The 72,089-nt window shown below is 37.7% G+C and overlaps 2 long non-coding RNA genes across 2 annotated transcripts; one reads left to right on the top strand and one right to left on the bottom strand.

Moving 5' to 3' along the window:
- Positions 1 to 24,029: 24,029 nt before the first annotated feature.
- LOC122788898 lies at positions 24,030 to 65,682 on the bottom strand. Its single transcript, XR_006362753.1, has 2 exons — positions 65,404 to 65,682; positions 24,030 to 24,399 (listed from the first exon to the last, which is right to left on the bottom strand). It is a non-coding gene; the product is annotated as an uncharacterized LOC122788898 (long non-coding RNA).
- On the top strand, positions 56,525 to 65,410 carry LOC122788895. The gene is made up of 3 exons (XR_006362752.1): positions 56,525 to 56,860; positions 57,005 to 57,071; positions 63,818 to 65,410. It is a non-coding gene; the product is annotated as an uncharacterized LOC122788895 (long non-coding RNA).
- Positions 65,683 to 72,089: the final 6,407 nt, after the last annotated feature.

Raw genomic sequence — 72,089 nt, 5'->3', positions numbered from 1 at the left:
GGCTATACCACAGCACATAGTCTGTGAAAAAGACTATTTGTCTCAGAGTGAGCTGTCCACTGTTCTAGTTCCAGAGAAAGTGTCAGAGAATATTCATATTCCTGTGATGAATCCCAAAGTTCCTGATACAAGTTGTTCACCAAAGACGGTTTCTGTTGCTAAACCCAATCCAGATTGTTATGTTACCAGATTGGCTCACATCTCCAGACCATGTCGACACACAGCAACTTGGAAATGAACATTGTGCTTGTTTCTCATGTTTATAGTAATGCATGTCTAACGCAAATGTTATTTTTAATTAAGGGCAATCTTTTTTAAGAGGGATGATGTAGATCATAGTGTATGTATGTATATTTAAGAAGCTATCTGAGGGCTTGCACAAGTGTATAAATACTGAGCATGTGCAAGCCTATTTGTAGTAAGCTGTTGATATGTAATTACGTATGTCTGTAAGGTCTGTCTGTTAATCAGTTTGTTTATATTTAATGATGCTGCTATCCATCCTGATGTGTTTCTATGTAATAAAGCATCTAAACAAACTACCCCACCTGTTCCTCATCTATATTAGAGGGGGATGAGCGACACTCCTCATATTTCAAAACGTTCACTACATTTGGGTCTTGTGAGGTCAGCAGATATGTATGCAGTCCCATGATTGTAAATCGACTCATGTTATCAATTTCAAGGAGGCCCATACTTCCTTCAGAATGGGGAATATATAATATTGGTATGCAGTGATTTTTTTAAATCATTTCATGAGCATGAAGCATCCTTCTTGTTTTCCTGTCCAACTGATCCAACACCTTTTCGGGCCAGTCAGTCACTCCAAAACTGTAAGTTAGGACAGGAAGAGTCAATTGGTTTATAGATTGTACTTTGTTCCTATATGTCAGCACTGTTTTCAGTATTAACTTTAGTCTTCTAAAATATTCCTTACTAAGTTTTATTCACATTTGTTCATGTTTTATTGTTGATCCTTCATTAGTTCCAAAATATTTATACACTCCCTCTTGTTCAAGTTCTTTTATATCACATTCCTGTCCCAAACTGATGTTTTCTTAGTACTGCAACTTTCCTGATTTAAAGGTTGTGTTAACATTTATCAAGACCAAATGGCATTCTTATATCATCTGAAAAACTTTTGACCACTTGCAGTTGTGCTTTCAGTTCCTCATCTGATGCACTATACTGTTTTAAATCATATACAAACAGAAGTTGAGAAGTCTTTACACTTTGTTGTTTTCTGGGATCCATATTGTAACCATGACCTAATCTGTTAAGTAGACAGTTTAATGGGTTAATGGCAAGACAAAAGAGCAACTGTGACAGAGAGGCACCCTGGAATATTCCCCTTTGAATTTTTATCCCTGGAATAATAATTTGCCCTTCATTATGACTTAACTGCAAAGTGGTTTGCCATTGTTTCTTGGTCGCTGTAATGGAATCGATCAATGTAGGATGTATCTTATATATTTTTAAGCACTCCTTTATTCATGAATGTAGGATACTGTCAAATGCTTTTTTGCAGTCTGTGGCATCTCTCCTCTGGGCCAGTAATCAAGGAGCCTCAAGTCCTCATCACTGACACTGGTGGGGAACATTCACTTAGAACAAAAATAGATATACACAGTAATTTCAGATGCAGATCTCTGCACCAAACACAATTTCCCTTCAGAGCACACAGGGAGTACACCCAGTCTTAGGACTGGACTTCCTCCTCCAGGCCCCAAATAAGACTTCACCTTTCTGTCTGCAGAAACCAGTATTCTGCATCCCTGTTCCAAGTAGCTGACACACACACACACTCTGTAAAATTTGATTTTCACACACACACACACACACACACACACACACACACACACACACACACACACACACACACACACACACACACAAACATTTGGGAAAAGCTGGCACATATTTACCAGCTATGCCCTTCCTGCCCAGACTACAAGGTAGATTTGCTGCTACCAGCCAGCTACTTTAAGGCTTTTATCAGGGTATCCATTTACTCTTATTAAAATTAATACTGTACAAATGGTAGCATTTCCAAGCAGCAAGACTTTCAGGAGCATGAAGCCTACAGCTCCACCAAATAAATGCAATTTTCTCAAAGATTAAACTATTTTCTAAAAGACCAGCCACAATGAAAGGTATAGATATATTTAATAATAAATAATAAAATAGAAAACATGGAAATGCTGAATATCTATTTAAAATAAACACCAGAGTTTCAATTCACAGGAAATATAAAAATAACAAAGTTGGAAAACCTCAGACAGATACAGAAAAAAATACTTTTAGCTAATCGCACTATTTTCTTAACTTACTGAAGAATTACAATTCCATGGTTACTTACTAAAGCAAGGCAAGATGAAGTAGAAGAGTATCTTTGTTGTCAAGTTCCCAAAAAAGTGCTGAAGGTCACTATATCATCTCTCACTAATATCTAAAATAATTTCAGTGCTGGCTATAAAATGACATCACATCTGGTCATCTGATCCTGTAGTTCAAACATTACCCCCCAACTAGAAGCTGAAGAAGAATCTTGCAGAGATGTGTCACAATACACACCTAGAGCTCTGCTAAGGCATCTGGAGACTGTAAAACAATTCCAATACTTTCATTCTTCTTGTAGAGATTAACCAGCCATTTTCTGGTACCTCAGGGTAGCAATTAGTTCACCACTAAGGACAATAAGAGCAGGATCCCAGACCAGACGGGGAATCTCTGGCTGCATTCAGGCCTGTGAGATATAATCTTTATGACCTAAACCAGGCAACCCAAGCCAAGCTACTAGGTGTAATGATTGACCAAAACCTAAAATCAGGCAAACATATAGCATTAACAATTGTCAAAGTTCATAAAAATCTAGGTTCACTTTACTGCTGCAAGATCTTCCTCACACAGGAATCCCAAATCACTATCTCTTCTACCCATCTACTCTCCAGCTTACTATATTATTCCCCAGTTCTAACTACCCTAAACAAATCTGATATTCTGAAACTATCTGCTACAATAAAATCCCAAAATTTGTAACCAATGCTAAGTTTCGTTCTCAATAACTGCCTCTCTCTAATACAACTAGGATGGTTAGAACTCCCTAACCTACTAAAATACAATCAACTTCTCCTGACCCATCAACTGCTATACCAACCAAAATAAAATACCTGCCATTTCTGGTCTGCTCACCTTCCATAATACTGAGCGTCAACTAAGATCTGCCATAACTGCCCCTACTGACTGTTACCAATTGATTATATAGCAAAGGCCAATCTCTTTATTCCTATACAGTTGCTAAGGCCTGGAATTCTCTACCCCCTGATATTAGATGTCTAAATAGTAAACATACTTTCAAATCCCTACTAAAAGATCTCCTATTCAAAACTTGGATATGTTCCTGTACAGAACCAGACTAATTTCACCTGTTCCTGACTTTCAACATCCCTAGATCACAGGTGTACTGTGTAGTTTCACTTAGTGCATTGTACTGTGAACCAGGTATTTAGGTAAACTTCATAGTTATGATTTCTAGTTTATGACCCTATTTGTGTATGGAAACTTCTTTTTGAATTTATCTTCAAGCAATTCTATATTTGTTGTATAATATCTTGTTTGTTTCTCAATATTCTAACCACTGTATGCTGCATCAATTGTAAAACTTTGATATTTACTCCTTTTATATGTTCTATGCTCTTTGTACAAAATAGCTATGTTTATATGATTTTTTTATTATTTTTTATAATTTTTTACTATATATTTGGTGCTTTTCTCCCCGGGCCTCCACTGAAAAAAATCACCTTGTGTCTACTCAGACTAACCTGGAAAACAAATGGAAAATTAAAAAAATAAATAAATAAATTCCTGACTATTTTTCTTAAAGTAACCTTACCACTTCCCTTCCTGCAGCCTCTGTTAACATATATATATTTCCTCAGTTATAACACTACAGTCTGATATAAATGTATAATTCTTTTCTGTCCAGCAGGACCCACTGTTGATACATTTTTAACACAAGCAGCTTTACAAATACATTTTTAACATAAACATCTGTACAAATTAGTTTCACATACAAATGACATAAAATTATTTACAAAATGTCAGCTAGCTATGCTACACATGCACTGCCCTACTCCATCTGGCATAGCTGGCACTACCTCACATCGTCACATACTCTATACATGTCATACTTAGATTGTTCCCCTTTTACAGTTCTCCATTATGGCTTTATTTAACAACAAATGATCCTCGCTCCATATGACTTTCTTTTATTACCCTTTTTCTCTATTGCCGTAATGGAGTTTTCATCTAAATTACTATAAACTCTGTCAGTATCAATTCCAGTGTATAGTTTATATGTCATCGGATGGCAAGTTATTGGTCTATAGATTTTAGGATAGTTTACATGTTCACCCTTAAGTAGGAGTATTGTTTTCCTGTTGTTAACCAGGCTGGTGTCTGTTTAGGGTGCACATATAAATAGTTATTACTCATGGCTAAATCTTCATTTAACAATGTTAATACTTTTAGCCAGAAGTTAGGTACTACATCTGGGCCTGGGGTTTTCCAATTGGAACTTTTATTAACTTTGTTTCAATCGCTCTGGGTGTTACAGCATCTCATCTCATATCTTATATATTTGAACTTCTTATGCTTTCTTTTACTTCTTCTATCCATTTAGCATCTATGTAATGTTCCACAGAATCTTCATAACTAATTCCTCAAAATGTATTTATTTCTACTTTTTTTTTTTTTTTTTTGTGGTGTTTCAATTCCTTTTGCCTTTTTTCCCAATTCTCTATAAAACTTTATTGGGTCATTAATAAATTGCTTATTTTGTACTTTTCCTTTATATTTATCCATATATCTTCTAAGTTTTTCTGCCTGTGCTGATGTTTTTAGTTTATTATTTATGATAGTGATCTTGAAGCAGTAGCATTGTCACCTCACAGCAAGAGGTTCTCCCATTCCATTCTCGGCTGGAGCACCTTCTGTGTGGAGTATGCATGCCCTCCCCATGGTCGACTGGCATTTGAAAGACATGCGTGAATGGGCATGCCTTCGTTGAAAGTTGAGCATCAGGATGGCACCTCGGCACCATAAAAATTGACTGCCAATCATTAGCGGACCGGAGTTCCGCTATGGCGACCCCTAACCGGGAAAAGCCGAAAGAAAAACAACATTTGTGATAGTGATCTGTGACGATACTGTGCATTACTTTTATCATGTCTATTTGTCTGAGTATTTTTATTGATCTGTTCTCTCTTCTATACTCTTTTAACAGTGACACTTCTTGTCTTAATTTGCTTTTTAGCTTTCTCTGTTCAATACATCCAAGATGGCATTCAATTTCCCCCTTCCTTTCCCTTACTACCCTGTCTCTTTGTGATAAGACTTTGTCTGCTATTAATTTAGCTGCACAGTAATATATCCTATTTACTTCTGTTATATTGCATGAATCTCTATGAACAGTCTTAATTACTGTATTCATTTGTTTTATCAAACGTCCCACTCTTTGGGATTTATTGACTTTCAGTAGTCTATTTCTTTCATTGATCTTAATATATCTGCCCATCTCTATTAAATCATGCAACTTTTCTCCTAGATCATTTTCTCCAAACTGAGGGCACATTCTCTCTTCTCCATTTCCTGCAGGCATTCTGTAGGATGTTCCATAGCATCTTCCTGTGCCACATTCTTTTTAGTTTCATCCTGTGTCACCCATTTCTCTTTCATATGGGTACTCACTGGCCTATCACTCGACAACGTTGAATGCATCAGAGTTGCCACAGTTTCCTGTTCCTTCCCTTGCTATGAAACTCCAATTGAACATTTTTACTGGTATCCTATGGAAGGCTCCAAAGTATCTTCATATGGCAACAGATCAGATGTGTCCCAATCCACTGCTTTCTCCTTAATTTAGGGATCTGCTGCTCTAATCTGCTGTGATGTTATAGGAGTTAGATTTTCTATACTAACCCCTTCACTTTGCAGCCAGTCCATAACCTCAGTCTCTGTTTCTTTAACGTTTCCATTACTAATCCTCTTTTCCTCTTTGTTTTCTTGTTTTTTGTATTGTAAAATTTTCCATGTCTGGATGCATTCGCCTGCATTTCTCCTCAAATATCTTTGGTGCTGCTCTTTTTATATTGATTAGTTTTCTTTTCTCCCTTGCATAAATACTGCACCATATTAAGTTTCTTTTTCTTTCCCATGACCATATTTTTCCTTCAGATGTCTCCTGTTTCTCCTTACTTTGGGGACTCATTGTTCCATCATGCTGTGATATAATCTGTGTTAGACTTTCAACACTAAATCCCTCACTTTGCAGATATTCTATAACTTCTATTTTTTTTTACTTCTGCTTTACTAATCTTCTGTTCTACACTTCTTCTTTGTGATTATATATTTTTATTGAGAAATTTTCCATATCTGGATGCCTTTGCCTGCATTTCTCTTCTTATATCTTTCGGGCTGCCTTTTTTGTGTTGATTAATTTGGCTTTCTTCTTTGCATAAATATTGCACCATTTCAGATCTCTCTTTCAGTCCCATGTCCATATTTCTTTTTTATAGCTTTCAAAAGTCTCTAGATTTTTTCTTTATATTTTTGCACTTCCTCAGTGGCTTCTTTTTCTGAACTGCCCAAGGTTTCTTGGTTTCTATAATGTTTTTTATAAGTCTGTTTTATTATTTGAAGCTTCTGACAGTTTTTCTTGTGGAAGTATTTTTCTTTCCTCTAATTTCTCTCTCAATTTCTTTGTATATATTGTGTCTGGAAATTCTGAGCTTCTTGCATAATAATAACAATACATAATTTCTTTCTTATCCTCTGTAGTCTACTCTATTGTAGTAGACTACTGTATTCCAAAGACATGCATCTGGAGCATTTCTCCCCAGGCCTTTGCTGAAAACAGGCTCTGTTGAACCTAGTCGGACTTTCCCGGTCAACAAATGTTAAATAAAAAAAATATATATATTGTCTTTATGGCTCATTCTTAGCCTATCAGTTTTTGTGATTTTTGTGAATGCTACTTCCTTCTACAACAGGGGGCATCCTCCTCCTAGGTCTGGCCTGGCCCAATTGTAGGAATGTTTCTGTATTTTGAGGATTCTACATGGTCATTTTTTTCCAGTCCTGGCACCAGTGTGCCTACCGGGATTGGATACTTTTTTATCCTGGGTCTTGTGCACCCAGCTAAATTTTTTTATTTTTTAACCTACTTCTGTCCATGATATATGCCATATAAAATACAGTCTATGTATCAATGTCGTCTTGGTGAGATTTTTTTGAAGAAGAGAGTCCACCTCATGAAGGTACTCACCAAGACTTGAGGATGAATTCAGTTCCAGCAATACTACTCTTGTTTGCTTGCTGAATTGTAATCTCTCCAGTTGGACCCCAATTTATTAGCATAGGTTTGCCCATATCTTAAGAGATATTTTAATAAAGGTGTTTAAAAAAGACACTACTTATAGAAACTGTTAATTGTAAGTGGAAATTATACTTTTCACTACTAGTGAAACTCTCTTTATTTGAATTTGATTATTGAGGTAAAGCACCTAGCAACTTTTGATTGGGCTCCCATTACTAACTTATAGAAAACCCCATCTCAGCAAACACAGCTCTTACATATACTCTCCTTCAACTTCAAGACAAATTCTTCCCTCTCACACAGCACCTTTTAAATGCAAAAAAAACCCCTGCCTAACCAACTGAACCAAATCCTTTGCTCACACTTATGGACAACGCATGGTCTTCATGGAGGCAAAGCCCTTCACCAGAAAATTGCACTGCTTTTATCTCTCTATGTAACCTAGCTAAGCAAGCCATACATAGACATAAAACCAAGCATTTCAAAAACAAACAACTTACTCTGCCAGGCAAAGACAAACATTTCTGGTAGGAAGAAAATCATCTCAGACCAAAAATCTACCACTCCCACCTCCTCCCCTATCACCATCCAGACCTGTCAAGACTGACTCTCAAGCTCTGACTTTCTCAAGGAATACAGCTGCCTCCCTAGTACTGCAACCTATACCTCTCCCCAGCTCATCCTGCCCTCCTCTTTTTTATCTCCTGTTCTGTTTTAAGAAAAATGCTCATAACGATCTTGACCCCTACTAGAAAACATACTCCTGAATGCACCTCATAGTGCAGACAACCATATCCTTTGGTATATATCAGTCTGCAAAGATTTCCTTACCACACCTCTTCTCCACATTTGCAACATGTGCTTAACTCAAAACACAATGCCAGGCATATGAAAAACTGCTCTTGTCAAACCCCTTCCCTAACAGACTCATCCAGAAAATGCCTCCCACTTCTGCCCTATCTCCATCCTTCCAACATTTGGGAAAATACTTAAAACACTAGTCTACAACTAACTGTCCAATTATATCTAGCAGTACAACCTCCTCACTCTTAAACAGCATTGATTCTGGGCTGCCTGGAGCACAATGACAGCCCTATGGTCATTTACAGATGAGATCCTTCTCTACATGGACACAAGAAACCTTGCAAGAACACTCTTCACTGACCTTACTAAAGCTTTTGATTTTATTGACCACCTCCTGCTCCTTCACTCCTTCCAAGTAATTGTGGTTACACCCAACACTATTCACTGGTCCCAATGTTTTTTAACAAATATGTATTTCAGAGTCAAATATGCTCATCCCTATCACTTCCAGCATCCCTTACCAGTGGAGTGCCCCAGAGACCCATACTTGCCCCAATGTTATTTTCAATCTTTATTATAAAACTAAGCTCCAACCTCCCTAACCTATCACTGTTTATGCAGATGACACTGTTATCCTGTGATCTAGTCACTCACATTCATCTATTCAAACCCATGACCTCCATTTCTTTAATTCTTAGCCAAACAACCATAAAATACTCCTAAACTCCTCCAAAACAAAAACATGTGATATTTGGAACCTCACAATAGCTGAAAAAAATCCTAAAAATCCCAGCATCGCAGATCTCACTGGTTCTCCAATAGAAACCACCACATCTTTTAAATACTAATGTTTTTGGCTAGACCAGTTACTTACCATCCAAACATACATTCAAAACACCAGGAAAAAGATCAGTCATCTTGTATTCTGATCTTGGAAAACATCTTTCTTTCTCTCCAGACCATCTAGAGCTGTAATAGACCAAGGAGTCCTCCTTGCTCAACTTGAATATGGGTTCTCCATCATAACCACAGCCTCTAAAAAACCTCATCCACTCTATAGTCCATTAAAAACAAAATTTGCCAACTCATTTCCAAACCCCCTTCAAAAACACCACTCCACTGCCCTCTTCAAATGGCTACCAGTCTCTTACAGAGTTGAGCTACATCTAAGTCCTTGTTGTTTTCAGTCTTCTTCAAACAGGTGTCCCCCAATATCTTTAAGCCAAATTCTATAATAAAACCAACCCATACAACCACTTCAACCTTTTCCATTTAACTCCCACTCCAGACACCCCAAACCAAACTACACTGAACCAACCACTCCTCCATTTTTGCACCCAAACTCTGGAAATCCTTCCACCCCCTCAAATAAAAGAAGTCTTCCCTGTCCCCACTTCAGCATACATCTCAAAAGACACAGCCATCAAAAATACATCAAGTGTTTTTCCATTGGACACATTACCTAACTCATTCCTCACTCGCATCACTTCTGCTTCAGCCCTTTGTTCTCTCCTGCTGCTTCCCTCTCATCATTACTACTAAATCTAATTAACATCTGCTTTTCTATTGTGTCAATAAGATTTGCATATTGTTTTAATTGCCTGTGAAGTTCTCTGCCTTTTGTGATTAGTCCATGTTGCTGAATGCGTTCTATTTATTTATTTATTTATTTAATGAATTTCTTCACTCAGACTGTGGCTGCAAATGGTCTACTGTGATCATGGTACCACACTGATAAACAAACTAAATAAAATAAAATAAATGCTCTGATCCCAATGAGTCATTGCCTAACTGCAAAGCATTATATATGTTATACATCATAATGATTATGGTTTCTAAACATAACACACTTGTATAGAAATACTTAGACATATTGAAATATAATGAAGAGTTAAGATGATTTGTTCACAAACAGAAGAAAGTATATTGAGCTCAAGCAATCAGTTATAATTTTCACAACTCAAATATGACACCGTGGTTAATAACACCTATAAATGTCCTACAAAATAAATTTCTGGGTGTGATCAAGAGAAATTTCAGGGACCGAATATACTCAGTTTTAATAAATAATATATAACTAATAGGCAAAATGTTATAGATGTCATATAACCGCTATTTGAAAAGCTTGTGAGTAATAAAATGTACAATATTGATTTATTACAACTAAATACAACATCCTATAATACCCATACATAACTGTGCACTTAACTCCAAAGTGTGCCAGCACAGATGTGAAGCGACATGGAGTCCTTCAGAATGTGATGCATTCATAGTGCCATGTAATACGCCACAGGTATTGTTGCTGTGCAGTATCAGTGTTGAGTTATTAAGTTTTCTAAAGAGTAAGAGTGAGAAAGCTAAGAGGAAGAATGTAGGAAAGATTTTCTGTGTATAAATAGCAACAAAGCAGTATAATCTCTTTGTTTTACCACTTTATTTCATGATTATAGTCAAGCAGCATTCATTTTCTCACAAAGAAATTTACTGGGGTGGTCAGTGTGTAGAATTATTTGAAATAATCTCCTATATTATACTTTCAATATTGGCAATATTTAGTTTACAGATGAACTGGTTGGGTCATATTGATCTTTCTCAGTCAAAAATTGTAATTTAGCATATAGTAAAAATAAAAAAGTTAACAAATAAACATAAAATACTGCCATTCAACATGCTAATATACCTAATAATATGAATAACATTTATTGCTAAAATAATTTAATACATTTTAAACCTTACTATGATGCAGGGATTCAGAAAGAACCACAGTGCCAAAGGTAAGAGCTGCAGTACAAAGGGGCTATTTACATGATGCATAAATGTGCGATTCAATGGCTTGCTATGTGGAAAGACTTCATTATCAGCTAATTTGCATGTCACTGAATATCCCTTAAAGGAGAAGCACACCCACAGGCTGAAAAAACATGTTTATTTTATCATGTCTTGATGTTCCCTATATTTTAACACCACTTTTGGACTCTATATACTTTTTTAAATATTTTTAAATGTAATTCTGGAGTCTGCTCACGTGGGGTCTGGAATCTTGATTTTTTTATACTACCTCTAGGTATCCCACATTGCAGCGTTTGGCTTTAAAATATTACATCATAGCCCCTAAGCTCTCGTCAATGCATTGACTTTACATGTATTTTCACGTAAACCCTGCTTTCTATTAGCCAGTCAGGTTTAATTACCATTTCTTGATTTTCAATGACTACTTAAAAGACAAACAGGGATAATCACACAGAACATTATTCCCTAGGGCCTGTTACTTCTTTTTCTTTCTAAGGTGGATAATTTTCATTCTTTTATTATACCTGAGTTGTAGTCCTTAAACTCATCTCCCCTCGACCTAAACACCTCCTCTTCATATCTGTCAAAGTAAGAAATTTAAGCTGTTTGCTCCTGTGTCTGAGAGCTCACAGCAGGATATAAAGTTCATGTGCTGAGAATACTGTTCTATGTCATTATCCCAATTTGTCTTTTATACTATTGTCTTTTGTATACTATTACACACTGTGTATATTGTGAGTACCTACTAGAGGGCTTTGTAACTGTTTGACTCATATCTGTTATGTTCTACCTGTATTATCTGGAGCTTTTCTCCCTGGGCTGCCACTGAAAATGGACATATATCCAGTCGGACTATCCCAGTCAACAAAGGTTAAATAAAATAAATAAATAAATAATAAATAGTCATTGAAAAAACAAGAAATAGTAATTAAAGTTGAATGACTAAAAGAAAGCAAGGTATATGTGAAAACACATGTAAAGTCAATGCACTGACAGGAGCTAAGGGGCTATGATGTAATATTTTAAAGACAAACACTGCATTGTGGAATACCTACAGGTAGATTAAAAAGTCAAGATGATGGACCCCATGTCAACAGACTCTGGAACTGCATTTAAAATATAAAAAAAAGTATACAGAGTGCAAAAATAGTGTTAAAATGTGGGAAACATCAACACATGATGAATTAAACATGTTTTTTTTCAGTCTGTGGGTGCTGTTCTCCTTTAACTATCGCATCTGCAAATCAGCATTTTTCTATAGTAGTCAACACTGGCTGCAAGTTTTGCATTGGCAGAAGCACTCCCCTTTTTCTCTGTCACACATATACATACATTTAAACACACACACACACACACACACACACACACACACACACACACACACACACACACACACACACACATACACACGCATACAGCCCCACCTCCACCCCCCTACATACACATAGCCGGACATACCTTTTACCTGTCTCATAGCTGCCAGAATGTCCCTGATGTCTCTTTTTAGTATTTTGCCTCTGCCCTCATAAATCACAGTCCCTTACAGTTAATAAAGCCAGATAGTAGAATTTCATTTTTCTTACTGTTCCCATCATGCATTGTGATGTTAAACTGTTGCTCAATTAACTTTTTAATTGAGGCCAAGTAATAGTGCAAAAGTTCTCGCTGATGTCATCTGATGTTCCTCCTGGTTTTGCACAGAAGCCTCCCACACAGACACACTTCTGCTGTTGCTTCTTACATGTATCCTTTCCCTTATATATCACAGACTCCTGCAGTCATTGAAACCATGTCACATATTAGACTTTCACACTTATTGGTGTTTTTAACTAGATTGTTTAATGAAATCTTGGAAAGTGAGAGGATGCCTGAGGAATGGAGAAAAAGTGTTTTGGTAACAATTTTTAAGAATAAGGGTGATGTGCAGAGCTGTAGTAACTACAGAGGGATTAAACTGATCAGTCACAGCATGAGGTTATGAGAAAGAGTAGTGGAAGCTAGGTTAAGAAGGGACGTGATGATTAATGATCAGCAGTATGGTTTCATGCCAGGAAAGAGCACTACAGATGCGATGTTTGCTCTGAGAGTGTTATTGGAGAAATACAGAGAAGGTCAGAAGGAGTTGCATTGTGTCTTTGTGGATTTAGAGAAAGCATATGACAGGGTGCCTAGAGAGGAGTTGTGGTATTGTATGAGGAAGTCAGGAGTGTCAGAGAAGTATGTAAGAGTGGTACAGGATATGTACAAGGGTAGTGTGACAATGGTGAGGTCTGTGGTGGGAGTGATGGATGCCTTTAAGGTGGAGGTGGGATTACATCAAGGATCAGCTCTGAGCCCTTTCTTATTTGCAATGGAGATGGACAGGTTGACAGATGAGATCAGACAGGAGTCCCCATGGACTATGATGTTTGCAGATGGCATTGTGATCTGTAGTGAGAGTAGGGAACAGATGGAGGAGACCCTGAAGAGGTGGAGATATGCTCTAGAGAGAAGAGGAATTAAGGTCAGCAGGACTAAGACAGAATATATGTGTGTGAATGAGAGGGAGGATAGAGGAATGGTGAGGATGCAGGGAGTAGAGGTGGCAAAGGTGGATGAGTTTAAGAACTTGGGATCAACAGTTCAGAGTAATGGTGAGTGTGGAAGAGAGGTGAAGAAGAGAGTACAGGCAGGATGGAGTGGGTGGAGAAGAGTGTCAGGAGTGATTTGTGACAGATGAGTACAATAAGAGTGAAAGTGAAGGTCTACAAGAGGGTAGTGAGACCAGCTATGTTACATGGGTTGGAGACAGTGGCATTGACAAAAAGGCAGGAGTCAGAGCTTGATGTGGCAGAGTTGAAGATGTTAGGATTTGCACTGGGTGTGATGAGGATGGACAGGATTAGGAATAAGTATATTAGAGGGTCAGCCCACGTTGGAAGGCTTGGAGACAAATTCAGAGAGGCAAGATTACGTTGGTTTGAACATGTGCTGAGGAGGGATGTAGAGTATATTGGGAAAAAGATGCTAAGGATGAAGCTGCCAGGTAACAGGAAAAGAGGAAGGCCTAAGATAAGGTTTATGGATGTGGTGAGAGAGGACATGCAGGTGGTTGGTGTGATAGAGCAAGATGCAGAGGACAGGAATAAATGGAAACAGTTGATCTGCTGTGGTGACCCCTAACGGGAACAGCTGAAAGAAGAAGAAGATTATGTAAAATAACATGGGCTGTACTAACTGATTAGTTAGCACAGTAGGTTAATGCTGCTGCTTATGTAAAATAACATGGGCTGTACTAACTGATTAGTTAGAACAGTAGGTTAATGCTGCTGCTTATGTAAAATAACATGGGCTGTACTAACTGATTAGTTAGCACAGTAGGTTAATGCTGCTGCTTATGTAAAATAACATGGGCTGTACTAACTGATTAGTTAGCACAGTAGGTTAATGCTGCTGCTTATGTAAAATAACATGGGATGTACTAACTGATTAGTTAGCACAGTAGGTTAATGCTGCTGCTTATGTAAAATAACATGGGCTGTACTAACTGATTAGTTAGCACAGTAGGTTAATACTGCTGCTTTTGTAAAATAACATGGGCTGTACTAACTGATTAGTTAGCACAGTAGGTTAATGCTGCTGCTTATGTAAAATAACATGGGCTGTACTAACTGATTAGTTAGCACAGTAGGTTAATGCTGCTGCTTATGTAAAATAACATGGGCTGTACTAACTGATTAGTTAGCACAGTAGGTTAATGCTGCTGCTTATGTAAAATAACACGGGCTGTACTAACTGATTAGTTAGCACAGTAGGTTAATGCTGCTGCTTATGTAAAATAACATGGGCTGTACTAACTGATTAGTTAGCACAGTAGGTTAATGCTGCTGCTTATGTAAAATAACATGGGCTGTACTAACTGATTAGTTAGCACAGTAGGTTAATGCTGCTGCTTATGTAAAATAACATGGGCTGTACTAACTGATTAGTTAGCACAGTAGGTTAATGCTGCTGCTTATGTAAAATAACATGGGCTGTACTAACTGATTAGTTAGCACAGTAGGTTAATGCTGCTGCTGCTGCTTTCTATAGCAAGGGTCACAGTTTTAAAACCTTTTCTCCCATTTTACCTTAAATATTTTTTTAATACTTAGGTAATATTTTTAACTGTCCTTAGTGGTTAGTGATGATGCAAAGGGCTATTATCCTCTGTGTAAGTGGTGACAAAGTACAGAGTTTTAATCTGTTTTAATACCTTTAGGGAACACTATATAGAGCATCACTGGTGTCCGGAGATCCCTCAACTCTGCTTTTTTAGTTACACTTAAGGTAAAATTTTAAAAGTTATCCCTGGTATCTAGTATTTCCCCCAACATGGTACAATATTAACAGTAATCCTTCGTGTCTAGTGTCCCCCCACGTTGCAGGATTTGCTCGTTAGTTTAGCAGAGTGTGGAGGCCTGATATTCCCCCAAACCTGTGCGCACACACACACACACACACACACACACACACACACACACACACACACACACACACACGCATGCATGCCTACCCTTATCCACTAACCAACCTCTCTGTTACATTCTCACAGGCAGATACACACTCACACATATACTCACACATGCAGTCCTGCAAATACTCACATGAGCACACCCCAACACTACCTGTCCACTAAACTCCCCAGCAGTTACCTCTCTCTGATGGGTGAACACAAGCTTTTGGCTGTATTCATTAATATGAGCAGCCATGATCAGGCATTTTACTTTACACAGCCAAGCATTTCTCTGAGTCACTAGGCTGCATAAATGCCTTATTGCAGGTATTACTGGGGGAGAACATATGCCTCTTCCCAGAATGCATCTGTAGCACTTACCTAGGCTCCTGACACAACCCACTGCAGTGCTGCACATCTTAATGCTAAAGCACCATGGTCAGGCTGTCTCTGAATAAGAGATGGCTACCGCAAGGATAGTTACCGCAAGGTATGTACAAGTGTGCACCTCGTATATACCTCATCATAACCTTTCTGAATCAGCCCTTTGAGTTTCTGTGACTTCACTGATCATAGCTATGTCATTTACACTCTCAAGAAATTAATCACTCTAGGGGGACACTGTGTGTCTAAAATAAGTTGAAATACTTCAGTAAAATTAAAATTATTATTGCATGTTATATATATTTTAGATAGGGAGTCATTCACCTGATCATGGTCAGCTGAGGTGTATCTTCTTAGAAAATAATTATTCTGTGTGATCAATGTTTATACATGCTCCTATTGCAAGCAAAATATACTACAGAAAGTTATTCTCTTTTAGTCATAGTTTCTTCTATTTTATCACAATCAATGGATACTTTACCACAATCCAAGACACAAATAAAAGACAAAAAGGAATTAATTCAGATACTAGAACCAATATCAGTAATGTAATCTGGCTCTTATTGCTTGAACTAAATTACTGGCACTTTTCCTCTACTTTACAAGTGGATTTCTTTATTTTTTTATTTTATCATAAGTAAACGATGTGAGCTGTTGAAGAAAATTATTATTTATCAAAATATGTCTTAGAAACTCTAACACTAACACCATTTATTTTGCAAGATTTCTGGAATTCTAGCATTTTTCATAAGAGGTGCCATTTCATAAAATGGTTATTCTTGGAAAAAAGTCTGCTTCTCAAAGGAAATTAAATAATTCCCTTGAAAAAATTAATTCTTTCAGTTCTTTTTCTAGTTCCTTTGACACTAGATCATTGTTAACTCTTTATGAAGTGTACGTTGAATGGGGTAAGATATAAACCCCATTATTAGGTAAGGGACTAGAAAAAAACGAAACTTCTGGTAAGACTGATAAAAAACTTAATGAAACCAATTTTGAGCATACTTGTATTTTACAATACAGTCCCCTATATCAACAAGTTAAAGATGTTTTGCATAAGAACTGGAGCATATTTAAAGTTGATCATGACTAATATCAAGTTTTGGGTGAAAAAACAGTGTTTACTACAAAAATTGGATTTAATTTGAAAAAGATTCTAGAAAGTGGACCAAAATGTCTTGTAACGGATGAAGTCATTAACAATGGTACTAGGTGCTGTGGGAGATGTAAATATTGTTCTTACATCTTACAGGATACTAAAATATGTTTGAAAAACCAGAACAATGATGCAGTTTAGCCTAGGAGAGGCAACTGTTTTTCTAGCAAGTTAGTTTATATTGCTATGTGTGACACCTGTAGTTCTTTCTATATTGGGAAGACTGAGAGGCTTCTCAAGACAAGAATTTACGAGCATTTGTATGACATAAAAAATAAAAAAGCTACAAATGCTTTGTATAAACATAGTATGACATGTAATGATTATATAGGTTTTCATTTTGCTATTTTAGATTTAGTTCATTTGGAAGCCAGAGGTGGAGACTGGCAAAATCTATTATTGAAAAAGGAATTGATATGGCAGCTTAGGCTTGCAGCAAATGTTTCCCCTGGCTTAAATGAATGTTTGAATTTGGCACCAATTTTAAAGGAAAGGGCAGAAAAAGTTTAAGTAAAATGAGAAATAGTTGATATTTGTATACAAATAATACATATTTATTTACTTGTGATATTTGTGCTTTTTACCATTACATATTGTACTGCTACAATGTTTTAGAACATTAAGAATTTTGCAGAAATTTTATTAGATGTGATAAATTAACCTTTGGTATTTTAAATCTCAATTAAGTTAATGGACTTGTTAATTGTTTAAATTACTGGACCAATCACTGACTAGTAGTCCATATATTAAAGCAGGGTTTTATCTTTTGTATTTAATTCTGATGAAGTCAAGTTTCAACTGACAAAAGCGCTTAATTTATTTGGTGTTACAATAAAGAAGGTATTGGACTCGCAACAAATAGTGCTTCTTTTGGGTTTTACAGTTTTTTACAAGCACTATTGCACCTTTGTTTGGTTCATGAGACATGCTACATGAGCAATAGACTGTAATACTTCCAATGAAAAAAAACAAGGCCTGTATCTTTTATCATTTGATAAGAGTCAATGGAAGTACACCTTGGAAGACAGAAATTACTCTGGGGAGAAAGAGTATGTCTGTATTATACTGGAACAGTTCGTGGAAAATTATTCTTGCAGCTTTTAGTATAGACAGCAGACTGCCACCTTGATCAGAGTAAAGGCACGCAAACATTGACAGAAGCAGATTCTTCTTTTCATGCTGTATGTGTTTATAAAGCTACAAAGCTCCTCATAAAAGTAACCCGTGTAGATTTCATTTAGACAATGCTTTGGTTTTCTTTGGTCATTGACCTAGCAGGTATACCCCAATGGAAATGGATCATTCTGGAGAGATAGTCTTTTATGATGTTAATTGGAATACTTTGCAGAAATAACTTGGCAAGCTGAATTTCTTTGACTTGTTCCCACTTAAAATCAAAATATTAGCACTCCTTTAGGAGTTATTGCTGGAGATATCTTGCATGTGAAAAGAGCTGAAGGATATTCCACAAAAAAATGATGAAACCTATTTTACACAATGTTTCTGTGACCTTATCAGTTTCATGGGGTGGCTTACTATGTCAAAATAGTTTATGTCACTTCTTCACTTTCAAAGGTGATGTGTTCTGTTAGAAAAGATCTATTTTGGACAGAAACAATCTATGCTTAAGAAGAATGGAAATGCCCCTTCCCAAAAAGAAAAAAAAATTAAAGGCTATACCAAATTTTTGACAGAGATTCTAGCACTTAATCACAAATGAAGTGTATATTGTCCAAACTGTTTATTTTGAAAGGACAGTCACCCAGCACAACTGCTGGGCACTGGTCTTCCCATTTCCTGTGCACTTGTGGTTGCACCCTCAACCCCCAGGACAGCAACTTGTCTAGTCTGTCTCCTGTGCCATTTCTATTTTAGGTTCCCACACATTCTGTCATACCTCTGGCATGACCATTGCAGGAGTAGCCAAGACAACATTATATAGTCATGCAGGCAGCAGTGCTGGCTATTAGGATGCTGGGCCTGCAGTGCAATGCATACATAACTGTGCTGTTGACACTGGTATAAGGATCAGTACACAAGGCTCGTATGCCCAAAGCTGCTACAGTGTGGAACAGTAGCAGAGCAGTTACATCAGAGCATTGCAGAAGTCTGTGGCAATCACATGGATAGTAGGAATGGTAGGGTGCTAGGTGTTACCTGATATGGAGAGTCTTGTATATGCACACTGATCTATCTGTAGTCACAATTATTCCTGAGCTGCCATACCCCCTAACAAATGGCAGGGCCTAAAAAATTCAATCACAGGTCCTGAGCACACAAAGCAGGAGAAACTTGGACAAGGTTATGGTAAACAGTGCCTTCAGGACCAAGTGTGAGAGAAACTGTTGTGAGGCATCAATGTGGTGAATGAACACAATCAGACATTGGTGTATGTGTATCACAAGGTCACTGACATAATCCTCCTTGCCAACACGAAGAGCAAGGCCCAATATACAGCTGTAGATCAGTCACCCACCAAGGGAACACCACCCACATATCTCTAGCTCACAGACACTTTGGAATGCTTTCTATCCCTCAGTGGCAACACTGAGAGGATAGTAATACTTGGTGGTGGATTAGATGTGTTAGCAAGACTAGTTAAGATGTCCTGGGTGTCTGTAGGGGATATCCCAGATGAGTAATGACAAATGCCAAATGCCATTCTTATAGGGCGCCATCTATTCCATCAGCATGGTGTTCTCAGACATGATCACCTGTATTAATGTCACCCAGGAACATCAGGTCAGTAACTATAATGACCTGCAGCACAGGGTATGACTGCCCAGGTGCTTGTATGGTTGATGCAGCAGGTGAGTAGAATGACATGTCATTCCAATAGGACATTGCCTTGCACCTCCTCAAAATTTACTAAGATATAGCATACCACCTATCTGTCACTCAGACACATTGGTCCTGCAACGGAGACAACCAGAACCACACAGAATGTAAAGCTCACAGTTCATGCATATTCTTGGCATGTGGCAGTCTGTTTAATATAAGGCAGTGGTAATAAAACATGCGCTGTCTTACACACTAGTATGTTACCTGTATGCATTCACAGGTTCCACTGGAAGAAGATCTAGCACTATAGGTTTCTACATGCCTGATGTCAGCACATTTGTAAAGGCTGATGATGATTATGATGGTATTATACACAAGACTTAGTCTGAGAAAACAGTGGAACTTTCAGCAATGTTACCAGTTGCAAAAACATTTCCTTTCCTCACAGATGAGGGGGTCTGTGGTGGCCTAGGACGGGTCTCCAACAACATCTTTGTTTTGTGCATGGCGTCCATCCACATGAGTCCTACAATTGATAAAGCAGTCGACACCAATGCCGGAATTAGAGGGCTGTACTAATTCAAGGAATTCAAAGAAGCAGTGTGGCAGTTTAAGCTGAATGCCTCTGTTTTCCCTGGATTAAATGAAAATATTTCTGTTTTCCCTATCCTTAAATTGAGTGCAACTAAATTGTGAATTTTATATCATATGTTGTTTATTTTTTCATTATATATATGTTTTAATGTTAAAAATGAATTTTATATATTATTGACGGTCCCTATGATGAATGTATTCATAAGGTATGTTTTGTCTTTAAGATTTGATTGACTGTTAGTGGTGTCATTAATTAAGGATTTTTAAACTAGGTTGTTGGTAATGGTGGCTGTTTCTCATGAAGTCTAGTCAGTAGATGAAAGCAAAAATTGCAAGTCATATTGCTAAAATTATTCAGAATCTCATGTGGATTATGGTGCACTTTTCACACTTTGACATTTCTTTGGTTTTGAGTGGATTGAGTGCACAGCGCCATTGTTTTTCTTGTAGTTCTTTTGTTTATTTCATTCAGTACTTAGATTTAAAATCCCCATATCTATGATCAGTGACCTGACTTATTATTTAGTTTTCTTAAGGCCATTAAAGTCTGAAGTGTAGCTATCTGTGAGGAAAGCTGAAATAAATGGGATATCTTTTTTTTTCTTTTTGAACTAGCTATATTACAGACTTTATCAAATGATCATATGTAAATCACTTGTTCAAAAGACAAACCAAAATAGGTTTCATTGCACTTGTATTTTCAGTGAACTAAAGCATAGGCAAAATGTGTAAAATGGTATACGTTTGTAATTGTCAGTGTGAAAATCTAGTATGTGAAAGAGAATGCGTAAAATGGTATATAACTGAATTTTGCATTGTGTAAACACAGTACAATTTAAAATGAAACCAAAACTTACTCTATAAATGCATCCACTGATCTAAAGTTTTCTGAATGAAGATTCTGATTAGGTCACATAACAATAATGGTGATTTTGATGATCGCAATGGTACCTTATTTGGATAATAGCTTGTTTGGGCTTCCCCAATCCAGAACTACATAATTGTGGAAACAGGAAGGGCATCTCTTAAAACTGAGCCACAGGGATTCCAGTTTAGGGACTGATATACAGAAGAACTGACTATTAATTCAAAAAAACTATTTACAGGAGTTATCACGTCGCCTATTGGATGATACCCTTGGAGACAAGCTCAAGTTGTATTGCTTTACCTGCAAAGACTGAAAATTTTATTTGTATTTAAAAGTCAGGAAGCCAAGACAACAAGGAGATAGCATGTCTTTAATCAAAAGCAAATGCCTTCATATGTATATTACAGTGACATTTTTTCTGAAAATTATTTGTAATTTTGAATGTTTGTCCCTTGTGCAAATTTTTATTTTTTTTAATTATTTGGTAAGGAACGCAACTAAAAAACTTTATTACTTAATTCTGAAGGTATGTGGCTGATAGTGTACGTGTTAGATTAAGGATTTATGCATTTTTTTCTAGTTCCTACAACTGTGCAACATTTCTCCACGTATTCAAATATTTATAGGTCGGTATATCTTAAGGATAAATAGAAACATATGTTCTTGTTTATTATTTTTTACTAACTGGTGGAAGAGCATCAAAAATCAAGAAGAGAATGTTGTTGGCACTAAATGTTTACCATTTAACTCCTTATTTTGGAAAATAATGTGTGGATGTTCATTCAAAAAAAAAAGGTAAGCCAAGTTTTCATTTCTGTGGGTAAGAATGCACTGTAAAGGCAATGGGTTTAGTCAGAAATGGCTGAAATCTTCAGGAATCAGTGATTGTTGCTCTGATCTGTAATTGTAAAGTAACAAGCTTACCTGAATATAGCAAGTGCTGGCCATTACCCTAGGAATCAGTCTGTAGTTATGATGTACTAAGCCCAAATGTATCAGATTTGGGATTCAAATTTCATACTGCTGGTCCTGTCAAATACAAATCTTAGAGCAGCAATTTGAAAGTTAAAGCCTGTAGTCCTTTATATGTCACACTATCATCCAGTTATACTTCATGTTGCAAATCGTGTGAAAAAAGCAAAAATAAAGTAATGTGATATTTCAAAAGAGCCAGACCTGGTGTATGGAGAAACAGCTTCAAGCAGAAATTAGTGAGTGGGCTACTTAAATTACATTTAATTGCATGTGACACTACTGGGTCAGAGTAAAGGGTAGGAAAAGCAATTTGCATTGAGAAGAATGTGACATTTGAAGAGAGTTGTCCTGTAAAATGCTATATGTAAAAAGACGCCAGCACATATCTCATATATGTCTTACTTATGTCTACAATGGAGGTACAGTAAAAACATATTATTAAAACTGTAGTGATAATATTCAATTTCAACCTGATTTATTTAATTTGAGTTTACCTATTTGATTTACTTATTTTATTGACTAAATTTACATTATGCCGCTGTGCTGCTTATTGTTGCTATTGGTTCTTTGTTAAAGCACCTAACTAAAATCAGAGTTGAAGCTGAAGTTAAGTTTTCTTGCTCCTCTATCTTTACTCAGCCTTTTTGCAGCCATCCTTAAAAATATACCATATAGAACATTTAGCAATATCCAAAGTTTCAGATTTTATGTGCATCTTTTTTTTCATTGCAGAGTACAGTTTTTAACTTAGCTGAGAAATACGCAAGTCATTCATTCCTTCACTGGTGACTAATCTGAGTCATTTCTTCTCCATAAGCACTAGTCCATTTCTGATCCCCAACCTAGAATGAGACATTGAGAAATGTGAGACAGAAGGATCATAAACATGTAGACTGTAGTAATAAAGCCAATACAGTTCATATAGATTGATATAGCCTTGACTACATAGATTCATAGGTTCATAGATTAGTACTAGGCTACCTACCCTTGCGGGCCTTTTCAAGCCTAGCCAATTACCCCATGTGAGAATCAAACCCTGCACTTTGTGTCTATAAGTTAAACAACTATTATGCCATCCTCCCACCCCAAAGTGAATGGAGTTTACGTAGGGACTTGAGCACCTGCTGGAGCTGGCAGAAGAGAGGAATGATAAGGCAGAGACAAGGAATATGCATCCATGTACACTCGCCATGACTGAAGTCCAGTTAGACAGCAGGGCTCATACAGAGGTGCAGCTGATAAAGGAAAGGCCTTTGACTACATTGCATGTGGGGATGTGCACATTAAACACAGAACCAGTTACATGCCACCCACTTCAACATTTTTGGGCATGTACATAAAGCAAAGGCTGTGTTCTTCCTGTCACTCATCTGGTCAGGATAAAATAGATGGAACAGTTGTGGGTTCAGTTCAAGCTTATATAATCTTCCTATTAAACAATGTCCCCAGGCCTCTACTGAAAATGGAAATATATCCAGTTAAAAATAAAAAATAAATAAAACTTTATTACACACAAACTCATCAGGACTGACGTTTAGTAACTTAAACTTAAATAAACTTATAATAAACAGACCGACTACTGCACTCATACATGCTAACACTCTGGCTGTTCTCTCAAAATGGCACTACTGCCTACATGTGCTCACTATTTATATGCACAAGCCTGCATCTGGAAAGGGTTCTTAAAGTTACACACATGTGCTCTGTTCTACATTCTCTCTCTTTGAGAAATAGATCATATACCAAATACCAGTAATGAATGACATGCAGTTATACAGAACTAATTCTATGACATGCAATCTTACAAAATCAAACACATATAAAACAATCATGTCCAGGTTGCTGTTTATTTTACACTAGGTCTAGAAATATGACCTGATCATGTAACATAAAAATCGAAACTGGATCTAGCAACTGTGATTGTCTTCAAGAAATGTTCAACTTGGGACATCATCAGGAATGGGAATGGATACTGAGGCATGTTCTTCAGTATGAACATAGTCAGGGTTGCTCTGAGATCTAGAGTCTGTATCACAGGTACAATGCTGCAATATCATTTCAGACACCAGACGAAGATGCCCGCAGTTTCTCCTGTACTCTATACCCTCAGATTCCATTAAGTAGGATCTCGGCTCAGCACATGTGCCTCTCACTTGACTAATTCAATCAAAGCCTTTCACCATTTGCATCCTCATTATCTGAAAGAATTAATAACACTGTAATGTAATTAACTGGAAACAACTGAAATGAGACTGAAACAAAAGTCTTTATCTGTTAATTACCCAAACTCATGCTGAACAGGTGCCAGTCTCTCCTTTATGGGCCAAGTCTTGTGTACTTTTCAGAATAAATTCTCCAAACACTGTAGTTCATTTAATAAGACTTTATTATGTTCACAATATCTGAATACGGTCTTTATTATGATGATAAACAATAACAAATGCTGGGATGCTGGTTAGTAGTAACAGTGCTGCTAAATATATCCAAAGTTACTGCAAGTCATATTCTTATTGTCCTGAACAATGTAAACTGAAATAGTCTTTATTTGACCTGTCTTCTGTACTCAGGCTTGAGTGTCTGTATTGTAGCTTAATCTGCTCTGTAATGTCAGGCTGAATAAACTGACTGACTGATCTCCCTAACTGTATCTGAATTATATTTTAATAATACCAAAACACTGTAATGCTTTACATGCCTTCTTAGCCTTGGTTCTCATGCCTTGTCATGTTTTGTAGTCTTTTAGGGGCTTAGCTGTCCCATTATCTAACATTTCCTTGATTCTTCCCTTGAGAAAGAGAACAGAAAAAGAATAGTCTGTAGCCTTCCCTTGGGAGCTTTTATCTGTCATGCTAGACCAGCAAGATTATTCTTCCCTACTGCTTAACTGTCTTTTAAATGAAACACATTTTACCTTTTAGTCTGGCTAATGCCTAATAACTACTTTAAAATGGAATCCTTAATCTAACAGTTGCCCCTGAGGCCCTGACGAAAGTCTACAGGGACCTTCTTCTGAAGTTACCTTACATCTGTATTAATATCTACTATATACAGCTTTATGCTACCCGACTCAATCTTAAATATTCTTTATTTGGTAAATAAACCTGCAATTTTAATTTTGACCACTAGGTGTCACTTGAGTAATTATGGGGTGTTTAGATTAAAGTCATAGGTTTATAGGTTGGTACCAGGCTATTGGCCCTAGGGCCTATACAAGCCTAGCCATAACAATTCTCTGGATATTTCTTCCCACAATATTTACTTCCCTGAACCCCTGTATAGCAGTGTGACTGATGTGATCCCCAAGGTGAATTTCCTATCTCCCATCCAGTCATCAAAGTTCCTTTTGAAGAGGGCCAAGGAGGCACTCTGCTTGACATGTATGGGCAGTCTATTCCAGAGTATGGGGAGTCTTTGTGTAAGGGACCTATCCCTCCAGCATGTTTTGTTCATTGTGATGACAAGGTTTAGATCCCTGGAGCATGTGGCTCTGAGGGATTGAGATTTCTTTAAGTGGAGCATGTCCAATAGCTCAGGGTTTGACATGGCCTTATATGTTAAGCAGAGATCACCTATGAGTAGACGATATGCCACAGATTATAGCTGGAGTTTTTTTTAGACAGTCAGCATAGGGCATCTGCTTTAGGCCTGTGATTTTTTTGTGAGGTATTTCTGCAGCCTTTCCAGCTGTTGCAGATGTCTTGTGAGGTACATACCAAATGGGGAGTTGTACGCTATAAAAGGTCTAATGAGGGATGAGTACAGTGGGACAATGACCTCCTTTTATCTGGATGAAAAGCCCTTAGTGATGAGGTGTGCCACATAGAAGGATTTCCTGACTGTTGTGGTGATGTGGTTATCAAAGGTGAGACCACTGTCCATCTGTATCCCTAAGTCTCTCATCACACTTTCGGTGTTTAGCGTACTGCCACCTATGTGGTAATTCATGGGTACATGGTTTTTCCCAAAGGTGATAACTATTCATTTCTTGGCAATAAGCTTGAGCCCATGGCTCTGGCATCAAGCATCTGTTTCTGTAAGGCCCTTTTGTAGAATATCCACATCATTTGGGGATTCAATAATGGCTCCATGATAACGCATTCCATGCCCTTGCACATGAGGCTCGTAAGTCTTTTAACTTTATGATTAAATTATAACTAGCTAATTGTTTTTCTTAAGCTGCTGAATATACTTGCAATTCTAATTTTGACCACTAGGCTTGAAGTCTGTTAACTTTATGATTTAATTTCCATATTACCTAAATTCATAGTTTTTAGATTAAGTCTAAATTCTGATGTATGAGTGATATATCCAAGGCCTGTACATTATTCTGAAAATGAATATATTTTAATTCTGTGGCTTTTAAAGATGATTAGAAACTGCCATACACTTTCTTAAGTTAGAGTACGAACTGTTAATCCTGCCTATTTTTTTTTCCATATCTCTGTTTGCTGTAATGGCAAAATTACACTATTTTCCTATGTTTTATACCTTACGAACTGGTGCCTTAGTGCACCATGATGTCTCTCTCATATAGCAAATGAAACCTTTTTTCTGTTGTTTATAGATTTAAATCTTTAAACACTGTGCTGTTTCTTTTTATTGTATAGCCTATCGAGCCTGATGGCTATTTTCTGAAGACTAATTGAAACTGGCACTAAAGAGATAACTCTATAACTGGTCTTGAAGCATAATTACCATATACCACATTAACTTGTGTCTATATATTTTAATTTATATTTGCTCTATAATGATACTTATCTTTTTTAACTTTTATGTGCTGTAGTAGAGGTCTGCCTCCTAAATTTGTGTCTGAAATATTCTTTGAATATTTATGAGCTATAATAGTTTACTAAAACCTATTCTTTCTGTATTTCAAGTCTATACCTTTGCATTTTCTGTTAGTGTCTTTTTTTTAACTTTATGACTAATGTACAATAATTATGTAAAGTGTACTGTAATATGTAAATTAATTAACAAATTAAGCCTGTCACGTTATGCCTTGAGTATAATGAATAACTATTACTGCCTATTATTTATCTTAATAAGCCTGTAATAAATAATTATGTCACTCTACCCTTAACTACTGACTGAATAATGTGAAGGATGATGGAGTAGAAATGTATGATGTAATAAGCCTGTTACAAATAAGTTTGTCACTTTACCCTTAATTAATGACTGAATAATGTAATTCTGTTACCCTTAAAACTAATGAATAATGTGAAGTAACCGAGTAATAATTTTATATTCAGAAATTTGACTGAAATGTACTATACTGAACATGCATAACTGAGTATGAATGTCATATTCTGAATCTTGACTGAAATTTACATTAGCGTGATACATATTTATACTGAACATTTAAAATAGCTGTGTATATTCTGGAAACTAGCTAAACTAACACTAAAACTATTGTTGTACAATTGTCTGAAAACATGAAAACATTTTGACAGTGTTACATGAACACAGATAAAAAATGAACTGAAATCTGTTTTCCTACTAAGTCCACAGCCAAAGCCAAGAAAACATCTAAAATGACAAAACTACACCAGCACCAAGGGTAAAATTGATGCCTTTATTGAACAAGGTTAAGCGCTTTCATCTACAAAATACTTAGACTTCATCAGTTCAGTAAGTATTGTCTTAACATAAATAAACTGAAAACTAGTGCTGTTGTACAATTGTCTAAAACATGAGAACACTTTTACAGTGTTACCTGAACACAGATACACTAAAATCTGTTATTGTTATATTCTGGAAACTAAACTATTAATATATTTTTGTCAGTATTGCCTGAACATAGATAAAAACATAAACTGAAACTAGTACTGTTATATAACTGTCTGAAACATACATACTTGCTTTAACTTACACATTTTAACTTTAAACAAACATTGAAGAAATAATTGAAACACATAGACAGTCAACTTCTGCACCACAGCTCTTGTCAAATTTTACTCTGCATTGTCCTAGTCACTGCTGAGGTAAAGGAAGGTCTGCTTTAATGCTGAAGTGTCTTTTTTTATATTTAGGCCTCTTAAACCTCTTATTTTCATTTCTTGTGCAAGGCTGGGTGACTAAAGTTCTTGACTGTATTTAGTATTAGGTCCTTAAAATAGCATTTGCATATTTAACAACTATAAACTGATAGCATTGCTTATTGCCCTGACCTTATTTATATTTTTTCTGCATGAAATAAACATTTGCAGGTTAACAATTATAAAGTGATAGCATTGCTTATTGTGCTGATTTTATTTACATTTTGCTGCTAATAAACTCTTGCAAGTCTGTAAGGAAACTAACCTCAAATGAAACTTAAGTAGTAATGTAACACTGTGCATTTCTGCACCTATACAAAGTTAATTTTAACTGTGTAACCTTTTACATTTATTCTTGTGACCCTCATATTTTAACATGTCGTTCTGTAAGTGAAACCCCATCTACTGTCTCACCATAACCATTTCTTTACCTGACATTTAACTTTTCAGTACTACTAAATGCTGCAATAATTTATTATTACTGTCTACAATTTTCTTGGATAAATAGTAAAACTGTAACTGCATTAAACTGATCTTTACTATACTGTATTATGGCATACAATACTGTCTTTAATTCACCTTGCTAAGCTGGCTGTAATCCGATTTGATTTGCTTGGTAAACTGCCATTTCTGTATGTAATATATACAGTCAAACTGATTACTACTTTTATGCATAGGATCTGAACTGTTAACTGTACTTTCACTTTTACAATGTAGCATTGACTTTAAATTTTACATTCTGTAAACTAGCAAAACATTATTTTTGTCTCTGTCTATTTTAAGATATTGTTAATGCATTGCAATATTTTAATACAAAGCTCTTAACTAATAACTGCTAAGCAAAACAATAACACAAAAATTAATTTGCCAAATCAGTAACTGTACACTCTTTATTCCACAAATTAAATTGACTGCCATTTATGATATATTTTACAAGACATAGATGTATATGGTTACCCTTTTTTATTAACTGGCCAAACCAAATATGTCTTTCTCAGCACTTAGCTGTGTCAGCTGAACTGGAATTTATTTTATTTTTAACCCCTGAATCTGCATGGTTCTATCATAACCAATTCTTTAAAATCTGTACATTTGCACAAACTACTTCATGCAAAATCTTGCAATTGTCTTTTGTGTGCACTACTGCCCTTCTTTCAATCATTGCCGCCTCACAGCAAGAGGTTCTCCGGTTCGATCCTCGGCTGGGGTGCCTTCTGTGCGGAGTCTAAGACTGCCCTTCTTTCAATGAACGAAGAAATCTGTTCAATTTATCATAGCTGGACTTCTGAAAGTAGCACTTCTTAAAGAGCTGGGCTTTGATTGCTCTGTTGTTTTTAGCATTAGGTACCAACAAACTAGAACTGATAGACAAGGTTGTTCTGATTTGCATAGAATAAAAGTCTCTGAGCAGACAAGCCAAGTAGATTATCACTGGGTATATTTCTGGGATTACATAAATTCAAGAAGATATTAGTATTGCCACACTATGACCTTTCTAGCAATTGCTTTGCACTCTGTAGTTCACATTCAGCAAAGCCGTTTGACTGTGGGTATTCCAGACTGCTAGTAATATGGATAAAGTCCCACTCTTTTGCAAATGTATGAAACAATTGACTGGTAAACTGGTACTGTTGCCAAAAATAACTTTGTGTGGTCTACCATGGACTGAGAAATGACATTCCACTTTAGTAATAACAACACTGGGCATTAGGTTAGGTAGCAAATCGATTTCAAACCAGTTTGAATAAGAGTCTGCCAATACTAAGTAATGCTGATTGTTCCACTCAAATATGTCAGTGGATACTATTGACCAAGGTAGTTCTGGAATCTGGCTTAGATGAAATGTCTCTTTTTGCAAATGTAGTTTAGTACTATTGCATACTGAACAAGATGAAAGCACTTTATCAATGTCTTTCAAAAGAGAAGGCCAAAATAGTAGTCCTCACACCCTTTTTTTGTAGGTTTGGAATGTGGGTGGCTACAATGTAAAATCTGAATATATTCATGTTGCAAGGAAGTAGGAACAATAACTTTGGCACGTTTGTAAATAATACCATCTTCCATCAGCATCTCATCTCTGTATGGAAAATAAGGTTATACTTCTGGCAGTACATAAGATTGCTTTGACGGCCATCCAACATTGATGAAGTGGTTGAGCTTCTGCAAAACTGGATCAATCTTTGTAAGACCTCTCAGCTCATCAAGTCTCATAGTAGAATAATTACACACTTCCCCATCATCAAAGTCAAAAGTATCTGCATCAAGCTGTTCTGTGGTATTTCTGGGCAATATGGATAAAGTATCCACCAGATAAAGAAGTTTGCCTTTTGTATAGAGCATTTTGAAGTTGTATTTTTTGTAATCTGGGCATCATTCTTTGTAGTCTTGCTACAGTGGTATGCATAAGTTTTTTTAAAATAGTGACTAGAGGTTGATGATCAGTTTTGACTTGGATAGCTCGGCCATAAATATAATTATGGAACTTCAAGCATGCGAACACAATTGCCAAAAATTCCTTCTCAATTTGAGCACACTGCTTTTCAGTTTGGGTAAGAGTTCTAGATGCATAGGAAAATCATCTTGAAGAATAACTTTACCAAGACTGAACTTTGAAGCATCACAGGAAAGAACTACTGGTTTGTGGACATCATAGTATCTCAATATAGGTGGGTTGGCAATTTACTATTTGATGCTATCAAATGCTCTCTGGTGTTGTTCCAACCATGACCAGGCAATATTTTTGCTATCAGATCACTTAAAAGTGCTGATAACTCACTAAAGTCAGATAAATGTGCCCAAATAGTTAACATAAAAAGAAAATGCTGTAGGGCTTGGACATAGTCTGCAGCTGGCATCTCAAGAATGGCTGCATGTTTGGAAGGGTCTGGTTGTAAGCCTGTACTTGTAAATAAAGGACCTGCATAATAACTTCTGCTAGCCTGAATTTACATTTCAGAGGATTATGTTTCAAATTCACTTCATGCTCTGTCCAGAACTTTCCTGAGGTTGCTGTCATGCTCTGCTTCACCGTCACCTCGAACCAGTAAATCATCAACTATTATTGCACACGGATAGCCCCAAAAAATTTGCTCCACTGCACGCTGAAAGACTTCACTGGCAGAATTTATTCCAAAAGGCATCCTGAGGAATCTGTATCTACCAAATGGAGTACTGAATGTAGTCAGTAGTGAAGATTTGCAATCAAGCATTACTTGCCAAAATGAACTCTTTGTATCTAAGACAGAAAAAAAAGTGGCACTTGGCATGAAGGCGGCAACCTCCATGACTGTACACATAAGATGATGAGGTCTCTTTAATGCCTTGTTCAAGTCACTTGGGTCTATGCATATGCTGATTTCATCTGAACTTTTCTTATAAGCAGCTACCATGGAAGACATCCACTCAGTTGGTTCTGTGACTGGACAAATCACATCTTGATGCACCCTCTTGTCTAACTGGACCTTGACTTTGCCCTGCATAGCTATTGAAACTTTCTTCACTGGTCTGACCACTGGACTGAACTCTGGGTCTGCTTTCATGGAGTACACAACTGGAGGTTTGCCTAGCTTGCCATTGAAAACATCCACATACTCTGAGAAAATAGCATCACTGAAGCTGGAACTGGGACTTGTTTACATGATGGACTTCTTTGGTAAAAGAAGGCAGTTCCTTCTCAAACTGTCTCTGAGACCTAATAATGACTGCACATGTCTTCTGACTACATAAAATTGCAAGCTGTAACTGCTCCCAGCTGAATAGCATGAAAGCACTATGAAGCCTTTGGTTTGAATCTCTTCACCTCCATAAGCAACAAGCTTCGCACAATTAGCCAAATTAAGTTGCTCACTAGCTCTCACTCTAGCAAATATTTCTGCTGACATAACATTACACTTTGAACCACTGTCTACTTTGAGCTCTGTGGGTTTACCATTGATCAGGACAGTTCAAAATACTTTATTCTTTGCCAACAAATTTAGTGAATTAACCTTTACACCAACCACTGATACACCATCTACGTAGAAAGTAGGAATGCAGCTTTCTACATGATCAACTTACTTTTTTGAGTGACATTTCTTATAACTGAATGATGCTTGCTTGATTTACAAAACTTTTGAAAGTGGTTCCATTTTTACATGTGTAGCATTGCTGATCAAATGCTAAGCACTTCTATCTTTTAGACTCATGACTGGCACCACAATTATGACAGTTAACAATAAGACTTGACTTGGATTTTGCTGACTCACCCTTATACTGCCCTGTGCATGCCCATTTTGCTGAGCTAGTCTTAGAACGTGTTAAAAAGTTATGGGACCTTCCAAGGGAACCAGTAGGGACTTCAGCTACCATGTGCTTAGGCTTGCTTCTTCTTGCAAAATGCTGCATCTGTCTATGCTTCCTTTAGAGGCTGCTGAAACCAAGCTCTTATCACTTGCAAATATACTTATGTGCCTTTCTTTGAGCTCATGGATTTGACAAATCTCTATAGCATTGCTTGATATTAAATCACTGTCATGAAGCAAAATCTTTCTCACTGCAGCATTATTAGCACCAGACACAAGCCTGTCCTTTATTAACTCATCTTTCATATCACCAAATCTGCACATTTTAGCCTTATTTCTCAAGTTAGTAATATAAGCTACAAAGGTTTCACCTGGCTTTTGGTCTCTTGTATAAAATAGGTGTCTCTCTAATGTAACATTTGCCTGGGGGTTACACAGTTTTCTAAATTTATGTTTCAAGCACTCGGGGCCTTCTCTTAATTCAGGCTGTACAACAATACGGGAGTTTCCCCTTCTCCTACATATACTGCTGGTGTATACACAAATGAACGCTCTCTTTCAATGGCTTCTGACCCAGATAAGTTAAACAAAATGAATTCCCTTGTATGTGCATCTTTGTCAGAAAAAAAGCTGCTCGCAAGAAAATATTGTATACCTGCTCAAATACTCTCCAATTCTTGGCAATATTATGATCAAACATAAGTGGACTGGGTCTGCAAAATGTCTCTGCCATATCACAACACAGCAGTGAAGGTGCTTGGAATTATGTACAAACATACACACATAAATATTCCAGAACTTGTAATTATGCCCAACAGCACAACAGACTCTTTGAAATAACTGCACTTTGGCAAATAAGTCTCCATAGCACAAAAATACTTTAAAATCACTGTTCTTCGCAAAATCACTCTGTGTTAGTATAAGAAATACTTTGAAATGACTGTACTTTACAAACTGTACACAGCAGAAGAAGCTCAGAGTAAGAAACACTTTGAAATGAATGCACTTTGCAAATAAACTGTATACAGACAAAGAACTTTACAAAATGGCTATACTTTGCAAAATAACTCTGTACAGTGTAAGAAACACTTTGAAATGGTGACGCTCTGCAAATAAATGTACATAGCACAAGAAACTTTTTGAAATGGCTGTACTTGGCTGCACTTTACAAAATAACTGTACTTTGCACACGGCAAACTCTTTGAAATAATTGCACCATACTAAAGCACACACTCTGCAAACACTTTGCACACTCTGGGATACTTTAAGCAACTCTAGTTTTGCTTTGAATGGCTTTGGTCAATGTGAAACAGTAGTTTATGCCCAAAACAGGATCATTTACTAAAAATATGCAGGCACATTGCTTTCTGAGCATATTTTGCCCTTTTATAGTACTCTGTATGCCCATTTAACCTCTTATCATGCTCATTGTACTTTTCTTGTGCTTGTTTTACTTTAAACATGCTCATTATGCAATCTGGAGGTAATTCTGAGCCCCATATAAATATTTCTGATAGTTTTATCAAATATCATGGTTTTGAACATTATTTTAATTAATAATATGTTTTGTGCCTTTTGTTTGATTAATAATGTATTTTCTGATGCTCGTTTGATTAATAATGTGTTTTGTGCCTTAGGAATGCTCCATTTCATTTCCTTTTCAAAATAAATCATCTGTGCATGTTTTGGTTACTTGAAGTTCATTTCTGGCCCTTTTTGTTTGTTTGAGCACTGTATCACCCAACCTGCTCAATATACCTTCACTGTCAACTCTTCACCTCGTGGCTTAAAGAAGTTGCACTCTCCATCCCACGTCTGACACCATGTCACTCGTCTGGTCATGATAAAACAGATGAACAGTTGGAGGTTCGGTTCAAGCAACTTTATTACATGCAAAACCATCAGGACTGAGTCTTAGTAACTTAAACTTAAATAAACTTATAAACAGACTGACTACTACACTCATACATGTTAACACTCTGGCTGTTCTCTCAAAATGGCACTGTTGCCTGCATGTGCTCACTATTTATATGCACGTTCCTACATCTGGAAATGTTTCTTAAAGTTACACACACACATGCTGTGTTCTACACTTTGTAAGCACATGGATAATAGCTTCCACTCCTGGCTAGCTTAGTCTTTACCCTTCAATACTTTGAGCTCTATGGATGTCACTTTGTGAGAATACATGGGTATAAGGAGCAGCCAGAAGAGTTAAGGCTTGATGATTGGTGTCTGGGAAAAAACAGAGTGTATTGATAATACTAAAAACTCAATAAACTATTTTTCACTTTAAGAAATAGGATATCTGAACTACTCTGATACTAACCGTTTATAAATTTCAGATTTCAATGAGAAGTTTACTTTACAGAGATATTTGGATTTACATTAGATGCTTACATATAATGGATCAATATAATTTTGCAAATACTGAAAGTATTCACATGTCCTTCTAATCATCATCAACCTCCTTTTCTCATTTTCACATTAGGTCGGGTGTCACATCAACTGTTACCATTTCTTTTAATTCAGATCCACTCTGTTACCTTCTTTGATAGCCATGCCTGATTACCTCACATTTTCTCTCACACAATCCATCCATCTTTTAAATGGAGGTTCTCATGTCCTCTTGTCTCTTTCTTGTCTCTCCCAAATCAGCTTTACCGAATCATCTTCCGCTGTGCTGTACATGTGACTGAACTACCTTAATCTGATCTCCCTGATCTTCTCTGTAACTATATTAGCTTCTACTCTGATGTTATCTTTTCTTTGTCTTTTCCACAGTGTACATCATACTCTCCATCTCAGTCACTTTATCTCCAACACCTAAAGCTTCTTCAGCTGCTCTGCCTTCACTGTCCAGGTCTGATACCATACAGAAGCATTGGTCCCACCATTGTTTTTTACACCTTACTCTTCAGCTTCTTTGGCATTCTTCTGTCACAAACTATCCCTGACACTTTGTACCAGATTGCTGAAGTACCACTGATCATAGCTTTGACTTCTCATTCAGACTTCCCTTTACCTCTACCACACTTTTTAAAAATGTTAACCTGTTTCACATTTTTTTGCTTCTATCTCAGTTTTAAGTTGATTTTGATTTCTCCAATTTCCTGCCATGACCACTGTTTTGTCTGTATTCAATTTCATCCCATGTGCCTTCAGTTTTGTATTCCAGTCCCATATAATTTGCTGAAGTTCCTGTTTAGAATCTGCTTTTAGTGCCACATAATCTGCATGTAGCAACTTTGCTGATCTCTCCTCTCTGACCTCTTTGCTGGTGTAGTCCATTAACAATATGGAGAGGAGTGGGCTTAAAGCTGAGCCACTGATTCTACAGGAAACCCCTCTGTAAGTCCAAACATTGCTTGCTCTTTCATTGTGTCCCTGTAACACAGCTTGCATTAATTATGCTAATATTTATGGGACTTGGAACCATTGCAGGATTGCCCAAATCTGCTTTTTTGAGACCTTATCAAATGCTTTCTCCAAGTCTAGGAATGCTCAGATGGACTCTTTCTTCATATCTGTGTTTTTTTCTCTACTGTCTGTCTCTGTGCAAACAAAAGGTCAGTTGTACTGCATCCTGAGCTGATTTGAATCTGAACTGCTCATCTTCGTCTAACTTTCTACTATCTTGAATAGTCATTTATCGGTCACCTTCTCCAGCACTTTCATACAGTGTGAAAGAAGGGTGATACGTTAATACTGCCCACAGTTGTGAATATCAACTTTTTTCTTGTACACTGGCACTAGACTGCTTATTCTGTAGTCATATAAGATATGCCGGACTATGCATCTCTCACTCTCAATCCCTCCCTCTCTCTCTCTCTCTATATATATATATATATATATATATATATATATATATATATATATATATATCTACAAATATATATCTAGATCTATATATATATATATATATATATATATATATATATATATATATATATATAGTTTCATAGATTCATAGTTTAGTACTAGGCTATCTGCCCTGGGGCATTTGTAAGCCTAGCCATAGTGATGTGGCTTTTGTCACCCCATGAAATGGTACAAAAATGCACAGAATAGATTTAGAATACTGTGCCTCTGTCTAGTAATGACACAATGAAGGTCCCCTTATATAATAGAATTAGTTTACTGTGCCCCTATCTAGTAGTGACACAGATGTGACCCCTGGGGTAAACTTACGATCTCCCATCCACTCATCAAGATTTCTCTTGAAGAGAGTTAGTGAGGGGTTCAGCCTAACATGAACTGGGATTCTGTTCCAGAGCATGGGAAGCCTCTGGGTTATGAATCTATCCCTCCAGCATGTCCTATTCATACTTGTGCCGAGGTTTAAGACTTTGGCTCTCGTGGTTCTGACGGATTTGGATTTTTTGAGGTGGAGCATGTCCATCAGTTCCTGATTGGACATGGCCTTGTACTTCAGGCACAGAACACCTCTAAGCAGGCGGTATGCTACTGAATAGAGCTGGAGTTTCTTTAGTCTGGCAGAATAAGACATATGTTGGAGACCCTTGATCCTCTTGGTGAGGTACTTTTGTGGTCTCTCCAGCTGTTGCAAATGCTGGGTGAGGTACATACCAAATGGGGCATTGTACTCAATCATGGGTCTGATGAGGGAGGAGTATAGGGGTACAATGACATCCTTGGATCTGGATGTGAATCCCTTCATGATAAGGTGTGCAAGGTAGAATGTCTTTCTAACCACTTTGGCAACGTGGGTGTCAAATGAGAGGTCGCTGTCGACTTGGGCCCCTAGGTCTCTGATTACTTTTTCTGTACTCAGTGGGTTTCTGTCTATGTGATAATTTGTGTGTACTTTGTTTTTCCCAAAGGGGATGACTATACATTTTTTGGCATTTAGTTTAAGGCCATGACTCCGGCACCAGTTGTCCATTTATGTGAGGCCTTTTTGTAGGATGTATGTGTCCGCTGGTGTATCAACTATGGCAAATAGTTTGCAGTCATCTGCGAACTTTGTCAGCCACAACCCTCCCATGTTTGCTTTAACATCTGAGAAATAAATGCCGAATAAGAGGGGTCCCAGGACAGATCCCTGTGGGACACCACTTGTGACTGGCTTTGAGTCTGACATTGCTCCAGCGATTTTAACTTTATGGGTTCTGTCCTTTAGCCAGTTTGCAACCCATCTAGTGACATAAGGGCCAGGGAATTGTTATGGCTAGGCTTGTATAGGCCCTAGGGCTGATAGCCTAGTACCAACCTATGAACCTATGAACCTATGAATCTATGAACATTTAAGCTGTTGAGCTTATCTATGATGCCTGAGTGGGGTATTGTGTCGAAGGCCTTAGCCAAGTCCAGGTAGGCTGTATGGACTGCTTTGCCCTCATCAATGGCTCTAGTGACTGTTTCGAAAAAGTCAACCAGGTTCAAAAGGCAGGATCTGCCCTTTACAAAGCCGAACTGGGTGGGATCAAGTGTCTGTAGGTCCCCAATGTCTCTGTTTATGAGTTCCATAATGATTCTTTCCATAGCTTTGCAGACCAGGCTGGTTAAGCTTATGGGGCGGTAGTTCTCAGGGTCTGTAGAGGTACCCCCTTTGTGGAGTGGGATCACTGTTGCTGTACGCCAGTGTTCAGGTACATATCCTGTAGTAAGGCTAAGGTTAAATAGCCTTTTTATGTGCGGGTTTAGCTCCTTTTGGAGTTCATGTAGCATGCAACCTGGGATACCGTCAGGTCCCATTGATGCTGTGTTTTTAGCTTTGCTGAGGGCGGCTCTCACCTGGACATCTGAGATGACAGGGAGATTACATTCAGCTGGGATAAGTATTTCTTCTTTTGGGGGTGAGAGAGGGGAGAAATTTGCACTGAACCTGTCAGCCAGAATGTTGGCAATATCTGTGGGCTCAGTGTATTTTTTGTTGTTGTGAACTAACTCTGAGCATATCTGAGGGTTATATGGGTCTACTGCTTGTCATTGAATACCATGTATTCGAAAAAGAGCAGTAGAACGCTAAGTTATGCGAAAGTGCACTTATTCGAAAGTGCACTTTCGCAAACTCAGCTTTTACGAACGGATCGCACCACAGTGGAGGACAGCAGGAAAACATGCTATGTCTTCCACTGTGGTGCGGTAGTTACGGACCTTAGGGTTAGGGCACGGGTCATGGTAAGGGGATAGCCCTACTAGCTATCCCCTTACTATGACCTGTGCCCTAACCTTAAGGTCCATGACTTCCGCACCACAGTGGAGGACAGGCTATCCTCCACTGTGGTGCGGTAGTCACGGACCTTAGGGTTAGGGCGCGGGTCATGATAAGGGGATAGCCCTACTAGCTATCCCCTTACCATGACCTGCGCCCTAACCTTAAGGTCCGTAACTACTGCACTAAAATCAGTAGTAGCCCGTTCACTGAAGCAGGTTTCGCGAAAGTGCACTTTCGATTAAGTGCACTTTCATGTAACCCAGGGTCTACTGTGTGAGTTTGAAGAAGTGTATTTTCAAACTTATACAGTAGACCCATATATATATATATATATATATATATATATATATATATATATACTGCAATGAGTACTCTCAGGAACCATTACTCCCCTACAATATCTAAAAACTTGATGATATCTGTTATGACTTCATCTGTGCCTGCAACTTTTCCCTACAATATCTAAAAACTTGATGATATCTGTTATGACTTCATCTGAGCCTGCAACTTTCCCTGACTTCATCTTCCTCAGTGCACTTCATACTTTTTCTAAGGTGGATGAGTGGGGAGAATAGAATTTGCCTCTAGAAAAAAAACTACCAATAAATGCACTCATAGGAGAAGAAAGGAACTGTTTACTTGTCTCTGCCTGTTAAGGGATTGATATAATTTATTAATGTCATAACTCTGAGCTGATCAAGGACAGCTCATGGTGTTCAGTGGCTACCGGGCTGTAGTCCTCTCATTAAAAAGAAAAAAAACCCTCTTGTTAAAATTCAAAAAAGATGACGACTTTCTGTTTAATTCCTGGTTCTCAGAACTCCACACATTCACATGCGGATTCCCAAGAAAAGCCAATAATGTCTAGTTTTTTTAAAGAGAAAAATAATGTCTTAGTCCACTCACCAGGCTGTTTTCAAAACAGTTCAGCTGCAGACTTACTCCACCAATCCATGGCGTTCTTTCATGTTTTTGTTGAGGATGTAGGAAGCATCTCTCAATGACGATCTCTCTGGCCTGCAGCATGAAGCATCAAAGACTGTTACCAATTGGCTCAGGCTGTCTGATATGACAAAGGCAGCCTGAGACTTGATATAAAGGATGTGACTGTGTGAATATGGAATAATAAGTGTGGGAAGAAGGTATTTCTTTTAATTTATTTACTTTTTATTTTGAGTACAGAATGTTTTCTTACAGCCAATATGAGTAGGAAAGAAGCTAGTGAGTTAAAGGAAAGACTCATGTGCACTATTAACTTTTTTTAATAAGAAAATGCTGACTACCTTTTGTATTTCAGCAATGCAAAATTCCACAAAGAAAACTGATAGAGAATGTAAGAAAAATGTGTTTGAGGTAAAATAACAAATCTGATTTTAATCTGACAGAATGGTTGATGGTCAGACTGACTATGGAGGAAGGTCTTATCAGACAAGGTAATGACTACTAGTAAAATGCATTTAACTTATGAGTGTGTGTGTGTGTGTGTGTGTGTGTGTGTGTGTGTGTGTGTGTGTGTGTGTGTGTGTGTGTGTGTGTGTGTGTGTGTGTGTGTGTGTGTGTATTTATGTATGCATATATGTATGACGGATGTAAATGCCCTCAGCTGTTCCTGATTTACAGAATGTTTTGGATTTCATTTTTTTTTTGCCTTTTATTGTGGTCTGCTGATATCACTTGTCCACAATTATTTTAGCATTTTCCCAGATTCATTAGATAAAAAGTTAAGTGATATGGGAGTGCAGTCAATTGAATACTGTTTTCTGACAGCAATGAGCTGGCAAGATAAATTCCTATATGGCAGATATTTAAGTACGTCTTCATTCATAGGTTCATAAGTGTGTACTAGGCTAATGGCCCTGGAGCCTTTACAAGCCTAGCCCTTAGGATTACCCTGGCATCGTGCCACCTGACCTTAGTTCCCAGTGCCTCTCTTGAGCAGAGCCACTGGAGTGATCCCTGGGGTGAATTTTCTATTTCCCATCTACTCATCAAGATTTCTCTTGAAGAGGGCCAGTGAGGTGCTCTGTTTGACATGTATGGGAAGTCTATTTCATAGCATGGGCAGTCTCGAGGTTATGAACCTGTCCCTCCAGCACGTTCTGTTGACTATGGTAATTAGGTCGAGGTCTCTGGAGCATGTGGTGTGGAGGGATTGGGATTTCTTTAGATGTAGCATTTCTGACAGAGCTATGTCAGACATGGCTTTGTAAGTCAAGCAGAGATCGCCTCTAAGTTGGTGATATGAGACAGAGTATAGCTGGAGTTTTTTGAGTCTGTCCATATATGGCAAGTGTTTAAGGCCTAGAATCCTCTTTGCGAGGTACTTTTGTAGCCTCTCCAGCTGTTGCAGGTGTCTAGTGAGGTGCATGCCAAATAGGCCATTGTACTCAATGATTGGCCTAATGAGGGAAGAGTAGAGGGAGACAATGATCTCTTTCTTCCTGGATGCAAAACTCTTAGTAATGAGATTAGATATGCCACATAGAAGGACTTTCTGACCACAGTGGCAATGTGGTGGTCAAAAGAGAGGTTGCTGTCAACCTGTGTCCCCAGATCTCTTATAACGCCTTCTGTGTTCAGTGGACTATGATCGATGTGGTAATTCATAAGAACCGGATTTTTCCCAAAGGGGATGACAACACATTTTTTGGCATTGAGCTTAAGACAATAGTTCTGACACCAGTTGTTGGTCTCAGCGAAACCTTTCTGTAGGATTATCAACATCACTTGGGGAGTTAATAATAGCTCCCAACTTGCAATCATCTGTGAACTTTGTCAGTCAGAGTCCCTCCGTGTTGGCCTGGACTTCAGAGAAGTAGATACCAGACAGGAGAGGACACAGGACTGAACCCTGAGGGACTGCATTTGTGACTGGTCAGCAGTCTGACTTGGAATTAGCTACTTTCACACTGTGGGTTCTATCTGTGAGCCAATTTGCAACCCATATAGTGATATAGGGGTTGATGCCTAGCTTAGTGAGTTTTTCTATGATTCCTGAGTGGGGAATGGTATCAAAGGCCTTGGCCAGATGAAGGTAGGCTGTTTGTGATCAGATCTCACCAGTGATACATTTATCCCTCCAGTGTTTTCAGGAAGGCCATATATGATATGAGGTAAAACCTGATAGTGCTGGGGTTTTTTCTTTGTTTTGTTCTAGGGTGGTAGGTTTAGAATTTGAGCCTTGCCTAAAAGGCACTATCAGCATGTCATCCCAGGTAGACAGACATTGGATCCCCTTTGAATGACACCAGAGTTTAAGCCAATTGTTAAAGCTGATCATCTTATCTCTGTATTGTGGCATAATTCTTGGTGAAGGTAGGATACTGCTCAAGGTCATAATCAGAGAGCTCCTCTATGTCTCTTTTCATGTAGTCCAAGGAGTATGAACCACCTTGCTTGCCTTCATCCACAGCTCTGGTGACTGAGTCAACCAAGTTGAGCAGGCATGATCTACCCTTCACAAAACCAAACTGTGTGGGATCCAGAGTTTGGAGATTCCCAATATCCTTGTTTATTAGGTCCATCATGATGCTTTCCATAGCTTTGCATATCAGACTCATCAGGCTAATGAGACCGATAGTTCCCAGGGTCTGTAGTCGCTCCTCCTTTGTGGACAGGGATGACTATAGCTGTGCACCATTCAGTAGGGACAAAGCCTAAGGTGAGGCTGTAGTTGAACAGGGTACACAGGTGAGGTGCCAGTTCACTCTGTAGTTCATGTAGAACACAGCCAGGGATATTGTCAGGTCTGACAGAAGCTGTGTTCTTGGCCTTGAACAGTGCTGTTTTAACTTGTGCAGCAGTAATACTGGGTGCCTGGCAATCTACTGGTATTGTGATTGGTCTTTTGGGAGGGGGGGGGGTTAAAGCTGGCTCTGAATCTGTCTGCCAATACATTGGCAATATCTGTTGGCCTAGCATAGGAGGTACCACTGTGCAGTAGCTCAGAGCAAATCTGGGTATTGCCATGGAGATTATTTACATAACTATAGAAGGCCTTCCAGTTGTCTTTACTATCTGCTGCAATTCTGTTTTCATAGCTAGCTTTAGAGGATTTGATGAGGGATCTCAACTTTTTGTTGAGGCTGATAAGGGAGTTTTTCCAGTCTTGGGACTTCACCTTATTCCGTGTCAGTTTCCTCCTTCTGTTGTAGAGTTTGTTTATGCAGGGGACCATCAGATTGGCTTCCATTTTTTGGAGGAGAGTGTCTTGGTTCTATTGGGTATGGTAAGATCCATGCATTTGTGCACATGTTCATACAGTGCATTGGTATATGATTCGGTGGTCTTGCAACTATTGTCCATTTGCATGGGTGCAGTGAAGTTAGCCACCTCTGTTTTCAGGAGCCAAAAGTTAGCTTTGGAGAAGCTTTTCATGGTTGTTACCTTTGCTGGGGTGGGGGGGGGTGGATTTCCAAGATGATTAGTTTGTGATTGGCTCTAACCAGGGAGGAGTTGACTATTGGTGCAGAGCAACAGTCACCCATGTTAGTAATGACCAGGTCAAGGATGTTGCTACCTCTAATAGGGGTAAGAATGAGCTGGTCCAGGGCATTGGAATTAATGAATTCCAGGAAACTTTGGACAAGTGTATTGGTACATGAGTAGTTTTCCCAGTTAATGGAGGGGTAGTTGAAGTCCCCCAGTATGAGAGTGTTAGGTTGGGCCCTAATATTCTCAAGGGTGCTTAGGAACGTGGAGTGTGAGTTTTGGGACATGGTTGGGGACCTACAGCAGGCTACGACCTGAATTGCTGTCTTACCCAGTGTTAGCTGTGCCTGAAGTATCTCTGATGTGTTATGTTGGGCTACCAGTCTGGAGGTGTGTGCATCCATTATGAATATGGAAACACCACTGCCTTTGGAGCTTTGGTCCAAGTTCTGGGGCTGAAAGGTGCGGAATGAGTTATAGCCTGGTAGTGCATGGGGTGCTTTCTGCTGCCTTGAAACAGGTCTCTTTTACAGCACAAATGTTGATGTTCTCCATTTTAAGAAGTGCTTTGAGTGAGTGCATTTTGAGATTTAGACCTCTAGCATTTAGCAGCATGACCCTCAAATTGCATTTGTTTGTAGCTGTTACAGTGGTAAATTGGTCTTTGGAACACCGCCTAAAAAAGGGACTATAGGGGTGACAAGAACCTTGGCCAATATCCGGAAGCCCAGGGGTGGAAGATGCAGGCCATCTATGGCAAAGCATCAGGGTCTGTCACTAATGTCATCCCAGGCAGACAGATACTGGATCCCCTTAGAATAACACCAGAAACTTAGCCAATTGTTGAAATCAATCATTTTTTGCTTGTACTGTGCTATCATTCTGGGTGATGGTAGGATGCTGCTCAGGGCTAGGGTCATACCTGCTTGGGCTAGATAATCCAAGAGCTCCTCTGTGTCTCTTTTCATGTAGTCCAGGGAGGTACGTTCATTCATTCATTCATTCATGATAGCAATCAAACATATTAGTTATATAATAACAATCATACAAGTGGATGTAATTGATGGTCACATCTGTGTGTGAAGTGAGAGATTAAAATACCTTACTTTGGCCAATTGTTGTTATTTTTATTCTACTACATTCTGATATTTTAAGTATATTCAATAAATACATTTATCTTTAATTGCTGGGTACAGAGGATGTCTGTGAATGAAAGTGTTTGACACTATTGTCATTTGCTCAAAATAAGCAGTTACTCTGGCTTTGCAGAAGTAGTGTGGATATTTTTTTTCACTTTCTATCACAGTTAAACATCACCATTGTACTCAGTGGCAGTCTGTGCAGGATGTGTGTGTGTTAGCAAGTGATGATTGGCAGAGTGTTTCATCAGGTACTGTTGCCATCTCTCATCACTTGGTTCTTCCATTGAGTTTTTGGCTCTTCTTTCCTTCTGTGTCGATTCTAAATGCAGTCCTTGTCTCTGTATGGATTTAACAACGTGCTGCAGTTTCTTTTCTCAGACCCTTAGCTATATAATATATGCATCTAGACATTCATTCTTTTACTTTTCATCCCAATCTAACATCAGAATGGTACACAGAAGAATACTATGATTTTTTGGAGGGGTAGAAAAGTAGGTACTATTCCTACGTAGGATTTCATTATATTTGTATTTATCTTCTCAGTTTATTTGGGAACTACTGTTTGCTTAGACTAAATATTAAGCTTAAACCAAAATGTACTTTTCATTAAATCAAAAGTTTGTAAAAAAGATCTAAAATACACCTCAGAGCATCTACAACTCTATGACTCCTGGAGGCCCAGCGGACCCCAGTCCCAAGGCCTAATTGAATTACTTCCTGCAGACTTAAATTGCACTAGAGTCTTGGTCGGTTACAGAGTGTTACAAGCAAGGGGGAGCTAAACAGTATAACAAAGTATGAAAATATAAGAAAAACATAAAATGTATAAATGGTGCGGGGGCTAGGATGAGGGGAAAACTGGGGAGGGCTCTAGCAAATTGAAGTGGGGAGAGAAGTAAATAACAGAAGATGCATGATGTCTTTATCTAACGTTCCATTTTGCCTAAGGCTGGCTGTGTATATATTTGTATATCATGAGTAAAGTGGATATAAGGAGCAGGTATATAGTGAGGTAGTCTGTCGATGAAAGTGAATGGCTCTGTTATTTGATTATATGCAACAGTTATTGACCTGCTGTAATAGAGCTCTGCTCCATTGCATTTGGCAGTTGCTCCTTGCAGCCCTGCCCCCCCCCCTTTAAAGTCACCAGAGGCTATTGCTGGGTCTGATATGCTACAGCTTGAACACAAATTGCAATTTGTGCCTAATTCCTTGGCTTCCATACTTAAGGCTTACTTTTTTCATTCTAAAAATACTGCGGACTAGAGAAAATGAAGACTTATATGTAGATATCAGTACAGAATCTAGAAAATGTTTTGCCTTGTGTGGGTCTAAATACATAACTTATATTTAGAAAGTCTTATCTGCACCTTAAACACACCAAGGTAGATTCACAGTAGCTCTGAGAAGACATCAGTAGAGAATTTACTGGAGCGAAGTCCGGCATATTTCATTAGGCCTTCCAATACCTTTAAGGCAAAAGTCATGGCTGTATTCTAGAATAGTGCCTGATATTTAGTTTTGCAGAAGTTATACATGGTGATGGAGAACTACATAAGCCATACAAGATGATTATTTTTAATCTAGGTGATAGCAGTCGATTCACCAAGACTGTGTGTTCAAAATAACCACATTAATGTTGCAGAAAACATTTTCTGCAACGGACAGAAAAATACAATTTAATTTAAATTTAAAACAAATATTGTGTCTGAACATCCTCCTTGACAAATCATTTGAGGATGTGATAGTATGCCAATTCTAAATCCACTTAACAGGAGTAACAGCAAAAGAAAAACAGGCCAAAAATTGGAATCTAGTTAGTTTGGACTCAGAGTTGGAAAGTTAACAAAATCAGTCATAAAGGAATGGCTTGAGTGCTTAGAGGTTAGTGTGGCAAAATATTAAGGGTAGCAAAGATTTTCAGCAAGAAAGTAATGTGTGTAAATCTGCTAGATTTCTTTGAGAGGATTATCAAGTGATAGAGAAGGAAGAGGCAGTGGATACTGCATAACTTGCTTTTAGCAAGGCACTTGAAAGGTATCCTCATAAAGCATTAATACACCTGTAGGCTAAGAAGGAGCAAGTCTTAGAGTAGTGTCTCATATTAAATACTGGTTAAACAACTGGGAATATAAGATAATACTAAATGAAACCCAGAGGGTGAAGTTATAAATATTGCACCAAACAGTACACTTTTGTGACCAGTTCTCCTCAACATTTACACTACAGAGGAGCAACAAGAAAATGTTTGCTTCACATGAAGTGACATAAAGATTTGCATAAAGGCCATGAAAAAAGGGAATTTACAGTTTTAGAGGGTTAACCAAATACTTGGCATTTTAGATTATGAACAGTTAAGTACAAGATAAGGCACTTAGCAAAAAATGCCCCCAGGTGGAATGTAAAATGGGCAACAAGATATTAACAGCACCAAAAAAGGGAATATATGTTAATAAAGCATATCAAATGTTTTAATGGTAAGCAGCCAATGTGAGAAGGCAGAGACAGTGTCCTCTTATGGAAGCAGTTAACAAAGGAGGCATGGATTCAGTGCAAATGCACAGTAATGACCTACAGCTATTTTTATTCTGTTAAATTTTTCATTCTCTTCAACTTTCTTCTTTCCAAAAATGATTAAAATTATCCCCAGAATATATGAGTGCAAATATTTTAATTTGTTCTTAGCAGCAGAACAAGGTTTGTGTTTACCAAGAGCAGCCATTTTCTTTCCATGAAAACACTGACAGAAATCGTGGTATGATGAAAGTACATATGCTCTTCAGCATGAAAAACAGTAACTGAGAAACTGTACTGTAAAAGCAAACAATTTTAAAGCAATTGTAGAATGAAATGCAAGCTGTCTGCATACATAGGAGTAATTTACAATGGCAGTCCATGGGAATAAAACTGTGGAGTTGAGGAAGAGGAACATGGAGAAATTACTCTCACTTGCATATGAGTGGCCATGCGATTGTTGATGCATTGTCATGACAATGGCAGCACCTGATGGAACAGTCTAAATATCAGCAATCAGAAAACAAACTGGTAGTGATATTCTGTTCAAAATACATAAGAAAGACAACCCCTTAAAATTAGACATTCCTTCTCCTTCTCTCTTTCACTGCCTCTCTCTCTTCTGACTCTTTATGTAGCAATGTCATCAAAGGCTATGTTAGAGATAGACTTAGTTTATGTTATGATTCCAAAAACAGAAACAGGAAAAAGAAAATTGTTTGTTTCCAGATACCAATTTCTTCACAGAAGCACAACAATAGTCAGCAGTGCCTTTCCTTTGGCTTTCTTCTCACTTCCTGTCTCTTTATAAATGTTAACACAAAACACTGTGGACTGCAAACACCACACACCCAAACGAGCAATAGAACTCTATAAAATGAAACTGTTTATTCAAACTGATACTGTGAGAGTTAAGCGCTTTTCATCCCACCAAGTTGTGGGACTTCTTCAGACTACCAGAACAAAGACAACAACTACAGTTAAATCAATGTGTTGGCGCCAAAATTACAAGCACTGCAGCTAATTGATTTAGTCATTAAACATTAAAATAGCTAAAAAATGCATTTAAAGAACCCATGAGAATAATATCAAGGTTCCTGGATTACATAGAAACATGTTAATTATGACATCAATGAGTCTATTATACATGATACTATGAATAAACATAATCTAAATACAGTATATAAAATTTAAAACACTGTATATAAAAACACCTGTATAGTCCCTGTATAAAGAACGGATGTAAATCCTATAAGCACACAATTGATGAACACACATTTGTTTGAAATTAAAATGAGGAAATATATAAAGACCAAATATTACGTGCAGAAAAATACTGAAAAAAATGACACTGAGAATGAAGGGAGTATATGGAGTATGTGTATGAAAAGGGAGGGGGGGGGACAAGCAAAGCAAATATAGACAAGGAGGTGACATCCAATTATATCAAAAAATCAAAAAATAATCATATAGTTCAAGATGTGATGTTCATCACATCTTGAACTATAGGATTTTTTTTTGATATAATTGGATGTCACCTCCTTTTCTATATTTGCTTTGCTTGTTCCTTTTTCCATCTTCCCTGGCTTCCTCCTTCCCTCTCCCCCCTCCCTTTTCATACACATACTCCATATACTCCCCTCATTCTCAGCATCATTTTTTCAGTGTGTTCATCAATTGTGTGCTTATAGGATTTACATCCATTCTTTATACAGGGACTATACAGGTGTTTTTATATAGAGTGTTTTAAATTTTATATACTGTATTTAGATTACGTTTATTCATAGTATCATGTATAATAGACTCACTGATGTCATAATTAACATGTTTCTATGTAATCCAGGAACCTTGATATTATTCTCATGGGCTCTTTAAATGCATTTTTAACTATTTTAATGTTTAATGACTAAATCAATTAGCCACGGTGCTTGTAATTTTGGTGCCAACACATTGATTTAATCATAGTTGTTGTCTTTGTTCTGGTAGTCTGAAGAAGTCCCACAACTTGGTGAGACGAAAAGCGCTTAACTCTCACAGTATCAGTTTGAATAAACAGTTCCATTTTATAGAGTTCTATTGCTCGTTTGGGTGTGTGGTGTTTGCAGTCCACAGCGTTTTGTGTTTGCAATCAGTTTTCCTGTCCGTTGCTGTTTTCTTTATAGGTTCATAGGTAGGTATTAGGCTATCGGCCCTGGGGCCTGTACAAGCCCAGCCAAAAAGGTACCCTGGCTTTTGCCACCCAAGAAAATTATTTTCCTGTGCCACTGTTGAGCAGAGCCACAGAGGTGATCCCTGGGGTGAATTTCTTATTTCCCATCCAATCATCAAGATTTTTCTTGAAGAGTGCTAATGAGGAGCTTTGTTTGATATAGATAGGTAGTTTATTCCAGAATATGGGAAGTCTCTGGGACAGGAATCTATCCCTCCGGCATGTTCTGTTTAATGTGGTGACAAGGTTTAGGTCCTTAGAGCGTGTAGCTCGGAGGGATTGGGATTTCTTTAAGTGGAGCATGTCCAACAGCTTTGGGTTTGGCATAGCTTTGTATGTTAGGCAGAGATCACCTCTGAGTAGGCAATATGTGACAGAGTAAAGCTGGAGTTTGTTAAGACGGTCTGCGTAGGGCATCTGTTTGAGGCTGGTTATTTTCTTTGTGAGGTATTTCTATGGCCTTTCCAGTTGTTGTAGATGTCTTGTGAGGTACATACCAAAAAGGGCATTGTACTCTATAATGGATCTAATGAGTGATGAGTAGAGGGGAACAATGACCTCTTTTTTTCTGGATGAGAAACCTTTTGTGATGAGGTGTGCCATGTAGAAGGATTTCCTGACTACTGTGGTGATGTGATTATCAAAGGAGAGACTACTGTCCACCTGTGTCCCAAGGTCTCTTATCACACTTTCAGTGTTAAGTATACTACCACCTATGTTGTAGTTCATGGGTACAGAGTTTTTACCAAAGGGGATAGCAATGCACTTTTTGGCATTGAGCTTGAGGCCATGGCTTTGACACCAGGCATCTGTCTCAATGAGGCCCTTTTGTAGGATGTCCACATCGTTAGGTGTTTCGATTATGGCTCCTAGTTTGCAGTCATCTGCGAACTTCATTAGCCAAAGACCTTCTGTGTTAGCCTGTACTTCAGAGAAGTAGATACCAAACAGGTGAGGACCTAGGACTGAACCCTGTGGTACTCCACTTGTCACTGGTCTGAAGTCGGATTTGGAGTCTGCTACTTTCACAGTGTAGGTTCTGTCAGTGAGCCAGTTGGCAACCCATCTTGTGACATAGGAATTTATACCTAGTTTAGTGAGTTTATCTATAATTCCAGAGTGGGGGATGGTGTCAAAAGCCTTGGCAAGATCTAGATAGGCTGTGTGAACTACCTTACCCTTGTCTACGGCTTTGGTGACTGCTTCAAAAAAGTCTATCAGGTTTAGGAGACATGATCTGCCTTTTACAAACCCGAACTGGGTGGGATCCAGAGTTTGGAGATTACCAATATCTTTGTTTATAAATTCCATGATGATACGTTCCATGGCCTTGCAGACCAGGCTCGTCAGGCTAATGGAGCGGTGGTTCCCGGGGTCTGTGGTGGCTCCCCCCTTGTGGAGTGGGATACCCATTGCTGTGCGCCATTCAGCAGGCACAAAGCCTGAGGTGAAGCTATGATTGAACATGGTACTTAGGTGGGCTGCCAGTTCGTTCTGTAGTTAGTGTAGAACACAGCCTGGGATGTTGTCTGGTCCCATGGATGCTGTGTTCTTGGCTTTGGAGAGTGTGTTTTTTACCTGTGCAGCCGCGATTACAGGAACTTTGCATTCTTTCAGTACAGAGATGGGCTCTTTAGGGGGTGAGAGGGGGGTAAAGTTAGCACTGAACCTATCTGCCAGGATGTTGGCAATATCAGTTGGGTCTGTATATTTAGTGCCATTGTGCTGTAACTCAAAGCAGATCTGAGTGTTGCCATTGAGATTCTTGACATAGCTATAGAATGCTTTGTGGTTGTCTTTAGAATCAGTGGTGACTTTGTTTTTGTAACTAGCTTTGGAGGATTTTATCAGGGATCGCAGCTTCTTACTGAGGCTGACCAGGGAGCTCCTCCACTCGTGGGATTTTACTCTCTTTTGCAAGAGTTTCTTCCTTCTGTTGTACAGTTTGTTTATGGCAGGGGACCACCACATTAGCTTCTTTTTTTTGGAGGAGAGTGCCTTGGTTCTGTTTGGGATAGCATTATCCATGCACTCATGTAACTGCTTATAAAGTGCAATTGTGTAGGATTCAGTAATCGTAACTGTATTGTCCATCTGCATAAATATAAATTATAAAATTATAAAATATAAAATTATAAATGTTCACTAGACATTGTCAATATAATTTCATGTCACACTATTTTGCTAGCATAGTGAACACACTAGTACTGACCATGATAATAGAGGATTATTTATAGATATTATGATTTCTGCTTTCCAGAGATTTCAGATCAAAAACACTGGCATGGCTGGTGGTCTCCAAGAAAGTAGCATTCGAGTCCTTCATAAAATGCAGCTAACTAAAAGTTAACTCCAGTTGAAGCTACAGAACTACCTGCCTCATCTGCCCAAACTAGAATAGTCTACTTACAGCAGATTTCAAATTCCATTATCTAGTCTATCAATTCATTCAGTTTTCAGTAGCTTCTTTATCCTATTCAGGATCATGAAGGGAAACAAAGCCTGTCCTGTCAAGCAAAGAGCCCTGAAGGAGATACCAGTCAAGCACAGGGCACACACAGAGGCACATACACTCTATGCACACACTCACACACATATACACACATTTGCATATGCACACACACACACACACACACACACACACACACACACACGTGTGTGTACTCACAATCATATACACACCACAAAAACAACTACAGAAATTAGCAGATTGCCAATTCACCTGTCAGCATTTCTTTGGGATGCAGGATGAAACTGCCTGATGATATCCACAAAAAAATCCATTGAGAACATGCAAACTCCACACAGAAGGCACTTTAGCTGGTAAGTGAGCCAAAGATTGGTTACTGTGAGGCAGCAGTGCTGGCACGTTTAAGTGTACAATTCGGGATACTGAATATATGGTATTCTCTTGTAGTTACATTAGCTGCAGATGTAGGCATAGATATGCAGCTTACAGGTTTTGGTCTCCACTAGAACTGAATCAATAGTCAGAATCTTTCCACACAAATTAATAGCACAGTTTATTTATCAAGATGTTGCATCTAAATTATAATATCCTGTTGGTATTAAGCATACATCTCAACCGTCCAGATTTTCACCTCATATTTTTGCTTTGTTGCTCATAAAATTTTGTTTTTCTGGCAAATCATTGAGGACTGAAATCACTAAGCAGAGAAATACATTTGAGTTTCAGACTTTATATCCTCCAGGATATATCCTGATATTCTGGCAACTGTCTTAAGTTTATAAGAGCAATATTTAAAATCTATCCCTATTTTGGGTGTTTGTCCCTCATTATTATGGCTTTGTCCAGATTTATTCTATTTAGAGTTTAAAAGGCATGTTTTTAAAATATTAAAATGATTGCTTCCTTAATAGAGGATACCCCCCACCCTTTCAGTTACTCCCTGCAGCCTCTGATATTTCCAGATGTTACTTTTGGCAACATCTAAATGAGCTTATCATGCCCTACTGCCCTGCATGGGTTCTTCACTCAGCTTCTAAGGGACTGCTAGCAGTTCCACAGGTTAATATTGCAAATTTGGGTTTTGGATCTTTCTTTAACCAATCTCCATACCTGTGGAACTTGTGGCCTTAATGGCTTTGAGAATGTTCCTCCCTGGCTAGCCTCATACAGACTTTCAAAACACACTAATTTGATTTAGCGTATGATAGAGTGGAATGAATCTTTTATGTTGATTTAGCAAGTCCTCTTTTAATTCTTGTTGTATATTGTTTTATTTATATTGTGATGGAGCTTTATTAAAAAGCATCTTAATAAACTTGAACTTCACCAATCTTGGATCCATGATTTCCAGATGTCTAGGATGCAAGTGAATGGTCTTTCATTGTGAAAACTGCATTCACATCATTGGAAAAATTCAGAAATATATGTTGAGCAAGCTGTCCAGTCAGAGTTTTGTGACTGTTTCTCCTTCTTAAATCAGAATGGTATATTGATGCTAAACACTAAATTTACATTACTAAATCACTGTGTGATCTGGTAGCCATGGCATATGAGCATGCTGTTGCAGGGTATATTTCCAAGAAGATCTGTAATGTGCACCTCAGTCACCTGAGCAAGCATCACAGCAGAAGGCCACAGGCACTAGTAAATGGCAGCTTGATATACATTATAATAATCTGTGTATTTACCCGCAAGAGTTAAAGCAAAAAAGTGTTTTGTTTTTATTTTCAGAGCAGCAAGCCCCTTCTACACCTCCACACTCCTTTACTTTATTATTGACACTCTGATGTCACTGTATCACAGAGAGAGAACAATAACTGACCAACAGTGTAATGTCTCTCTCTTTTTCCAAGATGCATTGACCTCTGTGCACCCTCAACTCACTAACATGCAATCATTTATTATCTCACTGTATTAAGAAGTGAGCAACAAAGCATGACCAAATGCCAGCTCAGAACAGTAGGTCCAAGAAACTGAACATGAGCTGGGGTGACCAGGAAAGTGACAGCAAGCAAGCCTTTGAGAATACACATATAAATGCAGTTCATTTATGTACCACATATTTTAATACTCCCAATAAAATAATGTCATTGGTAAGGTCAGATTAAAACAGGTGTCTTCACACATATGCATTAAATGTTGCAACTTATTTATCAGGGCAGACGTGCCAGACTGCATTTTTTTCTTACACGTGCCAGACTGCATTTTTTTCTTACACAATCTTAAGTTGATTGTTATGTAAGTGGCAGCTGCAGTGTAGTGTAGTATAGTATAGTATAGTATAGTATAGTATAGTATAGTATAGTATAGTATGCAGGCAATGCATTTTAAACTACAGCACTGAATTTCCAGATTGAGCCATTGGCAGTGATTGACTGGAACATGATTTCCTGGTTCCTGGTATATTTTTTAACCATTGGTATTATGTTGCCTTACCAATAACTTGCTTAACCAAAGTGTATACTTCAGCAAGCTGCAATGTATCTTTTGTTCTTAGCAACTATTTTTGTTGCATGTCTAACTGCATAGAAATGTGTTGAAAAGCACACCATAATGCAGTGATAGTTGCTGAAAAGTAGTAATAAACTTGTAACATGATAGGAAACTCTTATCCTAAGTTTGAATTAAAACTAATTTTATTATTGTTTCATATTTCAAGAGAAAACTATGTAGCATTCTGTACTGAAAGGACATGGCTTAACTGGTACTGCTATAAACAAAAACAAAAACCTTCAGTGGTATAACTAACACCTAAAGCCTCATTCTACACAGCTGACTTTTGCAATAACACTGTACTAAAGATGACACAGTCAAATTGACAACTCATTCCTGGTTGCAGAGCAGCTAAGTGGGCTGAGTGCTCTGTAATTGGTCATAAGAAGTCACTGTTAATTATGGAAAGAAGCAGAATGAATCGTGCTTCCCAGTTTGATATCAAAACTTAGAAAAATGTCGAGCTGTTTTTGAAGTGACAAGTATCTCAGCAAGCAAGATGCAGCCTGTGTGCCATACTGCTCAGTCCTTTTGAAGGGCGCAATTTCCTGTTTTGGCATTCTCCTGACAAAGGTGTGAAATTCAGTCAGCACTGCCTTCTCATTAGGATGAAGACAACCTAATGTGCCCCCATACTGTCAGTGTTCTACATCACAGATTAACGCCCATTGCTTACTGTACTACTAAATAAGGTTATGAAAAGAACCTGGGACCATAGTATAGTATTTGTTTTGCTGAAAAGTAGTGAAAACTATGCATATACTGCTATGTTAAACAAATGAATGCACTTGAATGCCAGTGTCACTGTTAGGGACAGAGTAAGGTTGTTCTCCTGTTTAATCCTATAGTGTTATATTTCACCTCTTCCTACAAATCACAAAGCTATATGGTCCTGTCTTTCTTTTTGTTTTTTCACTTCATCTCTTTTTCCTTCCTGTTCGGTGTCAGGTGTTCTTTCAGAGAACACATGGATCAAAGCGGACCTTGACTAGTAGTGATTACTGTAGCAGTGAAACACTATATCACTGACTAAGAGAGAGAAGCCAAAAGATGCTGTTGACTGCAAGTTGGCACTCTCTGAAACTGTTGGTATTACCGTAGAGAGCAGGTGGGGGATGATCAACTCACACAGGGTGCCTCATTAAAGGCTAACACGGTGACTATTATTGGATCAAATCTCATCAGGTGGAGAAGAGCTGAACAGGCTGAACCCCTACTGACACCTGAAGCAGCCTAGCTTACTCTGACCTTGGCAGACAGCTGCCAAGGTTATCTTTAATTCTGTAACTCACTATAGCAGAATTTTGTTTTGTTTTTTTTTTGCAAGGAAATGAGAGCTTTTACGGACCAAGAGAGAAAGACAGGTACATTGCATTTCTTACCGACTCTGCTACTGAAAGAAGTTGCTTGGTTGGTCGGGGATAGGGGAGTAGGCTAGTATAGAGCTTCAGTGTCATGTTAATTCAAGTCTCATGTACAACAGGCAACAATTAAAAGCAATAGTGCAGAGTAGTTGTATAGCAACACAGGACGTCTGTATATACTTATAAATAAGCAATTTGTATTTATGTAAAGTATAATTATTTGTCAAAAAGGACAGTAATTTATATTAAATCATTGTCACCACCATTACTTTACATGGTTTATGCTTAGTCTCACTTTCTAAAAAAACCCTAGTTAATGAAATGCTGTAAAATAATAAAAATGTTTATTAAAATAAGAATATAGTACAAAATTATTGTATATGCTGATTGCATGTATTCTTATATTAAAGCATCAATAAATCTGTTCAAAACCGTCAAATTTTCTAGGGTACGCAAAGTTGTATAGTTTCTAGAAGGTACTTAATACTGAAAGAGATGCAACCACACACTTTATAAATAAATGAATGCTTTATATTTGATAAAAGCAAGAGAAATGACTATGTCTCATTTCTTTGCAATGTTTCCCAGTATAATGGGATTGGGTACTGACTTATGAGTCAAAAGGCAAACATAGTCATAGACTGTGTGCTCAAGAAAGGGGTTGGTGTTGTACAACTTAACACACCCAAGTTCTTCATATTGATGTAATCTTACTTAACCATTTAGATGAAATCTGTGCTTAAGTCACTATTTAGTGAATATGGGTTTAATAAGATACCCAAGTATTGTCCATCTCCCCTACCCAGGACTTACTGTCATGGAATACTTCATTTAAGTTTAAAGCCTACAAAAGCATTGCTCACAATTGATTGTTGACATACTAATCAAATCTAGCAACCAGCCAAATGCTGCCTATTTTACTCAAATAATAAAATTCTCATCTTCCAACCTTATACACCCCGTCCTGCATTTATTAGTATAGCTTCCAACAAGACACATTGCACCCTTTGCAAGGCGCCTGCAGCTCACAACCCCCTGTGTTCAGAGCATTTTGAAAAAAAAAGTGAGGTTTTGTTCAGCCGTTCAGCACTTTGCCCATTGAACTACGGGTGATCCAAAAAGTGGCACATTGTTGTGACTTTGTTGTGTGTGTGTGTGTGTGTGTGTGTGTGTGTGTGTGTGTGTGTGTGTATACGATTGGGATTGTTGGGTTAATATATGTCTTTCCCACACGGTCCAACTAAATTTAAAATAACGTTACTTTTGTATTCTGGTCATAACGATTACTTTTAAACTTTAAAGGATATGTCAATAAAATAAAGATTTTTCCAAGATAATTAACAGAAACAGCAATGGTGTACGTGTGTGTGTGGGGGGCGGGGGTCACAGTAGTATGGAAGTTCTACATTTCTTAATGTTGCCTTGTCCAAATTTCCATGACCACAATGTGTTGAAAAATCCACATCAGCTGCAAGAACGTTTCTGCTTTCTCCTGTTAATGCAAGGACTCTAAACTCAAACTGTAAAGCTACTCAGTCAGGTCAGTATACAACTTTAATTTGACGGAAATGTACTTATAACATTTTCTCTCTCTCTCTATTGAAATTTCTTTACAATTCCTCTTATTGTAGCTAATGTTATTTGTTTTGTAAAATTGTATTTTTCTTTACTGTCTTTCTCATAGCAAAGGCGTGCATGATGTCTCACGAATTATATACTCCGTACTGCGACAGGTCTTACACCTTCCCATCGTAAGTTATATTGTTTAAGCACTTATTTATTTATGCATGCTCATTTATTCATTGATTTAGCTGAACTACCTTCAGCTTGCAGATCCCACTGCAGTGCGTTGTGTCCCAGATGCGTATTACGCTGCTGGTGGTCGCACGCTGCTCTCAGCTACATGGGATTTTCAGTTGTCTGGCTCAAATGACATTGAAGAAGACATTTGGGCACACATGAAAATAATTCTCCTGCGACTACGAATGTAAAGAAGAAGAAGTTGGGGGGGGGGGGGACGAACGAACAATAATTACCCAGCAATGTGACACTGGTGAGTAGGAAAGTAGCAGGCACAATCACACATGTATTACACACTAGTACAAACAAAAAGAGAAAATTTGGTCTAATATGACAAGTAACTTTTATCACAAACCCTCATTACATTTGCCACTGTCATTAAACAACGATTCATCGATCCATTGTACTTTACTTAAACGCGATCCATCATCATGTTTTAAGGTCTTTGCTGTAACTTGTGCCTTTAGATTATGTTCTCTAACCACACCATAAACTGTCCCATTCTCCTGTTGTTTCTTGCATATCTTCCAGTTTACACTTCCTATAGAAAACACAGACTGGCCTCCGTCTCCAGGTCGCGTTTGACAAGTGTCTCATCAACGACTTGCTGCTTAAAGTGCAGTTTGCCTGTTTGATAACACCTCCGATGTCTCAGAAAGGTGTTTAATACAGGCAGTTTCCAAACGCTTTGCTACTTTGTAGCTCTGCAACAGAGCTCACCAAGTGCAAATGGTTAACTTGTAGCACACACCTAATGCAAAGCATACCAGTGACATAAAAGTGCATTTTTCTTAGCTCGGGAAGCAGGGTTCCTATTGACATTTGACATGTAAGTCAACATTTATGTAACCGTCTTGTTCTTTTTTTACGTTACTATAGAAGTTTTTTGTTTGAATTTGCATCCTTATGTAGTTGGCAGGATTTTATGTACAGTTCAAACGAGAGCACTAAAACAAACTCATTTTAACGTGGGCATGGAAACACATTTCGGGCAAAAGTCAGAGTCCATTTAAGTAGTTAACATTAGAAACGCTTCTTAATTTAATGGTTATGCGTGCTCGGAGCAGCTGTGACTGGAGAGTAGTTGAGGAAATACTACCAATTTGAACTGATTAAACGATGGCACCCTGGTGTTGGACGTATGATGCTTTCTTCCCAAGACTTGGCGATAGTTACAGCAGGGGCAGGTGGCAGGGAAAGAGGCGTGCCCTTTTCTAAGGGCAGAATGGGGTAAATACTTCCAACCCGGGGTCATTTGTGGACCATACACTCTAAATTGGCCATAGGCATGAGTGCGTGCGTGTGTGTGCCTTCTGTGGAAGGTTGGGCGCCGGGCTGGCAACTCGACACTGTAAAACTCCACTGCCAATCATAAGCGGATAGGTGATCCGCTGTGGCGACCCCTAACCGGAAAAGCCGAAAGAAGAAGACCCCATAGAGTGTCAAGTCAGTCATGAGCCACACAGAGTGATGCACAACGAGATTTCAGTAATGAGGAATCCAAGTAAATATTTAGGAGACTGCTTCGGTGTACTAAATCCCGAGATCCCAGGTGGTGAGACTATCCATACAGAGACAGGAAGACAAATAAATATACATAAAACTAGCAGACGTGCTTTCCCACCACATGCGCGCACCATAACTAGGCTTAAACCAGGAGGTGTAGTAAATCTACACTGGGATTTTACAGAACTTTGCATGCATTGTCAAACTTTTGGAGTAGTGAGGCTGGGGATTAAATATCTATCGATTTTCAACAATGTTTATAAGAAGGAAGCTGTCGTTCTCCAGTTTCTCTCTCACACACATGCAGGCACGGACATACACACACGTATACACATATTATTATACACACGGGTATCCACATATTATTACACACACAACTATGTACAAATTCTCTCACGTATAGAATTCTCTCATTCGTTCACACTGCAGCGAATTCCGCAGTTCTCTGATGTGCATTTGCTATGTCACGGTACAGCAAGCTATGGCAATTACTCAGGTGAGGTTGTTGTAGAGGTGAACCATTTACCATGTCCATAAGATACCTAACCCAAGATAGCTAAGTAAACCTACTGTTAATGTCAGAGGTCAGGGAAATGTCTTCTTTTCATTTGAATCAGTGTAACAAACATACCTCTCAACCTCTCAGTGCAAGAAATCTGGACAAAGCCAAAAATAAAGGTAAGACAAAGGCTCAAAGGTAGGGACAGATTTTAAATACTGCTCATATAAGCATAGAAAATCGCTAGAATAACAGGTTTTGCATTATAATGTATTTTATGAAGGATATAAAGCCTGAAACTCAAACAACTGTCATTATTTAGTACTATTTATTGACTTCGATACTCGATTATTTGCCAAAAAAACACAAATTATATGAGAAACAGACCAACAATATGAGGCAAAAGTCTGGGCATTCTGCGAAAGTCTGGGCAGTTGAGAAGTGTGATCCACTTTCGCTTCGTCTTTATTCAGAAACATTGCCATTGCGTATGTTGTCTAAATAGCAATAACACACACAAAAATGCACATGAAGAAGTCTGAGTTAGATGTAAATCGTTTAAGTATCATGTTACCGAGAAGTAGAAGCATTTTATAATGTATTATCATAAATACGATTTTTGTAGTTTTGATCATTTCCGTAAAGCCAAATGGTTGACAGACATTAGGTTGGGGTTATAAGGTTTGTTAAGCAGTTCATGTGTATTTAAGCATCTGCATCTATTTCCTTATTCAGCTATCTGTATATATAGAGAGAGAGAGACATGCTGCTCAGGTATCTGTAGTCAAGATAGTAAGTGATTTTCAATTTTAATTAGACGTGGGTTTTGTGTGTGTGTGTGTGTGTGTGTGCAATTATTGCATGTTCCTGATATACTTAGCTTAACTTGATCAGTTGTGCTCGGATGTGCTCAGATCTTTTCTACAATTTCGATAGGTTTTCTTTTTCTTGATGCACCGATTAAGTAATGTTAATGTGGAAAGCGTCTGAAAGTTTAAAAAGTACAACGGTATAAGCGCACTTATACTTCAAAACAAATCTCAGAGTGTGAGTGTTTGTATATATTTAGAGTATAGTGTCAATCACGCCTTTGGTTAATAGCTACAGAGTATTATGTATTTACTGTAAGCCGCGAGAAATGTGTAATAAAATTTGTTTATGCTCTAAGCAAGTGGCATGTATGGAGAAAAATGAAAGGTGTTGCTATTTGTATTACAGGATCTTGTTTTGTAGAGAACGGGAATAAATGCAAATTACATAGTAAAGTGTTCTGCCACGTTACGTTAAAGGCAAAGCTGATTTTTTTTTCCCACAGGTAGCTGAAATTCACCACACGTCACCCCCACCTTAGATGTACCAAATCTTGTAACTCAGCATATCACTTTTTTTTGTCATTGCAACTTGAAATAACTTGCTCTTTACCTCGTATTATGTTTTTTAGGTCCCGCAATGCTTGACTACATGGAGGAAACAATATTTATTTCATTGTTCAGTTAACGTTTTTCTAAATTAGCTGTTTGCACACACAGCACACTCGCACAAGCACATGCCGAATTCATCTTATATCATTAAGTACTGTTTCAGTAAAAGTGTACACACCTAATTTAGAAACCCATTTACACAATCCCGTCAATTAGCAGCAAAATAACACAATTTATTTGAAAGTGAGTTAATAAACAGTGTGCAGACTTTTGTCTAAGTTAATGATGTTTATCTAAAGACACAGACATTTGTCTGACACCTGTTAGTTGTGACCACACTGCTACCAAGTGATCTGTTTTATTGTACCTATAGGGAGGAAACGTGAGTTTTTTTTTAACCTATACTGGTTCCCATACATGCCAGTGTTACTGTGTTCACTACGGTCGGTAACAGATCAGATTGTTTTTCTGAAAGCGATTCTGAAGATAATGAGAACTTGTTGTATTAAAGGGGACACACAGCGCATTGGCATCTCCTGACCCCAGAACGCACGGCTGGCTTTCATTGATCATCCCCCCTTATGAGATAATGCAATTACAAACATCAATAAGGAGCTGCAAGGGGAATCATTATGTGTTGACAGTGATAAATGACGATGCAGAAATAGCCTGGTTTGCTCTAACAATCCAGGAGCCTAGGGGCTTTGGGGGTTGAACACAATCACCAAGGAAACAGATGACATCCAAAATGGCACCAAAGAAAAACTAAACAGTCCCTTTCCTTTTTTCCTTCTTTTTCCCAAAGAGCTAGCCAAAGCTTTAACAGCAGCTGCCACACAGACATTTAGATGTGCTATCCCACAAACACAAGAGGACATTTTACCTGAATCTCCCCCCTTTATCAGAGAGACATAATTCTTCATTACATTAAACACTTCTGGAACGAACATAATGCAGCATAAATCACTCACGATCGCAGGTTTTTACCCCCAGTCCGACTTTATCTACAATTAAAGTCCTAGACAATAGTGTAGATAAAATAAATCCTTTACTGTGTACAGAAAGAACTGGGAAGATAGCTTGAAAGAGAAAGCAATGACTGTACCACACGAGGGATAGGGCTAATAGAGACGCCAAGCACTCATTTCATCCTTCCTTTACTAAGCTTGTATTATCGCAACTGTGTGAGTCAATTTACATGGAATTGTTGTTAAAACAAGTGTGTACGTGTTTGTTGTTGTTTTTTTTTTTTTTTTGGTTTCCTAAATCAGTTGCTTACTAAGTAGCCTCATATCACTTACTTTGAAAACAAACAGCTGCACATTATTACAGAGCCAGAATATAACACCAGATCACAAAAACATTACTGCAAACACAGATCATTGACGAAATTCGTATTTAAGTTTTCCTAATTCTAAAAAGTTTCAACTACACATTCCCCTTGCCCAGTAATAATGTGCTAACTGTATCTGATTGCCACACATAACTATTACATATAAATAACTCGAGTTTTCCCCTTGTAATGTACTAAACAAAATTATGATGCAAGCAGAATTATTGGCGTTGGATCTCTTACTTACACTAATGTAATTAGAAATAAAGCGCTACTCTCAAAACGAATTTGTGTATCTTAAGTGATTTTTAAACTAAGAATGCGCGCGCGCGCGCACACACACACACACACACACACACACACACACACACACACGCACACACATTGGCGGCACAGCATGCTATAAATCAGAAATGTAGCCAGAAATGTTCCTTTTGTACTCATAACCTGATATTGTTGCCCCCAATTCATGATGCCCCTTAGAAACCGAGGGGATGATGGTCGTTTTTAAAAGATCCCACTACAACAACTAAAACTTGTTATTTATTTATTTAGTTAGCTAGTTATTCAAATTAATAAGTTTATTTAGAAACACGCGGTGTTCCTATCATTGTTGTAAGGATTAGTTTAGACTGCTACAGACATATTTTTGTTTCTATAAGCCACACTTTTTTATCCTGAGCTGCTCAGAAAAATATGTACTCACCTGAGTACATTGAGCGAGGGCAACATACACCTTTGCTATAAACTGAAAGTGTATTAGCATAGATATGGTAGCAAAACACTTAGGGCTAACACTCTATTTGGAAAGTTGTGTCCTGGAGAAAAAATATGAATGTGCAAATATTCTGAGATTTTAAGACAAAAAAATCTTTCCCATGTTTCCTTTAATAGTTGTATAAAACATTTTTTTTCTGAAACACCTAAATATTACAGGTAACAAAAGAGAAGACATAGTCTGTACAAGAATTAGCTTTTATGGGGGGGGGGGGGTGAAATCCAGTTTTTTGTACTGGTTGGGGTATGGCTTCATTTGTCCTGCAAAATCTCACATTTCCATAAAATATCCCACTTGGAGCGTTTGAAATGGTGGCATCCCTACAAAAAGAGTAATGTATCGTATCCATGACAACGATAGCAACACAAACACACATTTTGAATTTAATGCATGTATAGTGTAAATTGTACTTCGAGGAGCAAACCAAAAAAGAAGACCAAACTTCTGACTTGCTTTCAGTTTCCACAGTTTTCTGCTTGTTAAAAGTAAAAAGCCAAGACGGCTGCGGACCAAGGCCCCACACCAATATCGCTTAAAGGTATTATTTAATTGAACAGTTACAGAACATAATTATTGCATTAAAATGCATTTTTAGAAGAATGAGAAATGTATAAATGTAATTGTAATTGTTTTCTCACGAAAATATAAATGTTATTGTGAACAGGGTTACATATTTTAAAAACATCAAGTAAATCTCAGAGCCTCCATGATTCAGGGCCACCCTGGAGGTCTATGGATACGTTTGTATGGCATTGATTGATTATATTAAACAAGGACTGAACCATACATGCATTTGAAACGTGCGGTTATTGTTTTACTTTATTCTGTTTTTACCGATTACAGTTTAGATCATTTTAAGAATTTTTAAGCTTCTGCTGCTGTGTATATACTAAAGAGAAAAGGTGACTGGCACAAGCATTCGGTTTCTGTATTTGGTGTGAAATCTTTATAAAACACGATTGAGCCATAAATGTTACCCTAATTTGCATGGTATCAGCTTATTTATTGAATATTATTATTACAGTTTGCTAACTGAAAAGGTCCAGTATCTCTACAGCATGTCATTACAACTATGTTATAACCTGAAAATGCGTATGCAAACCATTTCTCAGTGTTTGTTTCTCATTAGTAAGCTGTTGATTTTTTGTATCTCTTTGCAGGGTGGGCCCAGAGAGGAAAAGGCTCCAACACAACTTTACAATTTTTAACATTTGGGATGAGAGCTATTGCCGTGCTCGTCCGATGTACAACAATGTGATACACAACTGCACAGAACTGTTAATAATTTTGCTGCTTTTATATATGGTTGGTGATTGGTGCATGTTCATCAGAACCTAGTTTCAACAATGTGACTTACATTTACTGAAAAGACTAATTATAGGCAGCATAAGTGTTGCGTTACCCATGTTGTTTAACTGTTGATCTGATACCAGGCATCTGCCGTATAAACAAACTCAATTAGGTCTATTCCAGTGCATGCATTTAATCTAAAAAGCTAAACGAATAAAGTACTCCTCCTTTGTTTAAAAAAATGAAAACACGTACACAAGGCTGCATACCTTTATAAATGCATTAAAGCTTTATCCAAGAGAAGAAAACCTTTAAAAATTTGGACTCAACAGGTAGCATTTGGCTGATAAATGTACATAGCGCAAATCTTTGCCAAGTGGGGGGTCTAATAAAGGCATCTTACGTTTATACTTGCAGAAATCAGGAAAAATCAGCACCAGGAAAAAAAAAAACATGGGAACTAGTGCCCCGCGTTTATGGGGGTGACAGGTTAAGAGATAACTGGTGATGACTGTCTACTGGAATTACACCGACGGAGTTATGGACATTTCTGGACATCGCGTAGTAGGTACAGTACACAGTTTGCTGGCTAGTACAAACTCAGGCAAATAATAAGCTGTCCTGCCAATTTGCTTAGAAACGTTGTGGGGGTTCTCTAACGTCTACACTTAGGAGCTAGGTATACAGATCACTTCCCGTTCAGTTTTGCAATTTAACAGTGGACATGGAATGGTTGAAATATAGTCCAAAATGTCTGCTTCTCCATTCAAAGTGAAGTCAGAAGTTTAGCCAAGTCGTGGTGTGAAGCAATGTATGCTCCAACAGTCACAAAGGAAAAACAGTACTTCCGAAGTGCGCAGCAGATGAATATCAATAAATATAACAACTGATTGGTTGCAGTGAATTATGAGATATATTAAACCCTTTAAAATGATAAATAATTACATAATGTCAGGTGCAGAGTATAAATTTTTAATATTAGACTCCTACAAATTAGGTTGTGACTCTGTGTGCATACTACTAAAGGCATACATTTATAAACAATGACGTTGTTAATATTTGTTTAATATTTTAAGCAAGCCACTTCATTGACGCTTGACATAACTCATGAAAGTGGAACATGGTCTATGAAGTGCAGGCAGAAAAACACTTTGATTAATAAGAATGATGATGATGATAATAATAATCCTAGAGCACAGTTTCATCTGGGTGAGCAGGCACGATGATTGCAGAGAAACAGACGCATTTTAGACTGTTGTGCCTAAACTACTTTTTACTTCTATGGGTGGTTTACTTATAGTCCTAGATATATCGAAACACTGCTGTTTGTATACGTATATAAGCATGCACATTAGGGTGGGATTGTTTTTTACTTCGCTATTTCCACGCCTGTGCAAATAATAAAGACATCATAGAAAGCATACTGTTTCTTTTAAGAATGATGCTTGATACGTACCTCACCGAGTCTTCCGAGTTTCTGTTCTTCTGAATTTGCAAACTGTGTCTCAGATGAACACACACACACACACACACACACACACACACACACACACACCATAATGCAACGCAGAAGCAGTATCACAGTTTGGTCAGGTAGCAGCAACACCCGTTCAGAATGCAGTCTATTTATTATACGTCTGACAAGTACATCTCAGCAGAGTAATCTGGCCATGTAAGCTTTCAGTGGACTTGACAAAACAAACCACAATCCAATCACCCACGATTACTGTTAATTCCACGCGCATGGAATATTCTAGAATCGGTGATCTGAGTTATCTGCTTTTCTGTAAAGTTTCTTATACGCATGCTATAGTCATAATTGTTGGTGCAAAACAGTTCGGCTCTGCTATGTTTCTTAAAAGTAATGTCTCAATTGTTTTTTTTTTCAGAAAATTGCCATAGTATGGTACAGTCCACTTAAATAAAATATGTTTAATCTCACAATGCATTGAAGAAGGGCCATCAGCTGTCCAGTGAAAAGATACATTTGAGGTGATGAAATGTTCAGGGTCATAAGTAAGTGACAATATTTCTGCCTTTCTATGAAATTGGAAGCCTTATAGTTTGCATGTTTCGAGCATCTTACAAGCCTTAAGTAGTGGGGGTTTGCAGGAAACAGGCCAGGTCGTGTTAGTTGCAGGTAGTAGCTAGGGATAGCTGCTGTGTATTTTATGGATAGGCAAGTGTAACTGTTTCTTGCTGAATTGTATAAGTTATCTCTGCAAGACTCGCTGAAACATATTTATAAAAATCATCGGAGACGACGTATATTAAGATGTAATAGAAACGTCAACGTTAACAGTTTTCATCCTAAACAATAAAACATTATTTGCACGAGTAAATAAATGGGGCTTATTATTTTATTATTAATTTTCTGTATTTTGTTGGCTTAAGTAAAATGACATGTCACTGTAGAAAATAGATCGGAATACTCTTGACAGCTACACTCTCATGTTTCAATAACTTCATTAAAACAAATCTGGGGTAAGAGGGGAAAAAGTGAAGCAGGGAATCTACAACGGGAGCTTATTTTTACATCTTGGGAATAATCCAGTGGATTATATAATATGATTTGTCGCAATATACGATTTCTGAAGAATTATAAGTCATACATCATTCCTCATTTCTGAGTCATAAAAGTCGATGTTCCTCGAAGTCCCTCATTGGAAAAATCTGCGGCATATGCAGCGTTAAAGATTTTATTTAACAAACATATACGGTTAATAATATTGAGTCACAAATTCCAATGAATTCATCAAAATACATTTTTTATAAATAAAGTAAACAACTGCAATCATCGTGAGCTCCCTTTGTTAGTAAGTGCTCCTTCCTAATTTTGCCCATTTGTTTCACATTATGAGAAGTTGCGTTCCACAGTTTGGAAAAAGAAAGTTGAGAACTACGGTGTAAGTCTTCCCATACTTAACGAGTGACATCTGACTCATACACACCCCCACACATGCGCGCATATATGTATGCATATATATATATATATATATATATATATATATATATATACACACACACACACACACACACATATATATATATATTTATATATAATATATACGTGTGTATGTATATGTACGTATATATATATCTACCGAACATTGCAAATCAGTGGAAGCTTTTACCACAGCAGAGGGAATGAAAGAGGGGTCATTTAGTCCATGAATGGTCTTCAGGCACTGACCCCACCCATGCAGTTAGCTAAAAAAAGAATCTTGAAAGGATTTGTTTGGTTACTTCACGTGTACCCCCAACCCCCCCCCCCCCCCCCCGTTTTAACATCGAAGAAACCTGTAAACCCAGGAAATACTTGAGATTAAGCTGAGGGCTTAAGTCTTACGCTGCACAGAAGTAATAGCATTTTCTTGGCACAAGCCTGTAACTCTATGCGATATTATTTGTTCAATGTATTTTATTAAAAATACATTGAATGTGCAGTCCTATCCCTAGAAAAACGAATGCGTCCGCGAACAGGGACACTTGTGAAGCGTCAAGTTAATTAAACATTCAGGCAGTAAGGCAGGTGATTAATGAAAGAAGTAGTGTTTCCGTACTCTATTTACCTACGTGTTTTTATTCAACAGGGCTTGTTCGCTTGCTTAAAAATGGAAGTAAACCGATCTGTACGCGTTAGCCGTATTTGGATCAGTACTTACAACTCTCCCTGATTTTCCGGGGATGTCCCTGATTTTGACTCATGTTTTGTGTCTGCCCCTCTTTAATGCATCCTAAAACTGTAGACTTTTAGAGAAAAGATGGTGAATTACATTTAACAAATAATGACAATACAGTTATATACCTAGTTTTACTTCAAAATGTATATTAATCTGCATTCTCTTATACTGTCAGCATCTCAAGTTAGTACAACTAATATTTTAAAACAGTCACTGACTAGATTTGTATTTCTCCCTGATTCTGTTGAGGTTTGTCCCTAAATTGAACGAGAGATGTGATGCTTACCCCAGCTCGCGCTGTTGGTACGATTGCACGTCATTTAAAAGGGCCTTAATCTGAGCCCGATAGGTGGCGCCAGATAACGACGGTTGGTATTGCTGGAAGTCTTGTTAACTGTTGAATGCTGGAAATGCGAAGGGATTTCAGGCGGTTGCGCTAAGGGCGGGATGATAGAGCAAGGGCGCCATCCTGCTCCACAATGGAGAAAGTGGGGACTCGCGCCATAACGTACATTACTCACCTTTGCTATAAATTACCAAAGATAAGGAGCTGTACGCGGTTGTGTGTACCGCGTCTGACTATAGCCAACTGAAGACGAGGAAGAAAGAAGAGAAACGATCAGAAAGGGCGTGCTATTTACTTATATTGACACTCAGCTGCTTGTGTTTAGGAAACAACTATCTCCCTGCCAAGTAGATTGCTGTTACTGATACGGTGTTTTTACGGACATAGCTCTTTTAACCTGATACAAGAGCTAGTGGCTTGTGTACCGCAGCGAGTAGCCCTAGTACCACCACTTTTTGTGCTGTTTCTGAGGGATGGCGGCAAGGCGCGGGAGCTGAAATATTCCATCCTGACCTGCATATATTTTCAGAAAAAAAATAATATGAATTATATGATGTATATATTAGTTACTTGCATCTTGTTTAAACGTGTACATTATTTTATTTAAGCGGCAAGCCTTTTTGTTGATAAATGGTATATTTTTCGACGTGTACATTTTACAGAAAAATCAAGCACTCCTTTGATGTCATGTTTTGAAGTACAGTTTATGGTTTGCATGATTGCAGGAAGAATATATTTATTTCTATGTATCCGTACACATACATAGGCACAAGTAATTTTGGGGAAAAATGTAAAATAAAGAGCAACGGGTTGTTTTATGCAGTTTATTTGCTATGTTTTGTTATTTTCTAATTATTAACAGTTGCATCTGTTTTCGTTTTCTATTACTACGTAAACTACTGTCCCGGAAAGAATGCAGCTGCAGCAGTGTTTTCTTACAGCCTGTAGGTGTCTCTAATTTAACCGACATTCAGTGAAGATGAACCTAGTTAACAAAATATCACCCTTACCCTGTATAAGTAACTTCCGATCTTCCGTACGCTTTCTGTACTGTGAAAAAACGACAAGGTTAACTATGTTATTGGACGTTTAAACAACAACTGACGCTTGCAAAACAGCAGTTGGCTATAAGTAGGGGCATTTTGTGCAAGTTTGGGTGTTTTGTCCCCCTTTACTTTTTTACGATTTACAAGCAGTGCTGTTGCAAGGAGACTGAAGATAGTTTAATTAAATCCATGCGTTTAAATGTGGATATTATCATTACACTGTACATTGGCTGTGGGTCTCGAGCATTTTCCAACAACTAATTTCTTCCCCTTTCCTTGATCCCTACCCGGTGGTCTCACTACTGAGGCCTTTATGGGTATTGTTCCAGTACTCCCAAGTTGTTAGTCTGTGTATATAGGCATTCACAGTAAGATTATCACCTGCCTCTCTTACGCAGGACAGTTCAGTTTTGGGCAGCTGCATATCGCGGAAAATGGCAAATGTCCTGCGCTGTTAGGATAAACGTTAACTCCTGATTATTGTACGAACCAACAGAAACGTGTCAAGATTTTCCAAGACATAGTCGTAGTATAAGGTGTACAGTTTTCAGCTGTGATTTGGAGCAGGTTGTAATTTTAGACAAGTCTTATCGTTTTATGTAATGTACTCCAACCTTCTCAAGATTTAAAATGTCACACTTTTGTATTAAACGAACCAGATAAATGCCCCCACAAGTTACCTGAGTAGAAAACATGAGGTTACCAAAGTAAACAGCTGCTGTGGTGATTCTCTACATTCGGTTTGTGATGCCAAAACGTGGAATTCAGTCCCCACTGAAATCGAGCTAGAGTCAAACCTCAAACAATTTCAAATATTACAATAAAGACATAAGTAACCAACTCTCCTGTCTGCACCTTATTCCAGAAAGGGGGAAAACAAACAAAAAAAAGTAAGTTTCCCTTTACCCCTAAACATTTCCACTTAAACAACACTTTTTAGTGATTTTTCCCACTACCACAGCCGTAACCACTTTCTGCTACTTATTTTACTTTCATTCAGCACTGGGTTGACCAGCTAAGTATCTTGTAACCCTAGTATTCATCTGTTCTCCATTTCTGTAACAAACCACTTCATGGTATAATTGCACCTTTTTATAATTAAGTTGTATTGCTTAGTATGTATTCTTATCAAACATCATCCACTGTTTATTAACATGTTACTCTCTCTCGCCTTGAAAATTAGAGTAGAAATGTTCTTTCATTTATCCTCCGCTTGAGTATAAATATAAAATATTTAAAAAGCTATGTGAAGTATTATTTATTTCTATTATGTTTTCTTGTGCAAAATAGTATGTACATCTTCAGTTATTTAAATTATGTCTCTAATGAATTTTAGTGTATGTAAAGATTTTATTTTTCTCCTTACTGAGTTACATAGGAAAACTGTTTGGCACTTAAATTATTTCAATTACTGTGTGGAAAAAGGCATCCTGTGCTCTGTCTTCAGTGATGTATATTCTGTTTGAACTTGGCACAGTAGTGTGCAATGATGTGAAATTTTGTATAGTTCTTATTTCTTCTTTACAGTACTACACAAGAAAATTGTTTTTATCTTCAGTGATGTAATTTTAAAGCTATACCCTTCCTTGCTGTAGAAAGTGATGTTAATTTGCAATGATCTAAATTGTTTAAATCATCTCTTTAGTAGAGCCTTTAATTTCTTTACTGGGACTGTCCGACTGAGCTAGTAGTCCATTTTCAATGGAGGCCTGGGATTCCATTGAAAAGAACAGTTTTCTCAGTTGGACTGACCTTGTAAACAAACTCTTTATGCATGAGCCTTTATTTTGGCAAGAAAGTGAAATGCTGTCCTGTGAGTAGGTTCTGTGTATGATATCCTACATAAATTCACATAAAAATGTCCCACTTTGAGTTTTTTTTTTTTTCAAAATACCTTTATTGAATTATCAATTGTGACATAGGCAAATCTACATTCATATAAAAGTCAGACTATATTAACATAACATTATACTTCACACATATATTGCTATACATCGTATAACCTACAGGCAGTCATACATTTATGTAAATGAAAACAAACCATACCAACACAATTCTAGTTGCAAGCATTTTACATCACAAACCATCAAAAACTAAAGAGCAGGACCAAGAACAAGTTGACGGCCAAGAAGCTTACACCACAAGGTTTGAGTAGATCCACAAACTGGTCTTTATTGTAAAAAACACCACACATAAGTCACGTATCACAAGCGCTTTCGCTAGGATGTTCCTAGCTTTATCAAGTTGCTGAACCATTCTAAAACATCAGCTTAAATAGCTGCTTGCATTAAATTGAACAATCATGATCCAATTAAAAACTAATTAAGAGCTGATTGAATACCATTCATTTAGGAAACCTGCCTACCAAAAACATAAAAAATGCACTAAAAAATTCAAACATGTTACATAGCATACTGTGTACAATTAAAAACTTGTTATCAACTATTGTACCTAATGTTAAATAATATAATAATATATTAATATATATGTGTGCTATGCACATCAAAAACATTTTTTAAGCTAAAAAACACATTTAAGTTTGCTCATATTTACATTATCCAAACTTTACAAAGTTACATGCTTGTGAACCTATCAACAATACATGAAGGAATAGGTAAATAAACAATGAAGAAATGAGTAAAAAACAGAGAAATGGAACAAAGGAATAGAAATAGGTGAGGAAAGCATGTACCTGGGCAGATGAACCCCTGTGCCTATGCCACCACGTTCCCTAGGCAAGATCTTAAAGATATATATGTAGGGGCTGCCACTGATGGACTATTCTTATAATCTGGCCCTTCTTAATTTTAAAATAGGTTTTATACTGATGGTATCATTTAACCCAGGCCAGTTCGCTGCATTTAATTTAAGCTGCCACACTAGCTCCCTATATTCTAGGGTAGCTTCCCAGTCTCCACCTCTAGAATCCCTATTTACCTGCTCAAGAATCATGAATTTGAAGTCATGATTCGGACATACAAGGGAATGCTTGAAAAGGGCATTAGTTTCCTTATTTTTAGCTATCTCATAGAAATGTTCGTACATTCTCTTCTTAATTTCCCTCTCC

Source organism: Protopterus annectens, chromosome 1.part2 (assembly GCF_019279795.1).
Source record: "Protopterus annectens isolate FY-2018-M chromosome 1.part2, PAN1.0, whole genome shotgun sequence".
Classification (NCBI taxonomy): domain Eukaryota; kingdom Metazoa; phylum Chordata; order Ceratodontiformes; family Protopteridae; genus Protopterus; species Protopterus annectens.
This window is presented reverse-complemented; position numbering and strand designations above follow the sequence as displayed.